The following is a 72,089-nucleotide window of genomic DNA, read 5'->3' on the forward strand; positions in this document are numbered from 1 at the left end:
ATAAATGGAAAAATAAATACATAAATAAATTAATACACAAATAAATAAAGAGATTCGAGAATAACTCATTGGAAGACAATGGCTGGGCAAAGGAGTCTGTTCCTCCTGGCTTCAGAACCAGTATGGGGGACGAGGGGATGTTTATTCCTGTGAATGCCAATGTTAGCTCCTTCCATTTGGAGGTCTGATGTGCTTTCTAATGCCTCCCACCTCTTGCTGCCTTTTGAACTGAGTGTCAACACTGATTATGATGATCCCCCATTCCACATGCACCAGCTCTACCCGATAAAGCAAAGGCCAACAGTGGTACAGAAGTAGTCCAGCAACTGAAGGAGTCCATAGACAGAGGAGGAGACACAGAATGTGGACCGGGAGTAAACAGCCCAGACAAAGGCAATAGCATGACTGCAGATCACAAATATGGCTGCAGTTCAGACAGAGGCACTGACCCGCATACAACAAGATTGTTGAGTGCTATCATTGAGTAATGAGCAGCAGTGATGATAATGTAGGCAGACCTGTCTAGTCTCCAGGCTTCACTTGGAGGCTCTGATTTTTTTTTGCTCTTCTGCGGGTCTCTGCGAAGAGCATGGAGTCTCTGGCATTTTCACCAGCTGCAGTAACTCTGCCCACATCTCCATGATTGGCTACAAAAAGTCCATTAGTGGGCAATTACATGAAGGTGTGGGCAGAAACACTGCATGGTGCAGAAATGCTGCCCATATCTGTCACCCAAGTCGCTTCACCATGTGCAGTGTTTAGCTTTTTTCAACATGTGGGCGTGGCAGCGGTGGAGCCTCACACCAATGTCAGAATGGCCTCCGGTGATGTAAATCTCCAGGTATTTGCTTTTAAAATGTAGGCAGGTCTGAATGTATGGTATTATGCCATCTATGGTACTGTTACATATAGCACCCCCCCAGACAGCTGCAGAAAGCTTTACAAAAGCTAAATAAAGCCCTTGACTCATTTCTCTTGGTGCCCTATCACTGTGTTCAAGCTTGGTTGACTGTGCTTCAGCAGTGCCCAATACCACAAGGGGCACAATATTCCACTAGTTAGAAACTAGCCCCAACATGATACAGCTTTGTCCAAATCTGGGCCTGGAGGGCCGGCATCCTGACGGGTGTTCATGATATCCCTCATAAATGTTCATGGGGAGAAATGTGTGTAGATTTAGAATCATTGTATGCAAATTAATCTCATGAATATTAATGAAGGGTATCCTGAGAACTGGGAATGAATCCGGTCCTCGGGGCATCGAGTTAGACAACAATTTCAATCTTATAAAATCTGAGCATAATCCACTGCAATGGATTTGTGTCAAAGGTTATGTTTAGGGAACCCCTGCCTTGATAGATTGAGAGGGTACTGCCTCTGTTGCCATATTTCAATAGCTTCAGATTCAATTGTCCCCGTTCTCCCCCTCTCTCTCACACAAGGGGCTTCATGAAAGTCTTCTCTGACATATCTTGCACCCGCTCATCCCCATTCCTATTCCTTGCAGTGTCCCTCAAAGATCCTGCATCGCCCCTTCCCTGTATAGCATATACACCAAACCCCTCTCTGACCTCCTTGATGACATCGCCATATCATACACCAACTATGCCAATAACATTCAAATCCTCCTCCCCTTCTTTGGCACCTATGACGACTCCAGGAATATCAACAAAATATACTCCACCATCCAAGCCGTGATGGCCTCGAACCACCTATGTCCTATGTCTCCAGAGATCATGTTGGTGGGCTCACCTATGACACTGAGGAAGCTAACCCCAGAATTCACTGCCTGCACAGTTGACAGGATCCAGACCCCCATCTCTGCTTCAGTGAAACCACTGGGCATCCACTAGAATGCATCCCTGTCTATGGCTAAACAGGTAAACGCTATCACCTCTGCAGCGGCCTACACAGCCAAGCTCATCAATGCAGCGTGGCAGTTCCTCACCTCTACCAGCTGTTTTATCAGCACCCGAGTGTCACAGGCACCAGATGAGATTACTGCAATGCCCTCTTTGTGGGGTCCTCCAAATTGCAGATAATACAAAATAATGCACCATGCTTGGCACTTAACATCTCGAAGCAGGACCGCATCTCAGAAGCAAAAAGGGAGGCCCATGGATTCCAATTTGTGAGAGGATCCTGTTCAAAGCATTCTCCATTGCCCAGAAATGTCTCGCCCACGCAGCCCTGGAATAATAGTGAGATCAAATGCCACCAGACTGGTAAGGTCAGTCCGTGCACACCACCTAGCACTACCAAAATTAAAAGAGACAGAGGAGGTGGCTCTAGCTTCCCCTTGGTGACTCCTTCCCACCTGAATTAAGAGCAATGGAATCATACTGGTTTGTAGAGAAGGAGACAAGTACCCCGTTTTTGTAGTTTGTGACGTAGAAGGACGGTAGCAAATACATAGGTTAACATCATCAATGATGAGTTTTTACTATATAACGCATGTTTTTTTATGAAATATATTGAGATACCATCCTATGCGACGTCCGTTGATGTCCGTTGTACTCCCTGTTTTAGATAATTGATATTAAAACAGTCAACATTGCCAACTTCCTGAGTCGTTTTGATTATTGATGTCTGAGTAACTTCTGTATCCCCATTCATCTCAAAGTATTACTACCGCGTCTTAAAGGGCTGGGTCGACTGTCCCGGTTCAGGTTGTTCCGCAAAGGCCCTAACAACATGACGCTTCCTCTAAAATATCTTTTGCTCTCTTTTTCCCCTGGCCTCTCTTGCCAGCAATGGTCCGAATTCGTCTGTATTCCCCTCACTACTGTATTGCATTACTGTAAGCTACTACTCTCCATGTAACTGGTCTTCACATCAGCACCAGGATGCTCTCTGGCTTTGGTGCCTTACAAATAAATAAATAAATACATAAATACATAAATAAATAAATAAATAAATTAAAACATTAGTGCAGGCAGCACAGTGTCCATAGCATCAATAGTCTAATTACTTTTCTTTTCACAGCTTCTCTTTGCAGTCCCTCTTCTCCTTGCTCTAGACAGTATTTGTTTTTAAATTCGAAAATACAGTTGGAACGATTAAAGTATGAAAATAAAATCTGAAAACAACAAAATTTAGAAACCGAAAGTGGTAAAAACCTTGACACCTTGACATACTTTGAAATAATGAAGCACAATATAAAAATAGTCATGAATAAGAGGAATAATATATGCAGGAGTGAAATGGGGATGCCGACCACATTTGCATGATATTATTATTGTTTAAATTATTATTTTTAAATTAAGTGCACGTCTTTAGGTCATCAATGACTAAGGAGCCCCCTTTCTGAGAAATCATATTAAAGTATTAAAGTCCAGGTAAAGTGAATGGTCCCTTGGGACCAGGATATTCCTATAGAGAGATAAAAATCGCCAGTGACCTCTGGCCTTTACATTTCCTTGCAAAACGTCCCCTTGTTGGAGAAATGTTTAAGGCTGCCACACCTAAAACATTAGCTGTCTGGTATGGAGTCTGTCCAGTTTGGTTCTCATCTTTCTTGTGCCTTAATCACCCACTCGTTCATGTTCTCTCCTTTCCCAGATCTCCTTTCTTGCAAATACATCGCTATTAATAGCCTGCTCTAGACACGGGTCCTAAGCCAGCAGTCTCGGTTGATTTTTGGGGTTGTTTGTACATCAGACCAATTGATCTCTTATTAGTGAGGAGATTCATTGTACAAATTGACCAGTGTGATGTAGGGTTCTAAGAGCTGCTATGAAGTTTTCCATGGGTTTGCCCTACTCCTGTACTCTCTGAAAAACATATGTCGCTCAAACACTAGGCTGGTCTTAGATCAAGAGTGCAATTTTAGTTTCATCAAAGTAACATTAAACTATATGACTTTTTTAAGCCAGCAACAATACTACGTACGGCCTTCTGTGGGCACAATGTGGGGCAGTATAACTTATTTCCTCCCAGCTGTGAATTTCTCTACACCAATAGCAATGAGGTAGGCCGATTCTTATCCAACGTTTCCATATGGCAGGTGTAGCACTGGGTTCCATTAAAAAAAACAGGGGAGCCTTTATGCGGGCTACAGCCATGTTACTACCTTTTTGTTTTTATTTTGTTATAAGGATTGATACTTTGTATAATAATTTCCAAACTTGTGCCGCACGTCCAATGAGCTTAGGTCTAGCAGCGTGCTCTAGTCTTTCAGTTGAGCTCTGTGTGCGTGAGGCAAGATGAGCATGAACTTCCAATAAAGCCACTGTAACCATCCTTTCGTTACCTCGATGTGAGTCGCAGGTATTGATACGGTGGCAGTCTGACCTGTAGTCTTTTAGGGGTCCTAGAAGCTTGCCTTTTGGGGTGCCCGTCCATGTGGGATTGAGTCTGATCTCTTGGCTGCACGGGCCGAGGCATGTATGTTTCGCCAGACAGTTCATTGCAACTTGTCGCGCCCCCAAGAGGCGTTGTCAGTATTAAGGGGGATCACAAAGTATTCCAGAGTCCTTTAATTTGGTAATGGTTCAGAATCATCAATGATAACACCCACCGACAGTCACCGCTCACCTTCCATTCAAGAGCCCAAGCCCTGAAACCAACAGCCAGAAAGGCGATAAAGACATACAATGGTAATAAGGAACCGCTGGAGGCTCAACTGTCTTTTTTGATCAGTTTAGATATTGGGCCTCATTACGAGCAGCGCAATAAAAACGGGGTAATTACCGGCATGGAGGTAAGAGCGGGTCTGTGCTCGTATGACGCCACTAATAGCGGGTGATTACGAGTGCGCGAGCACGCGGGAACCCCCATGCTGGTAATGGCCATATCGGCATGCCGCTAAAGTCCCTCCAACCCCCCGATAGCGCATCACGGGAACCGCCGATACCGCCTCCGCCTAGGAGGAACCCCTTAATACCGACCCGGTAATAACAACATGCTAATACCAGGCTCGTAATACCGGACCCGGAAGTAACGTCATCACGTCGGAACGGGAAATAAGCTGGTGGCCATCTTTAAAAACACAATCCATTGCAATCCTCCCAAACCAACAGTTGTTTACAGGAGAGACCAATGGCAATACATACACCATGTCAAAGCCAACCCAGAAGACTAACCCCCGCCTGCAGAAAAAACGCTTTTCTGATGCAGAATTGTACATGCTTGTGGACACCCTTGCCGCACATACTGATGTGATAAAAGACCAGAACCTGAAACGTGAGGTGCAGCAGCGCAAGAAGGAGATCTGGGAGGAGGTAGCCCGCAAGGTCTCTGCTGTTGGAACCACCCCACAGACAGTGAGGGATTGCAAGAAGAGGTGGGATGACCTCTGCCTCACGGTCCGATTTAACCTTGCAAGCAATAGGAGGGAGGCCATGGCTACAGGCGGGGGTCCCCACTCTCCTGCCAAACTGACCACCTGGGAGGAGACGGCAAGCACTTTCATCAATCTGGAGTCCATCAAGGGATTCAGGGAGATGGAGACGGGTGCATCAACATTAGCAGATGGAGGTGAGTGACCCTGCAGATTCCTGTAGTGGAAACCATGACGTAGCACACGTTATGTGGAAGAGAGTCTAGGCAAGGCAATGCATGTCCCAACACACACATTAACATATTCTTGTCGAGATGGAGGGGCAAACCCTGCCACACTGAAATGCATGCTGAGTGCCAATCCCATTAGCAACACACAGCCAACACACACGGACCTTACCCATGTAATACATCACACAAACCCCAATACAACCGCATTCCACCTGCCATGCAGCAAATGCCAAAATGCCCCCTCATAATACCCTGTGTGACACACCTGTAAGACATGAATGCATGATTAATGAGATACTTCACAGCACCATAGAATGCATCTGGCATGTAAAACCATCACTGATGCCCTGCATCTCTTCTACCCTCCCAGGCACCGATGGAGGAGATACCAGCCAGGATACCACCACAAGGGCATCCATGTCCCTGCCACAGAAAAGGGCAACCAACACCTCCGGGGCAGCCTCGCAGCCCACAGCTACACCCAGTGCGCCTGACACTTGCACCGGGTGCGCCTCAACCTGTGGAAACCCAGCTGCCCACACCTACACAAGTGGAAGGCGAGGCCCTACAACCACTGGCCACCACCGAAGATGACGTGGAGGAGTATGTGGACCAGGAAGGAGTCACGCATGTGGGATGTCCACACTCCCCAAGCCCCGTTTCCAACCCCCCACCCCAAACTCAGCCCTCACCCACATACAGCAGTGCCGATCCCTGCCTGCACGATTCCGACCTGAGCACCATCCATGAGGACAGCACTGATAATGCAGGCCCCGTGTCAGCACCCTCGACCACTGCTGCACCCACCAACAGCCTTGAGGTATGGCTGGCGAGGGTGGAGGCCAGACAGGAGTCGATGTTGGACCTGCTGCGCCAATACATCGCAGATGGCGAGGACACCAGGCGGGAGATAGCCACTACCATAGCGGGGACCACAGCTGCCATAACGGCCAACACAGCCACAGTCAATGCCTCGGCAGTGCTGATGAGAGACTGTCTGGGGGCCATCACACAGGTCCTGACATCCATCCTGCTGCACATGCAGCGGCCACGACTTGCAGTAGGTGTGGAAATCCCCACCGACTTCTCACACCAGCCACCACACCTGCTTCCTCTGTCTCCACTTCCTCTGGACCCCCCAGCCCTTTGCGTCCTACGAGAATGAGTGCAAGGAACACTGAAATTCTGCCCCCCCTGGACAGCAAGAAGTCCCACAAATAGTGTGGGAGAACTATGGGAGTGGCTCAGATGGTGTTGGGGGTGAATGGGAGCATTAGGGTGAGTTCACTGGGGGGGTTTGGGAGTTAATTGGGGGGGTTTGGGAGTTTACTGGGGGGGGGTTTGGGAGTTCACTGTGGGGTTTGGGTGTTTACTGGGGGGGGTTTGGGAGTTCACTGGGGGGTTGGGAGTTTACTGGGGGGGTTTGGGAGTTCACTGGGGGTTTGGGGGGTTCTCATCTTTTTGTAGTTTGAATCAATACACCCATTGTGTGAAAACATATTCAATGCCTGGATATTGTTCATTTTGTGTGTATCCATTCAAGGTATGACGGTGTTCAGTGCCCAACTCCCAACATTCCCTGTGTGCATTTCCGCTTGGACCCAGTGTGTCACTGACACATATCTATCAAAGTCCCTGTGGTTCAGAAGTATTCGTGAATCAGTGATTGGCGTACTGCATGGCCATCCTGTGCATCACGTACTGGCAGGGGTGCTGCTTCACCTCCGTCTCCATCCTCATCATCCTCACCCAGTGCATGCATGTTAATGTCAGATGGCAGTGGTACATTTCTCCGGACGCACATGTTGTGCAGCATGACACAGGCCATGGTGATCTTTGCCACCTTCTCAGGACTATATAGGAGTGCTCCACCAGACCTGCTAAGGCAGCGGAACCGCGCCTTCAACAGGCCAAAGGTCTGCTCAATCACAACACCGGTACGCGTGTGAACCCGATTGTACTCCTCTTCATGGTTGTTCTGCGGGTTCCACAAATGGGTAAGTAGTCAAGGCTTCAAGGGATATGCTCCATCACCTGCAGGCAAATACAAATAGGTGTATGTCACTCTGAGCGGCCACCTTCAGGATTCACAGTCATGCCTGCAGCTATTTGGTGTGGACATGCACATATCCCTGTACGTATGCACAAATATTATCTAGATTCATTTTATACTGCTATGAGGTGTGGTAGTCTAGATGGCGTTAAATAGATGACGCAGGGTGAAATAATGCATTCTGAGGCTGATGTACTGTGGTTGTACAACAATGTTTCACCTTCCATTTTTGCTGTGTATACTACACTGTGCATGGTCACACTAGCCACATTGGCACAGTTCCGATCCTGTTTAGTCATGCATTGCTTGACATACACATGGTGGCCAGGTTGTGCGTCTTACATGTGGTCATTTATATACGTTAATGGTCAGATGTGTCATGTTGGGGGGTTCAGGTCAGGAGTCATTAGCTCTGCATGCATTCTCCACTCACCGTCCATTCCCACCCAGGTGGAGTATGCACCCCCCCATTTCCACCCAGGTGGAGTATGCACCCCCCCATTCCCACCTAGGTGGAGTATGCACCCCCCCATTCCCACCCAGGTGGAGTATGCATCCCGACACATCACTACCCTGATGCACTGTCATGGGCCAGTCAGGCAACTCACCAAGCAGCCAGGCACGTGGTCCAGCATGTCGCTCCATGTGACGGGGTAGCGTGGAGTTACGCAGCAACATGGCATCATGTGTTGATCCGGGAAATCGGGCGCAGCAATGTGTGATGATCTTGCTGGAGTCACATACCATCTGCACATTGATGGAATGGTATTGCTTGTGATTGCGGTACACCGCCTCTACGGCATGGGGGATTACCAATTCTACATGGGTGCAGTCCAGGGCACCAACACAATTGGGCATGCCTGCCAGTGCATGGAAGCCTACTTTGGTGTCGGCTATCTCCTGGGCAGTCTGTGGTAGGGATATGTGGGTGAAAGCGTGCTTCAGGAGGGCATCCAGCACTTGAGTCAGCATACATGAAAATAGTGGTTGTGAAATGCCATGCAGCTGGCCCACTGTGTAATGGTAGGTCCCTGTGGCCAGGAAGTGGAGCACAGACACCACCTTTAGTAGCGGGGGGATGGCAGTGCGTATTTCTATGAGGCTGGCAATGTTGTTGCCTATCATGTCCACTATGGTGGTGATGGTGTCCCGGTCCAACCGGTACAGGGTGTGGATTTGGTCAGGGGTTAGATTGAATGGGCTGGGTCTGATGCGAGAGATTGGTGGCTGCCTACGAGGTACTACTGGCTGCACTGGTGGTAATTGCTGGGCCTGTCTCACCCTCCTTCTCCTCCTGCTCTCTTCTGTGCTGCCTGTTGTTGCTGCTGTAGTTGTTGTTGTAGTTGCTGTTGTTGCTGTAGTTGTAGCAGTATAGGCATGTCCTCCAGCGCCATGATTGCAACAGCTAGTGGTAGCATTTTGTTGTAGGAAGGGGTGTGGTGTGTGGGTGTACTCCTTTTATACTGGGCCAGATTCCATTGAGTCCACCTGTGGTGATTGTGTGCACCTGTGGCAGTTGGCTTGATTGCTGATTGCTGTTTAAGGGTGGTCCGCGATGCCTGTATGGCCGCCATCGTGCACACCCTGATTACCGGCTTCGGGATGCCGGTATTTGCATGCCTGTGTGGGTTGTGATGTCCTCCTATTAACGGCATGCCGGTATTTACTCCGCGAAGGGGCACGTGTACGCGCCCATATTGGTATGAGGGGGCACCGAACGGGCGGTGCCGGTATTGGCGGGTTCTCGGGTCGGAATGCCCCGGACCCGTTAACGATGCCGCTATTCCCATTCCGCCTTCCTTTTTTCATTACCTCCATTCTTGTAATGAGGCCCATTGTGTCCCTTTCTATCATGAGGGCCTACAACATTTGCAAATTCAAATGATCGTTATTCCATGAGTTGCCCAACAACGTAATTGTATCACAGACAATTGCAGAGAGTACCCTGAGAGCTTGACTTCTGCGATGAGTGCCATTTTGGGTACAGGTAAAGCCAACACAGTCTTGAGGTCTTCAGAATAAACGATCATCATTTGACATGCAAGCCACTCTAATTATATGTTGTCCTGCAGATGACTCAGGTGTGTATTATTCATTAGGAAGGCCATGTGGTCACCTCTCTGACTCCTTCCATCGTCTGCTCTTCCAATATGGTCACTTCTCTGTAGTGTTGTGCCATGTCTTCTGGTTTGTCCCCTCCAAATTCCCAAGCACCCAATAATGCAATTCCTCTACATCACTTTCCTCCCTGTTCTCCAGATCTTTTCTGTGGAATTGAGGCATAACTGGCAGTGAAATCTTTAACTCACTTTGATCGCTTCTTAATTTGACTGATCCCCTACCTGCTCTCTGCCTATTTATCGTGAAGCTATGCCTTCCGTTGCAGAGTGGCTTTCACAGATACGGACTTCTGCTCATTGTCTAGGGTGTTTAATCTCCTGCCTTCCACATCCTTCCAGTCCTTCTCTGCATAATGATGCACCTTTCTGGCCCTGTCCTTGATCTTGCTCTTCTTCCCAGCTACTTACCACCAGGGGAGTTGCTAGGTCTGGAAAAGACCCGGGGCTAAGCTGTTGTCAGAACTGTTGGGACTGGGGGCTAGCTAGTCTTTTGGCTGTACCTCCGGAGATTCTATCCGGGGCTACAACCAAAAGATCAGGGGCTATAGCCCCCTCAGCCCCCCCCCCTAACAACGCCCCTGCTTACCACTCTCCCACCATGACACATCCGTTTTATAATCTCTGCCTACTCCCAGAATAGAGGGTACAACTGCACGTATTGTGCAATTGCATTGAAAGGGTATGAGAAAAAGGTGGCAGGCTCTTTGAATCAGTCCCTAATTCATTGCATTAAAACCAGACAGCACAATATGAGACATATAAAAGAGATATATAAACGTAATAAGTCAGGGGAATAGTCAAAGGCATCTTCTGGGAATCACTTAATGCACTCCCATCAGTCCTTGATAACTTGTAATTTTAACGCTCAAGAAAGCAGTCACATTCAACCAAAATTCCTATCACTCAACATTCCCCTTTTAACTTTGTCTAGCAGATGCATGTTATGACAGTCATTGTCTAGCATAAAACATGGCTATTGCACAAGAATTGCAAATAGGAACCATAGAGGTTAACAAAGGTACATTGGTGGAAAAGATGTGCACAAGCATCTCTTGTGCTCAAGCACAGCGCGATTTTAGTATGGTCACCTCTAATGCCTGAGCTGTATATTAGAGAACCGCCCCCACCCCCACCTCCCCCTACCCGCTACGCTGGAGCACGTCGGCGCTTGAATTCTATTCTCCTAAAAACGTCCTGAAGTTGCCCTGTCTACGGCCGACATATATTGTATCTACTGCTTTTTCCTCGCTTTTGGAACCCCCTTTTCCTTCATCTCATTCTCATTTTTTTCCCTCTGGATGTCCATTTAACCCACGAATCCCCTGACACACAAAAATAACAAATCACGTTAATCGTGTTTGCTCTCTCACCTCATAACTTTTGTTGATGTTTGCATGTAGCATTAACAGACAACAATTCTAGGTTAATATGAAATGAAGTGCTAAATACAGGGAAAGGACGCGGCCAAGCCCTCGGTGTGTAATTTTAATAGTCTTGTGTTAGTGGTATAAAAAGTCATGGAGGTGGCCCCTGGCTCCTGTTAGCCTAGTGCCATGCCCCAGGCTGCCCCACACTCATACATACATATGCTAGGTAAGCATATGCAGGACACGTCTTGTTGGTATGGGGTCCCAGCGCCAACTGGCATCATGGGTCCACGTTTATTGTCATCACGCATGTGCAAGCCAGAACGAGTTTGCGCATGCTCACAACGTTTGCGTACTACGCAACATCCCTCCTTTTCTTTAAACACAAAAACAATTAAACATAACCACTACCACAACCCAACATGAATTAACACAAACAGTTCTCTGCCTGTTAGGACACAGGGTCCATGAAGTAGTCTCGGAAGCTCGAGGGGCGTTGGTGCCCTTCTCTGCTCAGGTACCTTCGACAGCCATCTGGGGACGGCACAGGCGCTTTCTGTGAGGCGGGGCCTCCTTCTTCATTTTGGTGATATCCGGGTCCACTTCTTCGTTCATCCTCGGAGTTCCCTCCGGATGGTTGATGTCTTATTTTCTTGAAATAGGACAGATTTCTTGTTACAGTTCCTCGCTCGTTGGCCGCAGTTACCATGAACCCTTTTACATGGGTCACCCTTAGAGGTTGCAGTTCATACATGAGGGACAGTTTACCTTCCAGGCTTCGGGTGAACAATGCTTCTGCCGGTGCAACCCCTGTGGACTGGTGTGGGGTGGTCCGATATTCTCTCAGGAACTCGAAAAGATTCGGGCATAGCTCTCTTCCCCCATTTATCAAAATCCTGAAGGTTTTATTTAGAGTTTGAATGAACCTTTTCGGCCTCTTCGTTAGCCCTCCGCCATAGCGGGGTGACTCTCCTGTGTCTGATGCCTCTTTCTTCCAGATATTTGGCAAACTGCTGTCCCTAAAAAAGCAGGCCATTGTCCGAGCAAAGTTCTATCGGGAACTCATGGGTGGCAAAGATCTTTTCTAGTGCCAAAGTTGCGTGATCACACGCCGTTGATTCCACTAGTTCAACTTCCGAGTATCTCGACCATTGGTCTATCACGGCCAGGAAATACATCCCTCTTCCCATGGACCCAAAATCGGCGTGTACCGTTCCCCATGGTTGTTTGCTTCTCTCCATGGACCTTATCGGTGGACCCCTTGCATCCAGACTGGCAGCCTAGCAAGGAACACAAGCATGCACAAATTTGTCTACGTGCTTCTCCAAGTCGGGGAACCAAACCTTCGGTCTCAGGCGTGCTTTTGGTTTAGCAGCACCTTGGTGCCCATTGTGCGCTAGCTCTAACACCCTGGCCACTAGAACTCGCGGGATGACAATCTGTCAACCACGTAGCAGGAGTCCATTCTCGGTCACCGAGAGTTCATTGCGTGCTTTCCACATCGCTTACAGGTCTTTCTGTGCACCGGACTCCTGCCTGGCATTGTTAGTAAGCACATCTCTCCACTTGCCGCTGCACATTGTTGCTCTGATGACTAGGAATATCTCATCACTGTCGGATGCTTCAGCTATTTCATGATGTGACAGTGCTACCGGCAAAGGAGCCTCCACAATGTTGCAGACCATTTTGATGCAGCCACCACTTCAACATCTTCTCGATCAGGACCAGCCCCAGGTTGTCTGGACAAGTAGTCTGCCGGGTTGTGGGTCCCGGTCAATATTGAAGTCTTACTCCGTACTCGATCAAGGACAACATTCACTGTTCGATTCGCGGCGGTGGTTTGGAAGATGCCCCGGCCATGATTGGTATGAGTGGCTTGTGATCGGTAATGACCACCACGGGTTTGCCCAAGATGTACAGCCTGAAGTGCTTGCACCCCCACAATATGGCCGGGGCCTCCTTCTCAATTTGAGAGTATCTTCTCTCTGTTTCTGTGACAGCTTTGCTTGTGTACGCTATGGGGCGCATACGTCCATGTGTGTCAGCTTGCATCAGTACGGCGCCCAGTCCCACTGGGCTGGCGTCTACAATGATTTCCGACTCTCTGTCTGGGCTGAAGTAAGCCATTGTTTCTTGGTCAGACAGTGTGTTCATGTTGATTACCGCTTTTAATCCTGCCAGGGCTCCATGAATGACGTTTTGAAACACCTCTGCCGCTGACGAGACTCCAAAGATCAGTCTTTTGAATTGATATAAACCTTCGTGGGTGGTGAAGGTGGTGATGTAGCGGGACTCTGGGAGAAGTTCCAGCTGATGATATCCCGACCTTAAATCTAGCTTGGAAAACACTTTGGCCCCTTGAAGCTCACCTACACGATGTCGTCCAACTTGAGTGTGAGGTGTCTTTCCCTCTTGATGGCGGCGTTTGGTAGCCGCATATCCACGCAGATGCGGACTGCTCTGGGCTGCTTGGGCGCCGCTACAATAGAAGACACCCATGGTGTCGTCGGGCCTTCTACCCTTTCAATAATGTCCATGTCAATCAGTGATTGGAGTTCCTTCTCTACTTGTGCCCTTAGATGAAATGGTATTCTTCTATGTTTTAGCGCTGTCGACCTCACAGACCCATCGATATGTAGTCTGATTGGGTCTCCTTTCAGCTTGCCTACTCCATGGAATATGCTTTCGAGCCGGTTCAGTCGGCATTCAATATCAGTCTGGTACATCGACATGGTAAAATGGACAATATGTAAGGCCTCAGAGGCGGCGTAGCTGAATAGAGAATGTGGGCTTACATCGGTTACAAAGAACCTTGCCTTGATTGTGTTCTGTCCATGGGATACAGGTGCTACTGTGGATTGCCAGCGGTGTCCCCACCCCCAAAAGTATATATTCTAGCCTTGGAAGGTTCAAGTTCAGGAGGGCCTGGAGGGCCTCATAGTGCTCTGCTGCCAGGACACAGACCGACGCACCCATGTCAATCAAGACGGGCATTGGTACGTCTCCAATGTTCAGTGTGCATGTTGGTTGTCTTCTCCTCTTTGCCCCTGTGGCAATGTTTGAGATGAAAAAGACTTCCTCCTCATCTTCCTCTTCCTCCACAATGTCTAGTTCCTGCACCCCTTGTTCGATGGCAGATACATTCCTAAATGTTCTGGTGTTTCCCCCATTCACTCTCGCTGGCCCCCTCGATGTGGTCACCGGAACAGCTGTTCTACACACGCTTGCGTAATGTCGGGGCCTACTGCATCTGCCACAAACTCTCGCTTTCGCCAGGCATTCTACCACGTGAGGCAGATCATACCCACAGTATTGGCAGTACTGCGGGCTAGAATAGGTCAAAGGGCCCTAAGATCTTTTCTGGCCCCAGCGTGACTTCCCTGGTGTGGGCCGACCAACAGCAAAAGCCTCCTCACTCCTACCTGGGCGCACAGCAGCATCCAGCTTACCTCCCCTGTTCTCAGCCAGTTCATACGCCCACCCAGTGTCTAGGATCTGTGTTAGCGTCAGGCTTGGCGCTCAGAGGACCTGTCTCTGCAGTTTACCTGAGCAGCAACCTTGGATTAATTTATTCTGCACCATCTCTTCTTCATTCACCCACCTACAGGTGCTCGCCAGGGGCCTTAGTCTTGCACAGAATTGGTCTAGGGACTCCTCACACAGCTGCTTCTCAGCGCACATAACAAATCTGTCTAAATCCACATTCGCCATAGGGAGGAAATGGTTCTGGAGGGCCTGTTTGACAGCATCATATGTGGTCACCTGAAGGTTTAAAGAGCCAAATATTCTGTGTACTTCCGATCCTGCTGAGTACACAAGTGTGGCCACTTTTGCATCATCCTGTCTCCCCTGTGGCTCTGAAGAACATTTCAAATTTTTTCACCCACAGCAGCCATTTAGGTCCAAGTTTGGAAGGGGGCCCTGACCTTGTTGCCTGTGTGGTACTGCCGCAGATGCGATAGCCCAATCATCTTGCTCACCCATACCAGTGGACTGCATGAAAGCCTCACAGTGTTACCAGTCCCAAAACTGTCAGGTGCCCATACTCTCTTGTTGAGATTATGTATGCTGTCTCTTTTATGGTTGGGTTCCTTCACAGTGGTAGCCTCCCAGCCAAATGTGTCCCCACTGACGTATCCAGATGATAGGAATCCAACAGCTCAGTATGGCAGCTTTGCCTGAGTGACAACTTGTTTGCCAAATAGCACATGTGTGGTGTCTGCAACACCTTCAGAAATTGGTTGCCACGGCCATCAGACTTATGACAGCCATGGTGTGTCCAAAAATGTGCTTTTCCTCTAACCATGGATGGCGCACGAGCACCCTTTCGGGCCGCAACCGTCGTGATCAACGAAGTTAAGATGGCACCAGCTCCCCGCGTCGGGTCCGTAGCTGTGAAGTGTGACGGAATACTTCTTCCGACTTGTAAGCGTCTTCACAAGATGTCGCATCTACGCACGCAGCACTGCCTCGTCGTCAGTGTTAGCATTGAGCAATGCCCCAGGCCGCCCCACACTCATACATACACATGCCAGGTAAGCATACGCAGGACACGTCTTGTTGGTATGGGGTCACAGCGGCAACTGCCGTCAAGGGTCCTCGTTTATTGTCAACACGCATGCGCGAGCCAGACCTACTACTACGCAACAGTTCCCAACAGTTCTTTTCCATGACACTAAACAAGCGGTAAAGACGGCCACCACATACGTGCATGGGGGCCGGCATTACAATGAGTCCTTATGGATTATCGCAGCGTTTTACAGGTTTAAGATATCGGTGGAGGCCATAGGCATTCAAGAACCTCTACCCAGCCATAGAATTCGGAAATGGCCAGATATGCTGGTGCATTTTCTACATAGAGCAGTGATTGGAGGTAGGTTCCATCCTGTTGCTCCGTTTGGACAATATGATCATAGTGGCGGGAGTGTACCTAATAGGTGCAGTGCTTGTGTACAGCTATTATTTACACTTCCGCCCATTTATCATGCAGTTTTAAATGGGGCCACAGATTTCATAATCCAGAACGTGCAGCACCAAAGGCCAGCCTTTTCGGTTGGTAATTAAATATTTAACGTTAGGAAATATTTATATGTTTATTGCTTTGCTGGCATTGGCAGAGATTTTTTTTAAATACAATATCAAGTATGATACACTTCATTCTCATTCTGTTTTAATTGTGTATTATAAGTGCAGTGTGGCAACAAGAATGTTGCATACACACAGCAACATATTTCAATGTCCGCTTATAGGCGTCTGACGCATTTTAAGCTTCTGCTACAAGTGCCTCTCTCATCTCCACTGCCAACTCTTAGAATTATTAAATAACCTGAAGATCATATTCAGGAAAACCAATGGTCTTAGAAGCGCTGTGAAGCACAGTAACATGCTTTCTTATTTCAAGACGAAGCACATAGATCACCTTCCTGAAAGGAGTCTACTTAACAATGCTACAGGTTCACACTCAGATTCAGGGCCTGATTCATGGAATTCTTTGCACTGTGCAAAGTGACTTTTCACTGGTGCAGTGACATTGCACTGCAAAAATACACTTTGCACTGCTCCATGAATCTGGGTGTTAATGAGTTCCAAACTTCACAATGCCAAAACATTTACAGGCCGATTCATGGAATAATTAGCGCGGCGCAAGTGGCCAAAAACGTGCGATTCGCAGTGGAATAGCGAAAATTGCAGTGCAAGTGCGAAAATCGCACGAAAAACAGCGCACATCGATTCATGGAAGGCCGTGCGCGAGAAAACCATCGGATGTGCGCTAAAAAAGTGCGCGGCGCACGTTGGCGCACAGGTCATCTAACAGCGTGCACCAGGTCACAGTGAAAATCGCACAGGCCATAGCGAAAATCGCACATAGCGCGGCGCACACAACAAAAGTAGGCGGAACACGGGGCGTAATACTCGGAATGGGGAACAACTTGCCAAAATGTGGGCGTCACGGGGGAAGTACAGGGTGCAAGTGCGCGGAACGCCCACATGCTCCCCTACAACACGTATTCATGGAATCGAATAGGGCAAAAAAGCGCACGGTCAAACCAGCGCACAGGCACAAACACGACCGCCACAAGAAAGCAAGCGGTAGCGTCTCTGTGCCTGTAATAAATGTGCGCCAAAAGGTGCGCCAACAAATAGCACCTATATACAGCTATGATGAATGTCCTGTACTGTGCCCCTCCAGGACAAATGACGTGCAAAGGGGTACCCACAAACACGGACACCCGCTGACTGAAAAATAACGTGTGCATGTAATCTGGGGTGCGCAGGAAGTTTCACACGCGATTTGGCAGGGTACGTGGATTTCAGGGGTGCGCGGGAAGTTTCACACGCGATTTGGCCGGGTACGTGCCTGGGAATTTCCACACGCGATTTGGCTGGGTACGTGGATCTCATGGGTGCGCGGGAAGTCTCACACGCGATTTGGCAGAGTACGTGGATTTCAGGGGTGCGCGGGAAGTTCCACACGCGATTTGGCCGGGTACGTGCGCGGGAATTTCCACACCCGACTTGGCTGGGTACGTGGATCTCAGAGGTGCGCGGGAAGTTTCACACGCGATTTGGCAGGGTACATGGATTATAGGGATGCGCGGGAAGTCCCACACGCGATTTGGCCGGGTACGTGGATCTCAGGGGTGCGCGGGAAGTCTCACACGCAATTTGGCAGGGTACGTGGATTTCAGGGGTGCGCGGGAAGTTCCACACGTGATTTGGCCGGGTACGTGCGCGGGAATTACCACACGCGACTTGGCTGGGTACGTGGATCTCAGGGGTGCGCGGGAAGTTCCACACTCGATTTGGCCGGGTACGTGCGCGGGAATTACCACACGCGACTTGGCTGGGTACGTGGATCTCAGGGGTGCGCGGGAAGTTCCACACGCGATTTGGCCGGGTACATGCGCGGGAATTACCACACGCGACTTGGCTGGGTACGTGGATCTCAGGGGTGCGCAGGAAGTTTCACACGCGATTTGGCAGGGTACGTGGATTTCAGGGGTGCGCGGGAAGTCCCATACGCGATTTGGCCGGGTAAGTGCGCGGGAATTTCCACACGCGATTTGGCTGGGTACGTGTATTTCAGGGGTACGCGGGAAATTGTACACGCGATTTAGCTGTGTGCTCCCAGGTATTCCCTGTACACCCTCCACGGCCCCTGCAGGCAGCCGACACCACAGGGGACTACCCTGCACACCTGCTCATGTCACCCAGCACCCCCACCCCCCAGCACTTTAGGGCACCCTCCACCAGACCCCCACTCATGTCCCCTATGACCCCCACCGCCCAGCAGTGCAGGGGCAGCCTCCACCAGGCCCCCACTCATGTCTACCACCACCCCCATCCCCTAACAATGCAGGGGCAGCACCACCAGGCCCCCACCCATGTCCCCTATCACCCCCACCCCCCAGCAGTGCAGGGGCAGCCTCCACCAGGCCCCCACTCATGTCTCCCACCACCCCCACCCCCCAGCCACCGGGGCAGCCTCCACCAGGCCCCACTCATGTCCCCTATCACCCCCACCCCCCAGCAGTGCAGGGGCAGCCTCCACCAGGCCCCCACTCATGTCCCCACCACCCCCACCCCCCAGCCACCATGGGCAGCCCCCACCAGGCTCCCACCCATGTCTACCACCACCCCCACCCCCCATCAGTGCAGGGGCAACCTCCACCAGGCCCCCACTCATGTCTCCCACCACCCCCACCGCCCAGCAGTGCAGGGGCAGCCTCCACCAGGCCCGCACTCATGTCCCCTATCACCCCCACCCCCCAGCAGTGTAGGGGCAGCCTCCACCAGGCCCCCCCACTCATGTCCCCTATCACCCCCACCCCCCAGCAGTGCAGGGGCAGCCTCCACCAGGCCCCCACTCATGTCTCCCACCACCCCCACCCCCAGCCACCATGGACAGCCCCCACCAGGCTCCCACCCATGTCTACCACCACCCCCACACCCCAGCAGTGCAGGGGCAGCCTCCACCAGGCCCCCACTCATGCCTCCCACCCACCACACCCCCAGCCACCATGGGCAGCCCCCACCAGGCCCCCACTCATGTCTCCCACCACCCCCACCCCCCAGCCACCGGGGGCAGCCTCCACCAGGCCCCCACTCATGTCTCCCACCACCCCCACCCCCAACAGTGCAGGGGCAGCCTCCACCAGGCCCCCACTCATGTCCCCTATCACTCCCACCCCCCAGCAGTGCAGGGGCAGCCTCCACCAGGCCCCCACTCATGTCTCTCACCACCCCCACCCCCCAGCCACCGGGGGCAGCCTCCACCAGGCCCCCACTCATGTCCCCTATCACCCCCACCCCCCAGCAGTGCAGGGGCAGCCTCCACCAGGCCCCCACTCATGTCTCCCACCACCCCCACCCCCCAGCCACCATGGGCAGCCCCCACCAGGCTCCCACCCATGTCTAACACCACCCCCACCCCCCAGCAGTGCATGGGCAGCCTCCACCAGGCCCCCACTCATGTCTCCCACCACCCCCACCGCCCAGCAGAGCAGGGGCAGCCTCCACCAGGCCCCCACTCATGTCCCCTATCACCCCAACCCCCCAGCAGTGCAGGGGCAGCCTCCACCAGGCCCCCCACTCATGTCCCCTATCACCCCCACCCCCCAGCAGTGCAGGGGCAGCCTCCACCAGGCCCCCACTCATGTCTCCCACTACCCCCACCCCCCAGCCACCATGGGCAGCCCCCACCAGGCTCCCACCCATGTCTACCACCACCCCCACACCCCAGCAGTGCGGGGGCAGCCTCCACCAGGCCCCCACTCATGCCTCCCACCCACCCCCCAGCCACCATGGGCAGCCCCCACCAGGCCCCCACTCATGTCTCCCACCACCCCCACCCCCCAGCCACCGGGGGCAGCCTCCACCAGGCCCCCACTCATGTCTCCCACCACACCCACCCCCAGCAGTGCAGGGGCAGCCTCCACCAGGCCCCCACTCATGTCCCCTATCACTCCCACCCCCCAACAGTGCAGGATCAGCCTCCACCAGGCCCCCACTCATGTCTCCCACCACCCCCACCCCCCAACCGCCGGGGGCAGCCTCCACCAGGCCCCCACTCATGTCCCCTATCACCCCCACCCCCCAGCAGTGCAGGGGCAGCACCACCAGGCCCCCACTCATGTCCCCTATCACCCCCACCCCCCAGCCACCAGGGGCACCCTCCACCAGGCCCCCACTCAAGTCTCGAACCACCCCCACGCCCCAGCCACCAAGGACAACCCCCACCAGGCTCCCACCCATGTCTACCACCACCCCCACCCCACAGCAGTGCAGGGGCAGCCTCCACCAGGCCCCCACTCATGTCCCCTATCATCCCCACCCCCCAGCAGTGCAGGGGCAGCCTCCACCAGGCCCCCACTCATGTCTCCCACCACCCCACCCCCCAGCCACCATGGGAAGCCCCAACCAGGCTCCCACCCATGTCTACCACCACCCCCACCCCCAGCAGTGCAGGGGCAGCCTCCACCAGGCCCCCACTCATGTCCCTTATCACCCCCACCCCCAGCAGTGGAGGGGCAGCACCACCAGGCCCCCACTCATCTCCCCTATCACCCCCACTCCCCAGCCACCAGGGGCACCCTCCACCAGGCCCCCACTCATGTCTCCTACCACCCCCACCCCCCAGCAGTGCAGGGGCAGCCTCCACCAGGCCCCCACTCATGTCTCCCACCACCCCCACCCCCCAGCCATCGGGGGTAGCCTCCACCAGGCCCCCACTCATGTCCCCTATCACCCCCACCCCCCAGCAGTGTAGGGGCAGCCTCCACCAGGCCCCCCCACTCATGTCCCCTATCACCCCCACCCCCCAGCCCCCACTCATGTCCCCTATCACCCCCTCCACCAGGCCCCCACTCATGTCTCCTACCACCCCCACCCCCCAGCAGTGCAGGGGCAGCCTCCACCAGGCCCACACTCATGTCAAACCACCACCCCAACCCCCAGCCACCATGGGCAGCCTCCACCAGGCCCCCACTCATGTCCCCTATCACCCCCACCCCCAGCAGTGGAGGGGCAGCACCACCAGGCCCCCACTCATCTCCCCTATCACCCCCACTCCCCAGCCACCAGGGGCACCCTCCACCAGGCCCCCACTCATGTCCCTTATCACCCCCACCCCCAGCAGTGGAGGGGCAGCACCACCAGGCCCCCACTCATCTCCCCTATCACCCCCACTCCCCAGCCACCAGGGGCACCCTCCACCAGGCCCCCACTCATGTCTCCCATCACCCCCACCCCCCAGCAGTGCAGGGGCAGCCTCCACCAGGCCCCCACTCATGTCTCCCACCACCCCCACCCCCAGCCACCATGGGCAGCCCCCACCAGGCTCCCACCCATGTCTACCACCACCCCCAGCCACCATGGGCAGCCCCCACCAGGCTCCCACCCATGTCTACCACCACCCCCGCCCCCCAGCAGTGCAGGGGCAGCCTCCACCAGGCCCCCACTCATGTCTGCCACCCACCCCCACCCCCCACCCCCATGGGCAGCCCCCACCAGGCTCCCACCCATGTCTACCACCACCCCCACCCCCCAGCCACCATGGGCAGCCCCCACCAGGCTCCCACCCATGTCTACCACCACCCCCGTCCCCCAGCAGTGCAGGGGCAGCCTCCACCAGGCCCCCACTCATGTCCCCTATCACCCCCACCCCCCAGCAGTGCAGGGGCAGCCTCCACCAGGCCCCCACTCATGTCCCCTATCACCCCCATCCCCCAGCCACCATGGGCAGCCCCCACCAGGCTCCCACCCATGTCTACCACAACCCCCACCCCCCAGCATCTAGGGGCACCCTCCACCAGGCCCCCACTCATGTCCAACTCATGTCTCCCATCACCCCCACCCCCCAGCATCAAGGAGCACCCTCCACCGGGCCCCCACTCATGTCTCCCTGCACCCCCACCCCCCACCAGTCAGGGGTATCCTCTACCAAGGCCCCACTCATGTCCCCCTGCACCCCCACCCCCCAGCATCCAGGGGCACCCTCCACCAGGCCCCCACTCATGTATCCCATCACCCCCACGCCCCAGCAGTGCAGGGCACCCTCCACCAGGCCCCCACTCATGTCCCCTATCACCCCCACCCCCCAGCAGTGCAGGGGCAGCACCACCAGGCCCCCACTCATGTCCCCTATCACCCCCAGCCACCAGGGGCACCCTCCACCAGGCCCCCACTCATGTATCCCATCACCCCCACGCCCCAGCAGTGCAGGGCACCCTCCACCAGGCCCCCACTCATGTCCCCTATCACCCCCACCCCCCAGCAGTGCAGGGGCAGCACCACCAGGCCCCCACTCATGTCCCCTATCACCCCCAGCCACCAGGGGCACCCTCCACCAGGCCCCCACTCATGTCCCCCTGCACCCAGGTCCTCACAATCCCCAATCATGTGCGTTATGGTCAGCCTCCACAGCCAAAAGGCCCTACCAAGTAACCCATTCACCCACATGGAAATGGAAATTACATGTTAAACCCCCAATGTTCATAAAGCAAATGAACCCATGTCCGTCACACACAATGGTTGCAATTGAATGGGAAAACACCCAACATGACATGCATGAAACCAATGAGATGATACCACATAGTGAAGTATGAAAACAAAATTGTATTAAAAATATTGAATGCAAATGAAATGAAACAAACTACAATGGCAATGAAAAAAAGATAAGCTGCATGTCCGTCAAAAAAAATTAAAACTACAAATCCAAATTCAAAAAAATGTTGTCCAAAGTCACATTAAAAATAAAATCAATCCGAGAGAGAAAAATAAATGCAAAGACCATTGCTCCATGCTGAATAAATAAAAACAAAAAAAATAAAACAATCCAATGAAGAACTATGTACAAAACATCCAAGGGTCCAAGAGCCCAACTGAACAAAGGAAACCTACAAAAAACCCTAACTAAAATGCAACTATATACAAAAAATGGAGCAGTGTCCGTCGACTCCAAATCATAAGAAGAAACAAAGGAAACCTAAAACTAAACAACTATATACAAAGGCGGCGGGCAAGTCCAGCGGCTCACTCCGTGGTGTTCCGGGCCAGGGCATCATCAAACTCCTCTTCGATGTCCCGGAGGCGGTCCTGTTCCATGGCCCCGAGGATCCGCAGGGACAAAGCCATCTGCTCCTCCAACCCCCTGTGGATTGCTTCGAGGCACTCGGCCCGCCTCAGGGCCCTCCGCATGGAGTTCTCCGCCCTGACCATCGTGAGCCACGCCTCTTCCACCCGCCGCCGCTCCGCACCTATCTGCTGGCCCAACCGCAGCCACACGGAAGACACTTCCCGTCCTGGGTCCTCCTGCCCTCCGGCCAATGCCTGCCCCTCCGATGTTGATGGGCCCGAGCCATGATGCCTCCCACCTTGACTGTGCTGCTGCCTCCGACGCAACCACCTCTGCCAGCACGACGGCATCCAGGCTGATGGAATCCACCGACGCCGTCGTGCACATGCCCTGCCTGATGATGCCGGCACATCCTCCATCTGCTGGGGTACAGTTGCTGTGGTGTCCACCCCTGCTGGACCTCCGACTCCCGACTGTGGCAGGGATGGGATCCCCACCGAGCTGGCTGCATTGGTCAGGGCAGGTCCACAGGGGGCCCTGGTGGCATCTGGGCCGGAAGACGGCAAGGAGAACGACCGACGTATAGCCTCCACAGAGGAGGAGAGGGCCGCCAGATTGGCCGACATATGCAGGAAACCCCCGAACATGGAAGATCCCAATTGGGCCACGTCGGCACAGTGCTCTTCGTGATGACGTGCGTGCTCCTCTCGGGAAGCACGCACGTCATCACGAATTGCACCCGTGCGCATCGCGACCCCAATCAGGACCTTCTCCATACGGCCACGGGTCCCCTCATCCACAGGTGGAGGGGAGTCAGGTGACATGGACATCCCCTCTACCTGCGGACGGGCCTGGGACGGGGCATCCCTGCTGGTGCATGGTGGTGCACTCACAGGGTCAGGGACAGCGAAATGCACAGGCCCCTCCACGGTGACTTGTGCTGCCTCCTGCCCCTGGACTGCACCACTTGCACCAGCAGGGATGCCCCCACCAGGCCCCATGTGTGCCTCAGTGGCGGCCTCCTCCTCCTCTGTGGAAACCACCAACCTGGATGGCTCCTCACCGTCTTCCGCCATAGCAGGCCCCTGTGGGGGCTCACCCACCCCTTCCGCTGCAGCCGTGGGGGCATCCCCGCCGCCTTGCTCCACAGCGCCGTCTCCGCCCTCTTCTTCACTAGCCGCTGCGTAGAGGGAGACATAGAACACAAGCATCAGGGTAGTGTACAATGGTCCCCTAGACAGGAAGCAATAGCAGATGAGTACCACTGTCAAAGAACACTTCCATCATGTCCCTCCACAACACATGGGTGAGTCCAGGCAAAACACACACAGTAACAGGCATGGTGCATGCCATGGACATTTCCATACATGTCCAATGGACTCTTGAAATATACAATGATATGGAACTCACATGCATCATGGGTCATGCCTATCACATGCACACACTTCACCTCAGTCACATCCATCTGGCCTCATACACCCCAAACACAGCGGATACAAGGATAACTAGGCTGCATCAGTGAATCTGTGCATTGTCACACACATGTGTCATGCATCCATGGCATTCACAAGTCACAGACACGCAGGTCAGGCACACAGACATGGCTACCATATATGTACCTGGCATCAGCACCCATCCCTCACCCCCACCCATGTCCAGGAACAGAGACTGGCATGCTCTCATGTGTAAAATCTGCATAGGGCTCCCCATGTCGCATTTAAACACATGCAACGACCATGTGGTTCACACATCACTGGTCGCACATGCATTACCATGATGTCCCTGCACACATACATGCGTACATGGCCTATGTCACACATACAGGCAAGTATCAGACAAAGAGCACACCGCAACATGCCCTGTCTCACACAGCAATGCTTGGCCACTTACCGCTCAACTCCAGACGGCTCTCCCTCTCAAGGATCTGGGCGTGGAGCGCTGGGCGTACGCGTTCCAGGACCCTCATCTGGATGGAACTCATGCGGCCCCGGCCCCCCTCCACGAGGCGCCGGGCCTTCACGAGGGTCCTGGACCTCAAGTCCTCCCAGCGCTTCTTGATCTTCTGGACGTCGCAAGTTGCCACCCCCTCCGCGTTGATGGCAACCACACAGTCGGCCCAGATCCTCTCCCGTCCTTCCTTCCTTGCTGGCGCGGGACGATCTGAAGAGGGCATCATACTGCCCCAGGACATGCTCCACCAGGAGACCAACTTTGGTGGCAGTGAAGCTGGTGCCCCTCTGCCCCTCTGGCCTGGGGTTGCCACTGGTGCCAGATGTCGAAGTGCCTGACATGGCAACCCCAGAGGCAGGAGTGGGTGGGCAACTGGGTCCTGCGGCTGGGCTGTGGAGCGATGTTATCCCAGTCGGGAGTCTTCTGTTCCCGCAGGGGTGGACACAGCAACTGGACCCCTGAAGATGGCTGATGTGCAGGCACCAAATGGCAGGGCACGGTGGCAGCAGGCAGGCAGGCAGGCAGCAGCAGATGGCACGTGGGAGGCTGCTCGGGGAACTGGGGGGCAGTAATTCGGCCTTCTGGGCAGGAGCGTGGACTTCCGTGTGTTTTTGCGTGGCCAGCTTGATACGGAGTGATTTGGCACGTGAAAATCCTGCACATCAGCGTGAAATTCGAGGAAAGGCCCTTAGCGCGTAAGCGTGTCAGCACGCATACGCGATTCTATTGGACCAAAGGCCCTCAGCGCGTAAGCGCATCTGTGACGTGACCCGCACGGGTGTTTCCCTCATAGCACGTGATGACGGAGCACACGTGGAAAGACTGCACGTCAGAGTGTCATCCCGTGTAATTGGACAAAAGTGCGCGTACACGCGATTGGCCTATGTACGTGTATTTCAGGGGTGCGCGGGCACTTACACATGCGAGTACATCAGCGCACGTGTATTCCGGGGTGCGCGGGAATTTCCACATGCTATTGGCCTGGGTACTGGATTTCAGAGGTGCGCGGGAAGTTTCACACGCTCGCCTACAACACGCGCAAAGAAACACGTACGCCAGTAGTAAGCAGGCATACGTCGACCCGCGACGCATAAATTTGCACGCAAAAAATTAACAAGCTCAGACGCCAGGATGAATATACCGTTCCTAGCAGCAGTGGCCGTGGGCTACCAAAGGAGGAGGAGGAGGATAGTCAGGGCCAGAATTTTCACACCCAGAACCAGCCTTTTTCGGGATGCCTGATGACCAGGTGTATGGGAGGTACAGGTTTCCACCACACATAATACTGGACCTGGTGAGTGAGTGGGAGGATGACCTCACATCACCCACCCTGTGCTCCCAAGCACTCAGCCCCCTGGAGAAGGTCCTCAATGTACTGCACTTCTTAGCCACTGGATCATTTCAGCGGACAAGTGCCATAGTGGGTGGGGTGTCACAGGCCACGCAGTCACGCTGCCTACACCAGGTCTTCAACATCATCACTGCATGCCCATCAGTCCGCAGGCACATATACCTGCCCAGAACACCTGCAGAAAGGCATGCTGCCGCCCTGGATTTTTACGGCTCTACGTCCCCCCAGGGCATCTGAGCACATCTATAGGAACCGCAAGCACTGGCATTCCATCAACGTGCAGGTAGTATGTAATGCCAAGGGAATCATCACCTCAGTATATGCCAACTATCCCGGGTCCACACACGGCAGCTTCATTTACCGAATGTCCACCCTAAGCCGGGACCTAGAAGCTGGGCGGCATGGCGATACATGGCTGCTTGGTGAGTATGAATGCCACTGCACATGCATGCATGTCAGATACTGAGCAAGGTCACAACCCCACCAATGATACCCATCACCACCTCCACAGGGGACAGTGCCTACCCTCTCAGCCCCCACATGATGACGCCAATTCGGAACCTCACCACGCCACCCGAGGTAAGATATAACACAGCCCACATTGCAACCCGGGGCATAGTGGAGCACACATTCAGAGTGCTTAAGTCACGCTTTCGCTCCCTTGACCGTTCTGGCGGGCAGCTGTTATACGCTCCCCCAGTAGTGTGCAGGATCATAGTGGCAGCATGTGTCCTGCACAACGTTGGAACACGCCGGGGCCTGGCCGTGGACATTGTGGTACCCCCACATACCCAACCACATGCACGCCCACTGCGCATGGGAGGGGAAAGGGCACGGGGGGAGGCAGCCCCTACACAGCTAGTGGCTAATTACTTCACATAGAAGTCACACCCCTGTGGAGTGCACACTGCCCTGGCACATACCATCTGACAATCAATGATGACTCAACCTGACAATGATCCTGAATGTCTGGAGAATCAACCGTCAAAACCATATCAGACTGAGATTGTTCACCTGGAAGTGTTACAATGTGTGCATCCCTACCTACACAGACACCACCAATGCAGTTTCGTGAAAAAACACATTCATGCAGCTAAAATGAATACCCACTTGCAAAATGCAACATGAGGACAGTGCCATGTCACCCAACCCATCCCCAGCACCGCCACACGACACACCATGGCATGTCATGCTATGTGCGGGTAAACAAAGTAATCCCCACAACATGACACAAGTGTCACAAAGTACAGTGTCCCTAATTGAAACTCGCGACACCTGAAATGCTCACAGTAATGCAGGACCAACAACACAGTTGAGCAGGTATTTAGCAATAACACTTATCAGCTACTGACCCTCAAAACTACCATTAACATGACATTACGAATGTAAGGAATTAGTAGTCTCACCACCTGGAAATGCCTGCACTCCCACCACTTCCAACTGTACAGTGTTGCCGCCATGTAGAGTTGTAGGTACACTGCTGCCAACATGGACTCCATCTCCAAAGTACAGGGCCTTGTGTAGACATGAGGAAAGGACCTGCAAATTAGGAGGTAGCCTTGGATGATGAGTTACACATCTATGCAACATGCAGTGTACAACACAACAGCAATATGCACTAGGAATGTATACACAGTATTGACTAGACTACCCACACATGTAGTGGGAGTCCAATGTCACCATGTACGTCAATGTCACTTGCAAGCCCATGGAAACGGGAAGCAGGAGGGGTGTGTGTGACAAAAACCCAAGCATCTGAACCAAATACATGACAAGCCTGCATGTGCCCAGCCACAATGCAGCGTATGCCCACGGGAGCCACACAAGGCAACACACTGTCCCAAAAAAAAAAAAAAAAATCAAAAATGCCCATTAATGGGCCCGGGGGGGTTGGGGAGGCCACCCAGGAGGTCCGAGGACAGGGTGCACACCAAAACCCACCTGTGTGGATCTTGGGAAAAAAAAAACACCTCCATGGGCTCATGGCCCACACAGCTACCCTATTGTGGGAGTATCACTGCTGTCGCTATTCTCACCCTGTGCAGCTGCATCCGGAGGTGGTGGCACTATGGGAGGCAGCCCACGCAAGGCCCTAGTCTGTTCCTCCATGGCTGCAAGCATGCGGGTGTGGTAGGTCTTGTTCTGGAGGATGAGTGTGCGGAGGTCCCCATGCAACAACTCACGGGATGCCCGGACCTCCGCCCTAGTTGCCTGCATCTCAGCTGAGAGCGTACGGGTGAGACGCTCCAGCTGCTGTTCTGTCCTTCGGTTTGTTGAAGCCTCAAGCTCAACAAGAGTTGTCCTGAGGTGAAGGAGTTCCAGCCTCAGGGCTTCCCTGTGGCCCTGGGACTCTATTGAGATGGCTTCCTGCAGAGTCGCCAGTGCCGCCCGCCTGTCCCTGTTGGACGCCAACATGTCCTCCCTGTGTGACTGGCAGATGGAGTCGGTTGCCTGCTGTAGTCGCTCCATCAGCCTTTCGGGGGGGACAATGGAAGTGGCCACCCTATCCATGGCCTGAGCCATCATCTCTGATGATGCTGCCTGTTGGGTTGCCATACCGTAAATGGATTGCTCCCATGCGGTATTGCCAGGTGGCGTACGGCCACCACGTCGGCGGGCACCACACCTGTCTGGGGCAAGGTGAACTGCACCTTGCTGTGCTGGCACTGCCTGAGGCTGCAGGACTGCATTCTCCCTCTGATCTGCTGGCCCAGGAACAGGATCAGATGTCGCGGAGTGTGACCCTGCATCCGTAACCACCAAAGGCATAGCTGCCAACACTGACATCCCCATTGAGGGTTCTGACCTTGGTGCAGGTGGGTCGGACAGAACAGAATCCCTCCCAGGAACACTCACCTGCGACGGCACGTAGGTCTCATCATCCGAATCAACACCTGAGTACAGCTCGGGGGAGGTGCAGCCAGAGACACCTCTTGAGAGCACGACCTGCAGCAGTTGTGGGTTCTCACCCACCACCACACCACGTCCCTCACTGGTGGTCGGTCGGCCCTCAGACCCCTCCTGGGTCTGCACCATCTCCACAACCCCAGCAGTATCAGGTGCGTCTTCCCCTGCAAAGACATAAAAGAAAACAAATGGAAACAGGCATTAGCACCATGGCACACAATGAGGGCTGAGAAGCTACAGAACCAGTACTTGATTGACACATGTCCCACATGACTAAAACCCTCCCATGCATGCACCCTCACTGCGTATGAAGGGGAGGCAAATGGCACACATTGATGACACCAAGATGGAAGATGAACACATTTGCTGCATGCTGCCTAGCAGTGGCATCACACATTGGCCTGTGATTGCCAGGTGAAATACACATGCCATCACACAGATGGCATGTACCATTGCTATTGAGTGAAGATGGAGAGGAGGGCAGCACTTATTCATTCAGTCCAGTTCCCTCATGTAATAGCTTTTCTAATTCAAACAGGTCTGATTTTTCACCTGGAGCTGCCAGTCCAAAATGGTCCGATTGCACAGGGACATATCCAGGTAACAAAGTCACTCCACTTTACCATAGCCATGTCAGACATATGACTAGAGGACTGAGAAATGCCTAGTAAAAGTGGTGGAATGCAAACAATCTGCCTGAATGAACAGAGAAAAATAAGCAACAATGTTGTGGCAAGGTGACACTTCAAGGGCAACTGGCGTGCTGTTGGGCTAGATGTCTACTGTTGGCAGAAGGGATACTGCTATGGCCAAATGCTGCTGCGCAGAATGTATTGCATGAAGCACATGGGTGACCCAAACAACTCAGGCGCACACACCCTCACCTGGGACACAAACAGAAGCCCTCACACACACACCATGCACATGGATGACACACACATGCATGTGCACTCACCGGACAATGCCTCATAATCAGACAGATCTCCCACGCCTTGGATCTGTTCCTCCGTGACGTAGGTCCCAGCGACTGACTCATGTGGAGTGAGTTCTATGTCTTCTACTGGAGACCCACCTCCAGTCACTAGAGTTGCGGCATGACTTGAGGCCAGCTTATTCTTTGCCCTGCACTTTAGGTCATTCCAGCGCTTATACGATTCCAAGGGCACTTACGATGTCTGCAACGGTCTGCCAGTGTGCCTGGCGTTGTGCAGGTGTGGTCTTGGATCCTGCAACAATGACCATCTCATTATCATGTGCGGACACATACTCGACAAGTGCATTCAGTTCGGCATCCGTGAAGCTGGGCTTCCTCGACGGGCCGGACTGTGTAGCCGTGTCTGGGGCATCAGCCTGTGCCGGACGAGCACTCTTCCTCTTCCGCTTGGAAGGTGGTGGTGATCCTGAGTGTCCTACGCCGCTCTGGACACTAGGGGCAGGAGCCCTGGTGGACTCTGTATCAGGAGTGTGGGATTGCACACTCAGCATGGGAGTTGGTGCAGGCATTGGCTCAAGTGTAATGGTGTCAGGGGGAATATCAGCAGGATGGACTAGGACCGACACTGTCCTGGCTGGGTGTGTGAGAGCTGGGGTGGATGGAGCCGCAGCTGCCCCTGCAGCCTCTCCGCCCTGCCTACTTGGGGCAGCAGATGACCTTGCTGCCCCTGATCCACGTGGCCTGATGACATCGACGTGCACCAGCGCACGTGTCATAGGCCTGCTGACCTGGAAGTCAGCCATGGAGTCAGCCAGGTCTGGTGCCACAATGGGGTGGTCCAACAAGAGCTGAGCATGGATGGTGTCAGCAACATCACCCTCAACCAGGGGGGGGGGCTTATGGGTGCCCTTGACTGGTCCTCCACACATGGGGGGACAGGGTCACCCTGCAAGTAACGACCACGTCCCCTACCGGATCCACCACGGCCACCACTTGTGGCTCGTCCACCTTTGCCACCCTTACGGATTCCTCACCTCCCAACCATGGCACTGATGTTAATGTGCGTATGGGAGTGGCTGTAAACTATTGTCCTGGGCAATTGGGGGTCAAAGGGGTTGTGTACCAGATGGTAATCGTACCCTAGTGCTCTAGCAAGGCTGAATGTGACCCCTGGGGAAAGATGACGGGTCACGCAACGCACAGGAAGCCCAAAAAAGGGAGATAACGTGCACGCAACCCCTCCTAGACCACGTGTGCGGAAAAAAATCCTGCACTACGCTGTGGCACCCAGTAACACAAGAATGAACGTATGCGTGTCACACGCAGCCGAGAATGACCTCTGAAGGGGTAGGCTACACACGGGGCAAGCACAGATGTTAGATACGTGCGTGACTCACCGTCTGCCAGGAAAAAGAGCATGAAAAAGAAGCGCGTGTGCGCGTTGGCAACACCGCCGCCAAAAGAAGAATTGTATGCTGTCTGAGGAGACAGGACAACAGTAGAAGGGAACGCTGTTTGAGGGAACAGGCCCAGGAAAACCAGAAAAAGAGAAAAAAGAGAAAAAGCTGTCAGAGGTAACAGGGAGTACAAACTTGAAATGCTGTGAAGTAAATCGCGTGTGAAATGACAAGAAGTACAGATTTCACCCACTCGCTCTCCACGAAAAGCACGTACAAAGAAATGGTGTTCTACACGTACCTTTTATGCAGGCCCATACATCCAGCGTTACTTCCGCGTGTACGCGCTAGGGCCATTTCCACCAATTACACGCTTTGTCACTTCCGCGTGTACGCGCTAGGGCCATTTCCACCAATTACACGCTTTGTCACTTCCGCATGTACGCGCTAAGGCCATTTCCACCAATTACACGCTTTGACACTCGGACGTGTCTTTCATTTTTTTAACACGCAACATTTCAAACGTGTGCCATATTCAACGTGCACGTGACTTCATAGACGCGCATAAGCTGGTGGCCTTTGGGCCAATGAATGTACAGACGTGTGCTGACGCGCTTACGCGCTAAGGGCCTTTCCTCGAATTACACGCAGACGTGCTGGATTTTCACGTGCAAAATCACTCCGTATCAAGCTGGCCACGCGTTCACACACGGAAGACCACGCTCCTGCCCAGAAGGCCGAATTACTGCCCCCCAGAGCCCTGAGCACGCTCCCACCTGCCATCTGCTGCTGTCTGACTGCCTGCTGCCCACGTGCCCTGCCATTTGCTGCCTGCACATCAGCCAGGGGTGCTGTTGCTGTGACCACCCCTGCTGGAACCAAAGACTCCCGACTGCTTTTCCATCGCCCCACAGCCCAGCCCCAGGACCCAGTTGCCCACCCACTCCTGCCTCTGGGGTTGCCATGTCGGGCACTGCAACATCTGGCACCAGTGGCAACCCCCGGCCAAGGAGGCAGAGGGGCACCAGCTTCACTGCCACCGAAGTTGGTGTCCTGGTGGAGCATGTCCTGGGGCAGTATGATGCCCTCTTCGGAAGGTTGCGCGCCGACAAGGAAGGACAGACTCGGATCTGGATGGACATCGTGACTGCCATCAACGCGGAGGAGGTGGCAGTCTGCGACTACGAATGTGTTAGGAAGCGCTGGGAGGACTTCAGGTCCAGGACCCTCAACAAGGCCCGGCGCCTCCTGAAGGCAGCGGATGCTAAGGGGCGCTGGGGCCACTTGTCGGAAGATCAGATGAGGGTCCTGGAACGCATATCCCCAGCGCTCCACGTCCAGGTCCTTGAGATGCAGACCCGTCTGGAGTCGAGCGGTAAGTGTACATGCATACTGATTGTAAGCTGTGCATGTGGTGTGCCAGGAGTGTGCAGGTTGAACATGTATTTTTATGTGGGCAAGTAGGGGGGGTGTACAGGGCCGTGAGGGTGACACATGCGAGGGGTCTCATGTGTGACACATGGATGGTGCTTGTGTGTGTGGGCTTGCATGGCACAGGATGTGGAGGAATGATTGTCAGGTGTGACATGGATGTCGATCGGAACACTGTGACAGTTGGCGGAGGTGTACACATGCATGCAAGTTTGGTGATGTGTGTGCATGTGTAGTGTACTCCCTATGTTGCATGTGATGTGTGGATGACCTTTGGCTGCTCATGCTGTTGTATGTGAATGCATGGTGCTGGCTGTTGCAATATGGCTGTGGTATGGCTCATGTGTGCAAGTTGAAATGACATGTGTGTTGGGGATTGTGATGCCATGTCTGAGGTTTACCAATGCCACTCACGTATGACTGTCATGTGTGTATGAGTCCATTGTACAGTGCCCTGATGCCTGTGTTTTCCTTCTCCCTGTCTGCAGCGTCAACTGAAGAAGAAGGCGGAGAAGGTGCTGTGGAGCACAGTGGCAGGGGTCGCACCACCAGCCGGAGACGCAAGGCCCGGATCCCCTCCCAGGTTCTGATCTCGTCAGGGAGTGAGGAGTCCGGTGCCGTGTCCCAGGCCGCAACTGCCGAGGGGAGGTCCAAGAGGCGGAGCTTGGAGCTGGACTCCTCGGCAGCAGAAGGGGCAGCTGGGACCCCACACGGCCCAACGGAGGAAGATGGCACGGAGTCATCCAGGTTGGTGGGGGGTTTGGAGGAGGAGGAGGCCATGCAAGCGACAGAGGCGGGGTCTGGAGATGGGGATTCCACTGGTGCTAGTGGTGCAGTGCAGGATCAGGGACAGGAGGCAGCACAGGCCGCCGCGGAGGTGCCTGTGTGCAATCCTGTCCCTGCTCCTGTCACTGCATCATCTTGCACCAGCGGGGATTGGCTTACAACACCTGGCCTTCCTCTCCCTGCGGATGTGGCTATCCTGCACCAGGTTGAGCCTGTCCAGGGTGGGGTGGCGTTGCGTCAACGGGCCATGCGAGCTGACCTGCAGTCTTTTCATGATGAGTCTGCACGTCTTCTCGCATGGCTCGTTGACCGCGTTGACCCACTGGGACAGCTCACCAGGGCTGGATTCCTCTGTTTCCTGGACCTTGTTCCGACCCCCTCCTCCACGGAACGCCCTATGCCCCAGTCGTCCTCCATGCCATCTTCCCACTCATGTGTCACCTGGGTGCCCTGTGGAACTGCCTCCGACCGTGCGGCCAGGCTGGTGGACAACAGATCCCTGCCACAGTCGGGAGTCGGACGTCCAGCAGGGGTGGCCACATCAACGACTGCACCCCAGCTGGAGGAGGATGTGCAGGCACCATCGGACAGGGCACATGGACAGCAGCAGCTGCAGCAGCAGGAGGCTGTAGGTGGGAGCCACGATAGCTCGGGGCCTTCAACATCGGAGGGGCAGGCATCGGCCGGAGGGCAGGAGGACCCTGGATGGCAAGTGTCTTCCGTGTGGCAGCGGTTGGGCCACGCCATAGATGCGGAGCGGTGGCGGGCGGAAGAGGCGCAGCTCACGATGGTCAGGGCAGAGAACTCCATGCGGAGGGCCCTGAGGCGGGCATGGGTGGGAGCCTGGTGGGGGCTGCCCATGGTGGCTGGGGGGTGGGGGTGGTGGTAGACATGGGTGGGAGCCTGGTGGGGGCTGCCCATGGGGGGTGGGGGTGGGTGGGAGACATGAGTGGGGCCTGGTGGAGGCTGCCCCTGCACTGCTGGGGGGTGGGGGTGGGTGGGACACATGAGTGGGGGCCTGGTGGGGGCTGCCCATGGTGGCTGGGGGGTGGGGGTGCTGGTAGACATGGGTGGGAGCCTGGTGGAGGGTGCCCCACAGTGCTGGGGGGTGGGGTGGGTGGGAGACATGAGTGGGGGCCTGGTGGAGGCTGCCCATGGTGGCTGGGGGGTGGGGGTGGGTGGGAGACATGAGTGGGGGCCTGGTGGGGGCTGCCCATGGGGTTTGGGGGGTGGGGGTGGGTGGGAGACATGAGTGGGGGCCTGGTGGAGGCTGCCCCTGCACTGCTGGGGGGTGGGGGTGGGTGGGAGACATGAGTGGGGGCTGCCCATGGTGGCTGGGGGGTGGGGGTGGTGGTAGACATGGGTGGGAGCCTGGTGGAGGGTGCCCCACAGTGCTGGGGGGTGGGGTGGGTGGGAGACATGACTGAGGGCCTGGTGGAGGCTGCCCATGGTGGCTGGGGGGTGTGGGTGGTGGGAGACATGGGTGGGGGCCTGGTGGAGGGTGCCCCACACTGCTGGGGGGGGGTGGGAGACATGAGTGGGGGCCTGGTGGAGGCTGCCCCTGCACTGCTGGGGGTGGGGGTGGTGGTAGACATGGAAGGGAGCCTGGTGGGGGCTGCCCATGGTGGCTGGGGGGTTGTGGTGGTGGGAGACATGAATGGGGGCCTGGTGGAGGCTGCCCCACAGTGCTGGGGGGGTGGGGGTGATAGGGGACATGAGTGGGGGCCTGGTGGAAGCTGCCCCTGCACTGCTGGGTGGTGGGGGTGGTGGTAGACATGGGTGGGAGCCTGGTGGGGGCTGCCCATGGTGGCGGGGGGGTGGGGGAGGTGGGGGACATGAGTGGGGGCCTGGTGGAGGCTGCCCCACAGTGCTGGGGCTGGGGGTGATAGGGGACATGAGTGGGGGCCTGGTGGAGGCTGCCCCTGCACTGCTGGGGGGTGGGGGTGGTGGTAGACATGGGTGGGAGCCTGGTGGGGGCTGCCCATGGGGGGTGGGGGGTGGGGGTGGGTTGGAGACATGAGTGGGGGCCTGGTGGGGGCTGCCCATGGTGGCTGGGGGGTGGTGGTGGGTGGGAGACATGAGTGGGGGCCTGGTGGGGGCTGCCCATGGTGGCTTGGGGGTGGGGGTGGTGGTAGACATGGGTGGGAGCCTGGTGGGGGCTGCCCATGGTGGCTGGGGGGTGGGGGTGGGTGGGAGACATGAGTGGGGGCCTGGTGGGGGCTGCCCATGGTGGCTGGGGGGTGGGGGTGGTGGTAGACATGGGTGGGAGCCTGGTGGGGGCTGCCCATGGTGGCTGGGGGGTGGAGGTGGGTGGGAGACATGTGTGGGGGCCTGGTGGAGGCTGCCCCTGCACTGCTGGGGGGTGGGGGTGGGTGGGAGACATGAGTGGGGGCCTAGTGGGGGCTGCCCATGGTGGCTGGGGGGTTGGGGGTGGGTGGGAGACATGAATGGGGGCCTGGTGGGGGCTGCCCATGGTGGCTGTGGGGTGGGGGTGGTGGTAGACATGGGTGGAGGCCTGGTGGAGGGTGCCCCACACTGCTGGGGGGGTGGGAGACATGAGTGGGGGCCTGGCGGAGGCTGCCCCTGCACTGCTGGGGGGTGGGGGTGATGGTAGACATGGGTGGGAGCCTGGTGGGGGCTGCCCGTGGGGGGTGGGGGTGGGTGGGAGACATGAGTGGGGGCCTGGTGGAGGCTGCCCCTGCACTGCTGGGGGGTGGGGGTGGGTGGGAGACATGAGTGGGGGCCTGGTGGGGGCTGGCCATGGTGGCTGGGGGGTGGGGGTGGTGGTAGACATGGGTGGGAGCCTGGTGGAGGGTGCCCCACAGTGCTGGGGGGTGGGGTGGGTGGGAGACATGAGTGGGCGCCTGGTGGAGGCTGCCCATGGTGGCTGGGGGGTGAGGGTGGTTCTTTGACATGGGTGGGGGCCTGGTGGAGGGTGCCCCACATTGCTGGGGGGGTGGGAGACATGAGTGGGGGGGCCTGGTGGAGGCTGCCCCTGCACTGCTGGGGGGTGGGGGTGGTGGTAGACATGGGTGGGAGCCTGGTGGGGGCTGCCCATGGTGGCTGGGGGGTGGGGGTAGTGGGAGACATGAGTGGGGGCCTGGTGGAGGCTGCCCCACAGTGCTGGGGGGTGGGGGTGATAGGGGACATGAGTGGGGGCCTGGTGGAGGCTGCCCCTGCACTGCTGGGGGGGGTGGGGGTGGTGGTAGACATGGGTGGGAGCCTGGTGGGGGCTGCCCATGGGGGGTGGGGGGTGGGGGTGGTGGTAGACATGGGTGGGAGCCTGGTGGAGGGTGCCCCACAGTGCTGGGGGGTGGGGTGGGTGGGAGACATGAGTGGGGGCCTAGTGGAGGCTGCCCATGATGGCTGGGGGGTGGGGGTGGTCGGAGACATGGGCGGGGGCCTGGTGGATGGTGCCCCACACTGCTGGCGGGGGTGGGGGGTGGGAGACATGAGTGGGGGCCTGGTTGAGGCTTCCCCTGCACTGCTGGGGGGTGGGGGTGGTGGTAGACATGGGTGGGAGCCTGGTGGGGGCTGCCCATGGGGGGTGGGGGGTGGGGGTGGGTGGGAGACATGAGTGGGGGCCTGGTGGAGGCTGCCCCTGCACTGCTGGGGGGTGGGGTGGGTGGGAGACATGAGTGAGGGCCTGGTGGGGGCTGCCCATGGTGGCTGGGGGTGGGGGTGGTGGTAGACATGGGTGGGAGCCTGGTGGAGGGTGCCCCACAGTGCTGGGCGGTGGGGTGGGTGGGAGACATGAGTGGGGGCCTGGGGGAGTCTGCCCATGGTGGCTGGGGGGTGGGGGTGGTGGGAGACATGGGTGGGGGCCTGGTGGAGGGTGCCCCACACTGCTGGGGGTGGGAGACATGAGTGGGGGCCTGGTGGAGGCTGCCCCTGCACTGCTGGGGGGTGGGGGTGGTGGTAGACATGGGTGGGAGCCTGGTGGGGACTGCCCATGGTGGCTGGGGGGTGGGGGGATGGAAGACATGAGTGGGGGCCTGGTGGAGGCTGCCCCACAGTGCTGGGGGGTGGGTGGGGTGGTAGACATGGGTGGGAGCCTGGTGGGGGCTGCCCATGGTGGCTGGGGGGTGGGGGTGATAGGGGACATGAGTGGGGGCCTGGTGGAGGGTGCCCCATACTGCTGGGGGGGCGGGGGGTGGGAGACATGAGCAGGTGTGCAGGGTAGTCCCCTGTTTTGTGGGCTGCCTGCAGGGGCCATGGAGGGTGTACAGGGAACACCTGTGAGGAACCACCCAGCCTAATCGCGTGTGTAACTTCCCGCGCACCCCTGTAATACACGTACCCAGCCAAATCGCGTGTGATAATTCCCACGCACCCCTGTAATACACGTACCCTGGCTTATCGCGTGTAAAACTTCACGCGTACCTATGTCATACACGTACCCAGCCAAATCGGGTGTGAAAATTCCTGCGTACCCCTGTAATACACGTACCCTGGCTAATCGCGTGTAAAACTTCACGCGTACCCCTGTCATACACGTACCCTGGCTAATCGCGTGTAAAACTTCCCGCGTACCCCTGTAATACAATTACCCTGGCTAATCGCATGTAAAACTTCCCGCGTACCCCTGATATGAACGTTACCCGCTTTGCGTTCCTTGTTTGGCAGCCCTGTAAACTGGTCCAGGGTTAGCGGAGCCCTTTGCGATGATTTAGCGATTTTGATGGCTTTTCCTTGCGCGAAGGTGTTCTTGGGGGCGTTACTGGCGCTGCTGCAGGGTCGCTGCGATACTCTGCGCCACGGCTGGTTTGGGAGCCTAAAATCCATGAATACGCTGTGCGCGGAAATCGGTTTTGGCGCACGCGCCTGGCGCAGACAATCGCACACGGACACTCTGCACCAGCCGCTTGCGACACTTTTCTGCGAAATTCTATGAATTACCCTGTTAATGTGCTACCTGTCCATATAATGTTTAACATCATCTTTAAATGCACATTCAGATATCACATAGACATAGAAAGGAGATATTGGAGTGGATAAGCAGATGTCCATATGGAAGGCCATCGCATTTTTTAATATTCAGCAAATGCATTTTGAGCAAGTACACCTTAACTATGCTCCCCCTGTTTCTTAGCATAAGACCACAATGATGACATCACCAATGACATCACAGATGACACCACTGGTGGCATTACGAATTGCATCACACAAGACATCAGTGATGATTTCAATAATTACATAAAATCTGACATTACTGATTAAATAAATGTGTATTAACTCCTCTAATACATATTTTATATTATTACACTTAACAATAATAACAGCATGACACATTCATTTGAAATACTTATAAACTTTAAAATAAAAAGATGTAATGTTATAAAATAGTTTGAATTTCATGTATTAGTAAACAATTACAATATTTTCTGTTGGGAAAGTACCTGATTCTGATAAATCTATTTCAGGTATTTCAAACATTTCAAGCATAATAAAATAAGTATATGAAGAAGTAAACATAAAATAAGAATAGATAGAAGTAGAAACATGTTTACTTTTTTGTATTTATTTGAATTGTTATAGCGCTTAACGCCTAAGCAGTGTACAAAAGAACCAACAGTACAAATCAGATGAGCAGATATTTAAAACCAAAAGATTTACAGAGTAAGAAGATGGGTTTTAAGATGAGTCTTGAAAAGAGTGAAAGAAGACAGGGAAAGAAGAAGAGAATTCCAATCTTTAGGGGTCAAAAAATCAAAAAAAGGAATCTAGAAGAGGCATAAGGAACACGAGGAACAGTGAGGAGAAAAAGAGATTATGATCGCAGGGGAACTGCTGGTAAATCTTCCTCGTAGAAGGGAACTTGGGTGGGGGTGGGAGCTTCTAGTGCCATTGCCATTTTCTGTGCTACCTCCTTGTATGTCACTCTCAACCAAATATAGACGCTCATCTGGAATACCATCTCCCCATCTCCTGCTCCATCTGAGAACAGATCCTCATCTGATACCTGCGTTTGCCTACATCCTTCTGCTAGTGCTATTATAGCTCTCCATGCTTTCCCCTCCCCATCCGGGGCGTGGACTGCAATGTAGTCTGTGGTTGTCACAATGCTCTCTATGTTCACTGTTATCGCAGCCCCTTCCTCTTCACTGATGGGTGTTTCTGGTCTGAAAAGGTAAGCTGCTGGTCTCCTCCACACCTTGCCCTCAATTTCTGGTAGCCATGCTATTGCCATGTCTGTTCCATATTGGAAGAGGTCCCCATCCACTGGTTCAGCCTTTGCCACTGTTTTGCCACAGTAAGCCTGGAGTATGTGCCATGCTGAGAGCTTGTGTATGCCTGGTGTGGAGCACACTATTCCCTTGTCAGTGAAGTATAGGGTCATGTTCAGTCTGCTCATGATGTCGCTCACTAGTATGTTTACTGGCGATTGTTTTGAGTATAGTAGTGGTAGAGACAGGTTGTGATCTCCAACAGATAAGGAGATGTTATCAGTGAAAGGAACCAGCCCTCGAGCCCCAGAGAATCCTTGAGTGTGCATAGCTTTCCCTGACAAGTTGAACTTCCCCTCCCTAATACAGGACCTAGTGACCCCTGTGTCAACTGGGAAGGAAAATATTTTGTCACCTATTGCCACCTTTATGCGTGGTTCCTCTGCAGGGTTAGGTTTTACCGATAGGATGGGACACATCAAAGACATCTGTAGGCTGTCCTATTGCGGGTATAGTGACTGTCCGCTCCCTGTGTATGGGTTGTGAACTAATATTGTCACCCTCCCTAGATGTGTCTGTTATATTGGTGTGTCTGCGGGTAGTAATTTATTGTCTTGTATTTGTGTGAGCTGTTGCACCGTCTGGTCGTGTTGTTGTGTTGTTGCTGCCTGCTGTTGTGCCTGGTGTTGTAATGTGTTTTTTTGTAGTTGTTGCTGAGGTGGTGGTGCTTGCTGTTGTATTAGTGTTTCTGTCCCCTCCTGCGGCTGTTGTTGTTGGTAGAACTGTTGTCCCCCATTGTAACCCTGTTGCCCTTGCTATCCCCAACCTGCTTGTGTCAGTCTTGCTCTGCATGTGCGTGACATGTGTCCTACTAGGCCACATGTCCAGCATGTTGGCGGCTCCCGTGCTTGCCATGGATATCCTCCAGTGCTGTCTAAGTACCCCTGATGTCCATATTGGTTGTGCCCCCGGAACCCTCCCCCTTGCAGTGGTGCTGCTTGTCCCAATCCCCTCCCTCTCGTTTGCCCAACTCTCCCCTGGTAGTTGTTTGTGTGCCCGTTTCCCATTTGTGCTTGCTGCAGTGATGCTATTTGTTGTTGTGTAGTGTCTGGTGCCGGAGTGACCTGGGCGGGACCTGTTATCAGCGCAGCTTCCATGGCATATTTGGACAGTTTCTTTTGGACCAGTTTCGCCTCTTCTGCCTTTCTGTCTTCCTCTTTCTGTTTCATCTTTTTTTGCCATAGCCTACAATGGTGTACTCGAAAATGGGTCTTGAATATCAACCTATTGGTGTCCTGCGCTTAAGGTTGGTGTCGACTGCCTGGTGAAGAAACGGAGATCATCCCTTGCTCTGCTTAAAATAAGAAAGAAAAAAGGGAACTGAAAGCCCTTCTTCACTTGGTAGGCAGCGCCAGCACAAACATAGTCAACAAAAGGTATCTTTGCTGACACTTGAGGACCGAACAAACACTTTCAAGGTGGGATTTAACCCATGAACAGGGAAACCAGCAAATTGTAAATAAGCTAGACAGTCAATGTCACACCTATTAGCCCTGATTGAAAAAGGCAAAGTTATCGCCGAAACACGTGTCTAAAAAAGGGCACACCAAATATACTCTAACTCTCAAAGATATCTTGTGTTGACTATTTTTGTGCTGGTGCTGCCTACCAAGTGAAGAAGGGCTTTCAGTTCCCTTTTTTCTTTCTTACAATGGTGTACTAGTGTCAGCTATATCTCTGGCCATGCCCTTGCTTCGAAGTCCTACTAATTTCTTTAATTGTCTCTGCACTGGTTCTGGGAGACCTTGAACCAATATGTTGTAAAAAATTACTGGTGTTTTGTCCCACAGTTCCCGTGTTTCCAGGCACCACTTCTCCTGAATTTCCTGGATGTAATCAACAGGATCTTCATTCTCACACATTTTGCGTGACGTTATTGCTCCTATGTCTGAAGTGTCTGGGTATTGCACCCTCAGCGCCTGCCACAATGCGTGTCTGCAATTTGCAAATGGTGCCCCATTGTTTGATGTGTCACTTATAGTTACCCCTGGGAATCCCGCCCTCTTCCAAATGTCATCTGCTGCATCACCCAGTATTGAAATTAACAACCCCTTTGCACCACCCACTGCTAGTTTTTGTTTTTGCCCTGCAGTTTGTTTTTCCATTTCATATATCCATTTCCCGGCCCCTCCACTCAAAGATGGAAGTCTGCATTTGATGTTTTCTTTGTCTGCGTGTTTCCACGTGACATATTGTGGCCTTGCACCCCCTCTTTCTAGTAATGGCATTAGAGTGTACTCCTTCACCACCCCTGGTGTTCGTCTGTGCGGGGATGTGTGTGTGTATTTGCTGTCCTCTTTCATGTCCGAAAGTTCTTCAATAAAGTCAGTAATGTTTTGTGTTACTCTATCACCTCCTATTGTCACAACCATAACCCCTGGCCTAGGATCTCATGGCCTCTGGCCCTCGCCACAGTATTCCTGCAAGGCCCCAAGGCCCAATCATGCCCCTCTCGGCTGTCCTGCAGCCAGTCCTGGCGCCCTTGGTGCCAGGCTCATATGGCAGGTGGAGTTTACATTGGGGAATGAACCAACATGGTTGCCCCCACAAGGATCGACGTGGAACTGCAGCATGGAGGCACCTGGGATACCTGCTGGCTATTGAAGCCACGCCCGAGCTGAGGCACGCGCTTCACGTTGTTCTGCACTTGCAGCATGACGTTCACCAAGACCTGCTCGCAGCATCCTTGGCCTGCATCTTCAGGGAGAAGAAGAACACCGTTATTCCACCTTATCTATTACGCATCCAGCTCCCCGATCGCTCCAGAATCTTCCCAGTAACTCGTCTTCTTCCGCAAGCAACATCCTAGAGAGAAGAGACAAGAAGAGGACAATTAGCAAGCTTTCGTCTTCCTACTCCATTGCCTCCAGACTCCGCTTACTTACCGAAGCTCTCCTGGAAATTCAACCGAGCCCGGACATCTTCCATTCTACGCTCCGCTTCCATCTGGCCGCATTTATTCCCGGAACTTCTCGGCGACCTGCAAGGAAGAATAGCACAGTAAATGCCACTGAAGGATAAAGAAGATCCAAAGAATCAGGTACATTGTCAAACAGAATAGAAGAGGCAGAATCAACGGGAAGAGAAGAAAAGTTGAAGATAGAAGGAAGAGTTGAGGTAACAGTGGAGGAAAAGTAACAAGATCAAAGGATCTTAGATTTTGGTGGTGGAAAATAGTTGGCGATCGGGGCAAAGAGAAAGAAGACAGAACAGAAAAGGAAAATGAAAGGAGAAAATGATGAGATGAGTAGATATGGAGAGCAATGACAGAAGGATATATTGGAATAGAAGAAAAGAAGAGTTCAAGAGAGGACCCTGATATACGAGACAGAGGTGTTGGAATTTGTAACATAGAATAGGAAGAAAAAATATAGTGGGGCAATAGCCCTCTTTTTTGTTGACGGAGGGCCTGGCTCTCAAGGGCAATTATATATATGAAAAAGAGAAAAAGAACAGGCAACTCCTCCCTTCAACGCCCAAAGTGGGTGTTTAACAAACACCTACTGAAAGCTAGTGCTTGTTTGAGCTAGCTGTAGAAGATCTCACTGGCAGTGTCGGGACATGCAGATAAAACAAAGTTTATTAAGAAAAAGGACAAAGGTGCACTTTTGTCAAACCATTTCAACATATATATACTTGTCATGTCATAAGTATGTAGTGTAACAAATACCAGACACAGTTTTACTGTCGACATTTTGGTGTTTCTGGTTCGGATCTTGGTGCTGCAACCATTAGAGTCTTTTAATGAAAAAATGGCTTTCAGGTGCTCCCAACTTTCTTCAGGACAATGTGAAGGTTGTTGCATGCAAATATGAGTAATGAATAGATCTAAAATGTGGAAACATAGGGTCGAATTAAAAAGTGTGATTGTACCTCTACCAAAAAGGGTTATAAAACAAGGTAAAGTAGGTCAACACCTTACCTATCGGCAGTTTTTGGCATTTTGGGAAGAAAGAGTGATTTTCGACTGTCGCACGTGCAGTTCGGATGCGTGCAGTTCGGATGGTCTCTAGTGCACGGGGGTTACAGGAGATTGATAGAGCCAATTAATTGTACTATGGCTGTAGTTTATAAATACTAATTAGCTACTAGCAGGGTAGGTTATTGATTTTCAGGTAATTAATAATCTACCCTGCTAGCTGATTAGTATTTATAAACTACAGCCCTAGTACAATTAATCGTGTATATCAATCTCCTGTAGCCCTCGTGCACTAGAGACCATCCGAACAGTACCTGCAACATTCAAAAATCACTCTTTCTTCCCAAGACGCCAAAAACCGCCGATAGGTAAGGTGTTGCCCTACTTTACCTTTTTATTTTAACCCCTTTTAGTAGAGAGGTACGATCACCCTTTTAAATTCGACCCTATGTTTCCACATTTTAGATCTATTCATTACGCATATTTGCATGCAACAACCTTCCCGTTGTCCTGAAGAAAGTTTGGAGCACCCGAAAGCCATTTTTTCATTAAAAGACTCTTACGGTTGCAACACCAAGTTCCGAACCAGAAACATCAATGTGTCGACGGTAAAAATGTGTCTGGAATATGTTACAACACATTGACTCACCATGTACTTAGTACTTATGACAGGACAAGTATATATATGTTGATATTGTTTGACAAAAGTGCACCTTTGTCCTTTTGCCTTTTTTATCATGCTGTGTTTTCTTATTTTTTCTTAATCTACTGGCCCTAGTGGCATCCCTATTTCTATCTAACATTTCAGCCTACTCAGCCGTTTCATCGCATTGGCTCATGTTGAACCTTTGTGGGCGAGACAAATTCGTTAAGTCATCATGAAAAGAAACATATTTGCAATTGTTCATTCTTTTTCATCTTTTTGCTCAATTAGGGATTTAACAATTTCTTTCCATTTATCATAAAAATAATGAAGAAAAATTGAAAAAATAACACGATTCATATGAGATTTAAAAAGAAAAAAGAAAAAAGAGAGAGAGAAAGAGAGAAAGACAGAATATATAAAAAACATTTTGCTTTTTCACTATACTTTCCCTGTTTTAGTTGCAGTTTTCATCCCGTCAGACTGTGTTAGCGATGCCATTCAAACAGTCTGTTTCATTTTGGGGGAGTGTGACATTGCGCGCCCTTCTCACGTCCGAGAGGTGCACCCAGTATTTCAGTCCCTTCACTTTCACTGCAGTTGGGGTACTGTACACCACTGTGATTGAACCATGAAATCTTGGTGAATTCCACCTTCTTACGAAACTTCTAATATAGATGTGTTCCCCTGGCATTAATGGCCCCTCCGGGCTATCTGCTGCCGGCATGGAGGTGTCTGTTGCTACATCTTCAGTAAATGGCGGAGTAATTTGTTTTGCTATGCTGCGTACTGTCCGCGTTAGCTGTGCTAGGTATTCCTTAAACTCTTCCCCCAGCACTGTGGCAGTCCTGTATGCATCAGACGCCCTCCTAACAGGAGAGAGCGGCGTGTGCATTCTTCTCCCCGTCACGATTTCGTGCAGGCTCAAATGGTGATCCTTGCATGGTTGATTTCTTAGTTGGAACAGTGCTAGGGGCAGACAATATACCCATTTTTTTTTCAACGTGCTGCATAATTTCGATAAATTGCTTTTGAGCAGCCCATTGATCCTCTCCACGACTCCAATGGCCATTGGATGATAAATCGAACATAGTTTATGCTTCACCCCGAGAAGGGAGGTTACTTCTTTGAAGAGATCATTCACAAAGTGCGTGCCGTTGTCTGAACGGATCACGTCACAGATTCCCCAACGCGAGAATACTTCTCGCACAAGGAACTTGGCAACACATTTTGCATCTGGATGGGGACAGGGGCCCGCTTCCACCCACTGTGAAAAAGGACATACCACCACAATCAAGTATCTTGCTCCATTACATCTTTCTCCCATATCGGCGTAGTCGATATGTAGTTCTCTGAATGGACCTGTAGGGCGTGGCAAAGTGCCACGCAGAGTTCGTAATGTCATTCCTGAATTGTAAGTGTGGCATGTAGTACATTCAAACACAAATTTAGACAAGTATTCGTGCAGATTGGGAACAAACCAATCCTCCTGAATGTCTGAGACGATGTGTTGTTTTGCAACATGAGCTGGGAAGTGCAGTTGTTGGAACGCTACTTCTAATAATTCTACAGGCATCACTAACTTGCCTGTCATTTCCTGTCTCCAAATGAGATCTGTGGCTGATTGTTTACACCCTCATTTGCCCCACAACTCCTGCTCTTCCAGTGGGGCCCTTCTCTGGAGTTCTATCAATTGTGTTATGGGCGTGTTACTGTATGCTTCTGCTGGTTGTCTGCTGTGGCTGTTTTTACAACGTACTCTGATGTTGGTGTCTTATTGAAGTACGAGGCTTCCTTCGCTGCTGTGTCGGCTGCCGCGTTCCCCAATGAGACAGCGTCTGTTTTATTGGTATGGGCTTGGCATTTAACCACTGCCACTACCGATGGCTCTGCTAAAGCTTCTATTAGTTCATTTAGTAACGTGGCATGTTGTACGGGGGAACCCTCTGCTCTTCTGAACCCTCTCCTTCGCTAGCGTGATAGCCCTGAGAGAACTGTGGTGGTGGCGTAAGCTGAGTCTGAATATATTGTTACGGCACAATCTTTGGCTGTGTGTAACGCGCTGATTAGTGCAGTCAGTTCGGCTGCTTGTGCAGAGTAATGTGAGGGGAGGCACTTTTGAACAATCACTTAGTATGTGTCTTCTTCCATGCGCACTACTGCCATCCCCACATGTTTCTCTCCTGTCTCTGAGTTTATGGATGCTGACCCGTCTATGAAATAGATTTCTCCTTCTGCAAGGGCATTTTCTCTTGCTTTGGGAATGTCAACGCCCTCTCCCTCATATGTGCTACAATCGTGTTCCTGTAAATCTTCAGTTGTGCATGGCTCTGTAATGAATGTGGCTGAGTTCACTGTCTTGCATCTGACCACGTGTACATTTGGACTGGATATTATTATTTCATAAGCAGATGCTCTCTGTGTTGTGAGAGTGGATTTTGATCTTTCCAAGATAGCAAATAATTAGTGTTCCGCATATAGCGTCACTTAACATCCCATTACAATCGTGTCACTTATATCAATGGAGAAGGCCGCTGCGGCGAGGGCCTGTTCGCAAGCGAAATGTCCCTGCATTACTGGGTCTAAGAGTCCCTTCTCACCTCTCACTTAGTATGTCAGTTACAATATGTGAAAATACGTTCTTTATCAATGCTCGCAATTATGGTATGTCACATTAGCTGTTCTTTCTGAAAGGTGTTACCTGGTCACCTCTCACAATTTATTTCTTTGTCTATTATTTATTAATCAACAAGTTACTTGTACTGAAATACTTTAGCGTGTTCAACAGGACATATACATAAAGCAGACCGACAAACATATAATCATGCAACATACACATGCACTGCCTGCATGCGTTTGTTCTTTCCCTATTCCCGTTACTGTCCCTGTTTTTTTCTTCCCTATTCTACTATTTCACATTCACTCCCCACCTCTTTCAATTTTATTATCTCTCAAGATTTCTTACCTCCACGGAAAAAGAATATTCTAAAACTACTCCGAGTCTACTCAATATACGAGACCCCTACTATTTTCTCTTTATCTCTATTTTGCGTACGGGCTAGGATAGCACTTCTCTTCTTCTCACTTCTTACAACACCTAATGGCCATATAAAGGATAGATCAGAAAAGCCTCGCCATCACTCACACAGACCCTATTCTTAACTACCTTCCCTTTGTTGCTAATTCCCTTCTTCCCGTATTTCCCCTTACCTTCCTTTGGGGTCTTTGCAACCAGGACTCCACGTGTTCAGTCAGGTACTCCAGGGTCGCCGCTCACGGCCGGACCTCACTCAGGTCCGTCCCCCAACCAAGCCGTGGCCTAACTTGGCGAGCAGCCTTTTCGATCGGGTATTCGTCTACCGGGAACCCTTGACCCTTTCTTCTTGGTGTGCACAGTCTGATCAAACGCGGAGGCAATGGTTTTGCTGGGGGCATCCTGGATCTCGCTGCCGGGCGGTGCAGGCCTCGAGGCACCTCTCTAAATCACGTCGCGGGGGTCACCAAAAATGTAGGTGCCTTTCCCCGGCTTACTACGTGTGTGAGAAAATAAAATAACCAACACCAACCCTGTCGGGGAAGGAGGCACGGAGACCCGGCTGCAAGAGTTCAAAGGATGGTTTATTTCTCCAGCTAGGAAATAACCCAAAAAAACCCTCCAAAACATTTACATCATTACTCATATATATATCAATTAAAGTAACTCTAACAAAAAATACTAAATGGACCCGATTGGCCAGGCGGTGTGGTGCTGTAGGTGTGGGTGGCATCTCTTCCTTCTGGTTGGCTGAGTGGCTGACGAGATGACGGACGTCAAATATCTTGTGCTCTACGCAGGTCAGGGTCCGGTCACTGTGGTCACTACCTAAGCTAATATGTTGCATTCGAAAAACACTAAATAACAAATTATCTAAACATTTTATGCTACTTTTCATATTTCTACACAAGTCACACATAGTAATTATTGTCAGTACAATTGGGTCATTCGTGGTTTTAATTGGAGGCCTTGACCTTCATTGTGCATGTAAAAAGAATCAAGCTGTGTTTCACGTATCTCCTAAGCTTTAGATCTATTAGTATAAGTAAAAACATATATTGTGGCAAGATGCTTAAGGTTAGTAGTGGGTGTGTTGGGTGGGTTTCGCAGCACAGGCAAGGGTCTGGCACTTGAAAGAAATACCTTACAGGAAGCGCAGGGTCAGGATGGCAATAAATTGCTCTAAATGGGGGTGGGTGGCTTGCACGTTTATGGGGACGAACGAGCAGAAAGTGCTTAGCTCATCCTGGTTCACATGCTGGTTCTCATGCTAACAGTGATCTCAGAGGAAGAAAACTGTATCATATTGGTTAACTTTCTCCGGCTTCAGCAATGACTCGAAAACGCTGGACTGACACTGAACGTGGAAAAATGTGAATTTGGCAAAGAAGAACTCTGCTTCTTTGGCTACATCTTTAATTCCAGAGTGTCACCCGATCCAGCAAAGGTGAAGGATATCAAAAACACCAAAGCCCCACAATCCGAAGTAAGGGGTTTCATGGGCATGGCATCGTACTGCGCGAGGCTCATCCCGGACCTTGCTACCATAGCGTGCCGCCTCCGTGAACTCACGAAAAAGGACCAGAAATGGGAATGGTCGCCCATCCACCAACAGGCATTCCAACAAATGAAGGACTCGTTGTCCGCATCTGTTCTGCTCAATTTATGCTTAGTTCAAAATGGCGCGGGCGTGATGCATTCTGGGAGCGCTCGCAGCCATGTTGGATATTTACTCTCTGATGCATTCTGGGAGCGCTCACAGCCATGTTGGATATTCTCTCTCTCTCCTAGCCATTCCCTTACCGTGGCTACTATCTATCGGCCACCTGGTCAAATTTCCTCCTTCCTCTCTGAGTGGGCTGACCTCTCCTCCTCACTCCTGTCCTCAACCACTCAACTCCTCTTTCTTGGCGACTTCAACATCCACCTTGATGCCTCCAGTCCCCCCACTGCTCTCTTTCGTGACCTCTGCGACTCTCTCTCACTCTCTATTCTCCCGTCTGGGCCTACTCACTCTGCTGGGCACACTCTTGATGCTCTGATCTCTTCTGACCTTCCCCTCTCCGTCCCTCTCTCCACTCCTCTCTCCTGGAGTGATCACTTTCTCCTATCCTCCCACCTCACCCTCCCTACCCCACAGGCAAAGCCACCCTCTTCACTGCCACCCACCTTCTCGGTCATCCGACCCATGAAGCGTGTGTCAGTTGAGGCTTTCGCTGCTACCTTCTCGCCCCCCCCCGCCCCTTCGGCTGACTCCCACCCTGACACAGCCCTCTCCATGCTCCACTCTGCTATATCTGCTACTCTTGATATCCTTGCCCCCGTCATGAGAATCCGCCTGAAGCCCAAAGCCAAATGTAACTCCTGGTATGACTCTGATCTCGCCACCCTAAAACGCAAGTGCAGGGTTGCAGAGAGGAAATGGCGTGCTTCATGTTCATCCTCTGACAAACTGGCCTGCCGCCTGCTCCAAAGGCAGTATCGGCTCTCCGTTCTCACCAAGAAGAGAGCCCTCATCCAAGCCCGCATCTCTGCGGCATCTAACAACTCCGCCAAACTCTTTAAAATCTGCAAGGAGCTGGCCAACCCTGTTGCAGTCTCTACCTCTCCTGTCCCCTCCCTGGCCCTCTGCACTGCATTGGCCTCTCACTTCATCTCTAAAACTCAGGACATCCTGTCCTCGCTCTCCTCCTTTCACCTCCCTCCCTCCCTTCCCGGCTCTTCCTCTGGCCCTTCTGCAGTCACCCCTCCTCCCTCTTTCTCTGCCTTTCCACTTTTCTCTGTTGACGAGGTTTCCAGACAAGTCCGATCTATGAAAGTCTCGTCTAAACAGGTTCACCCCTGTTCCTCCAAAACTATCAAGGACCACATTGACTCTCTGGCTCCTGCCCTGGCTGACTTTTGCAACCACTCCTTCGCCTCTGGAGTCTTCCCTTCCCCCCTCAAGCACTCCCTTGTGCACCCTCTTCTCAAGAAACCCTCTTCCGACCCCTCCTGCCCGGCTAACTATCGCCCTATCTCCATCACTCCCTTCCTGGGCAAGCTCCTGGAGAAACTGGCCATCTCCCAGCTTAACCTCCATGCTGAATCTGTTGGTAGTCTTCATGACCATCAATCTGGTTTCAGAGCTGCCAGAAGCACGGAAACTGCTCTCCTGAACATCCGTGAAGACCTGCTCTTGAACCTCGATTCCAACACTCCGTGTGTTCTGATTCTGCTCGATCTCTCCTCTGCCTTTGACACTGTCAACCATGCCATCCTGCTCAACCGTCTCCGTGAAAACCTGGGTATCACTGGTCAGGCTCTGGCGTGGCTGACCTCTTTCCTTTCAAATCGACCCTCCCAGGTCCAACTGGGGTCCTTCCTCTCCGACATCTTTTTCTCCACCTGCGGTGTCCCCCAGGGATCTAATCTCTCTCCCTGGCTGTTCAACCAGTATCTGGCACTCCTTGCCCACCGCATCGCCGCTCTCTGCCCTAATTTCCAGTGCTATGCGGACGATACCCAGCTCATTTTCAGGCTACCCTCAGCCTCCCCCTCTCCTTCCCTCATCTCTGACTGTCTGTCTGCAATCCAGGAATGGTGTGCCGCAAATGACCTTTGCCTTAATGCCAGTAAGACTGAGATCCTACTCATCGGTACACCCACTCCCTCCTTCCCTGCAGCTCTCTGGCCTGCCTCCCTTGGCCTCCTCCCTGCTGCTCCTACCTGCAATGCAAAAAACCTTGGGGTCATCTTCAAATCCACACTCTCCTTCTCTCCTCATATTTCTGACGTCGCTAAGAAGTCACACTACCAGCTGCACCTCCTCAGAGGTATTCTTCCCTTCCTCTCCTTCCCTCAGAAGCTCACTGTCTCCCGAGCCCTGGTTCTCTCGAAGCTGGATTACTGTAACAGCATCTACCTTAATCTGCCTGCCTCCACTCTCCGCCCTCTGCAACTCATACAGAACAGAACTGCGAGACTTGTCCTTGGCCTCAAGCCCAGGGACCGTATCTCTCCAGGACTGAAATCTCTACACTGGCTCCCAGTGGCTGCGAGGATAAAGTTCAAAACCCTCTGCATTGTCCACAAGGCCTTCTGGGGCCTTGGTCCTAAATACCTTCAACTCTCTCTTCCCAAATATCTTCCTTCCCGAGCCCTTCGCTCATCCGCCTCCAACTCCCTCAGGGTCAGCCGCTTCTCGAAGCAACGAGCTGGGGGTAGATCTCTCTCCGTGGCAGGGGCCTCCCTCTGGAACAGCCTTCCTGCCTCCCTGAAACTTGAGGAGAACCATCCCCGGTTCCGGAAGCACCTCAAAACCTTCCTCTTTGCCTCTGCTTTCTCTCTCCCTCTCCCCTGCTGAACAGCTAATATTCCTCACTGAAACTGCACTGATTCTGCAACTGGACCACTCTTAATGGCCTCGGTCCTGGGCCCAGCCACTCTCCACTTGCACTGATGCCCTGGAACCCCTCTGCACTGCGGGACTGTCTCTGTAGCCCTACAGCCCCCCCCTTTTCCAGCACTTGTTCTGCACTTACCTTGCACTTGCCACCAGTTGGCCCTATTTATTTATTACTTTACGCCACTTACCTTGTACTGCACTTCCCCCCTCCCCTTCCCCTTGCACTTTTCCCCCTCCCCCACCCTTGCACTTGCGTGATCTGAATGACACCTGGCCTAGTAGGATCGTTGTCTGTTTCCCCTTGTTTCCTCCCCTCCCTGCCTCGTCGCGCCTTGAAACACCTGTGTATAGGCGCGTTACAAATGCCATATCATATCATATCATCATAGCGTGAGAATGGGAGCGCAGAGCTTTCCTTCACAGGGGGAGTGCAAGGGTGGGGGCCAGCCAGCTGCCTGCGCGCTATGTGTGTGTGTGTCTCTGTCCTTAGCTCCTGCGGTGGAAGGGGAGCTGAGCATTGCTGTACTATCGCAGTGAGGCCTGTTTACCCAAGATGGAGTCGAAAGGGGGCACAAAAGATGGATGCCCCGTGTCCTACTCAGTAGTCCCATCTATGTAGCGGTGAACCGTGTTTAACTTTACATAAGGGCAAGGGGCAATCCCACTACCGGAGGCACGTGGTCCAAGCTTTGTACTGAGGAGTGTACGGCGCGAGGGGGCCCCTCACTCCCATACAGTACCATGTTGGTGGTCTGATGTATAAATAGATTTATAGAAATCAGAGAATACTTCAAGGATCTCCTGATCAGCCCAGTGGGATTTCCCTAGTGTGTCTTTAATGCAGTCCACTTGGGTACGACCATTTTCAGATTTAGCCAGTCTAGCAGGTGTCCTACCTGGTCTTTCACTATCACCGTACTTCCTGGCAGCTTGCAACCTGGAAAAGTAACGCACCTCGCCGAAGGTGTGCGCTTCACATTTTTCTAGTTCAGATACTGTTTGTTCCAGAACCTGTGGGTTGGGGCAAGCTGAGTATTCCTGCCCCAGGGATTTGAGTTTGGCCTCTGAGCGTTGGAGGTCATATCTGATCAACTTCAAGATCCCAGCTTCTCTAGACATTCCCCTGAAAAATACTTTAAAGTCCTCCCATCTTATACCCGCGGATGTAGCTCCCGCTTCACTACATGCAAAATATGTCTCCATATCTGATTGGATCTCTGCCTTAAATACAATGTCCCGAAGTGCATCAGACTTGAACTGCCAAGCATTACCCCATCCGGGAAATCTATGGGCCTCATTACGAGTCCGGCGGTAACCGCGGCGGTAAAACCACCTGGTTAACGCCAGACTCGTATTACCATTCCGCTTCCGTGATTCCCGGAATTACCGGGGCATTACAGCCCCGGTGTTCCGGGAATCATCGAGGCGGAATGGTGTTAATCCCCATTGAGTACTGTGGGACTCGATGGGAATGGGGATCATGGAAACACCGGCAGCATCTCGTAATGCTGCCAGTGTTTCCTCGTCCGCCTGCAGGCGGGCGGTGTTAAACCCGCCAGGTCAGTCCTGGCGGGAACATCACCTCCCGCCTGCAGGAGTCGGGATCAGGCGGTCCGGAAACAACGGTGGAGGCTGATTTACCGCCACCGTTATTTGCGGACCGCCTGACCTGTAATGAGGCCCTATGTGTATTCAGATTGAGCATTACTGGAGAGGGGTCAGAGAGGTTACAGGGAAATATTCTAGTGTCCTCAACCCTACTGAAAGGGGCCCCTAGGGGTCCCTCGTGATACAGAAACAAGGCAATAACCATACACGAAAGGATGCGCCAGACACAAGGTTCAAATTCCCAATGCTAGGGTTTATTGCAAGCAAAAATAGTCCCAATTGGCCAACTGTGGTCTCACGCCCCGTGACGTGAGTTTTCTAGACCTAGAGGGACGCAAGAGAGCGAATTCCGTACATCAGTTACATATATACAAAATGCATATCATACAATCAGCTATGTCATGTTTAACACCCCCCTTTATTAAGTTTCTTTGAACTCGGGATGACGATGGACATTTCCGACGGGTATGACAATTATGACACTTTCGATGTCTATTCTAGTAACAATATACAATTAGAAAGTGCGGAGGCATCTTCTAGCTGTTGAACAGGACACTGTGATTCTGTTCTTGGAAGCAAGCTGCACACGGGGGAAGAGTCACATTCCAAGCTTTGCTATCTATGAGGTACTATTCGTGTCCTGGGAGCCGACACGCTCTAAAGGGTTTTGCGAAGGGGGGCCGTAAGAAGAGCATAATTCAAGCCTTTAGCTGCTTTATTCTAACATATTCTACCACAGTACGAGACTGGCTGGCAGCTGTGAAATGATTAAATGCCCTGCAGCTCTCCCTCAAGGCTACAGAGAGGGAGCATGGGCATTCCTTTCTGGGCTACTCATGAGGAGTTTCAACGAACTCCTCTGTCCCGCGACCTTGCCCTTTTCATATTCAGACAACATTGTTAACACTTGAGCAGAGTAGGCAGAATTCGCAATAATTGCAAGCTGCAAAGCAGTTTTAGACAGAAAGCAATGAGCAATGGTTAACAAGCAAAAGGGCAATTCTTGCTATGTTTAAAATGGGCGCTTGTTCGTCAAGCATAGCAGGCTGTATTTCTATAATTCTGTGCATAAGACGGTTGGCCTTCGGCCATCAAGTTACGTCTGTCATTCAAATGAAAAGGATATTCACTTTTCCAGATTGACAAACCCTCCTTTTGGCCGTATGCCAAACGTCTTATTCATTCATTGTATCCTCCTCCGATGAGGATAAGTCTGGGGTATCTATGTCTGAACCTTTCATGCTATCATGAGCATCATCTTCATCATTAATGTCTATAGCCATGAATTGTTTTACTGTTTTTGTTTCATCAGTGTCTCTGTTATTTCGGCCATGTGTTTGTTTTCCTCTCGACACCATATGCATACATCCCTTAGTACATCCCTCAGTTGTCTCAGTGCAAACTATTGGCAGGCATTGTATGCAACAGCAACATGTTATGAATATACCAAGTACCACCATTTGTATCGAAATTAGCTTCCATCCCCAGGACCGCAATAGTCCCCACAACCAGGATCCTATCCCCCAACCCCCTTCTTCAGTAGACAGTGTGGAACTTAGGACATGTAATTTCCGGATTGCTTTAAATATCGTAGGAGAGTAATCATCTATATACACACAGCATGCAGTTTTTACGAGTTTGCAAACTCCCCCACAATCAACTAATATTATATCGAGAGCCATCCTGTTTTGTAGTGCCATTAGTCTTATTCCTTTCTCTTCTAACGTCATATTCAATAAAATATCCGTTGTTGAATCTATTGTATTTTTTTAATATTCTAGACAGCTTTCTTTTATTATAGGAGTTTTCTATTTGGGCCAAAAATGGTATAAATGATTTGGCTATATCTATTATTATCATTCCATCTTCACTACTCCTTTGAGTTCTACTTTTTGTTCGTCTGGCTACTTCTGCTGTTTCTAAGAGGAACACTCCTGGAAACAGTAGACCTAGGTAGCATGTACCTCCCCAGTTCCTAGGTAACCATGGATATGCTTTTGCCCCACATATAAAGTAAACAGGGTCCCCTACGTACACGGGTTCTATTTCGTGCTTTAAAACCACTGTGTTAAGGCAGCTGCTAAACGTTCCTACTTTATAGGAACCTTTTTTCTTTAAACATAGAGGAGCAGTTTTTGGGCTGTGATCCACTGTATAGGCAGGGGGCACAGCATCTTTATTCCATTCATCCCTCATTCGAAATTTCATTACTGATGTTTCTTCTGCTGGCAGGGTCGGTCTATTCTGCCTATGTAATCTATCTAGTCTTGTTGTCTTTTGTGTATTTTTACTCATGGGATCTGGTGAAAGCATGCAAGCTTTGTGGAATATGGAACAACCCACAGGTCTCATGATCACTTCCTCAAATTCATTCATATTGGTCTCATCTAGCTGACCCGTATTACTCTTGTTCCATTTCCCAAAGAACATTGCACTCAACAATACTTCACATGAATGAACCAACGATAACAGTTGTACATACCAGCCTACCCTTTCCCACCGTGCTGTGGTAAATGTGCACAAACTCAGCAATCTTTTTTCTTTCTTAAAAACCGCATGGGTCATGTTCATGATGAGCAACAATGTATTGTTGCCATATCCTTCTCTATGTCTTTCTTCCATTGGGGACAAAGTACCAGTGATTACATGAACCGGGCTTTCAGTAGCTGCTTTTGGCAAAAGTGTTTCTAATGGGTGCGCGGACTCCAGTAATAGCTGTTATTGTTGGTACTACCATACTTAAGAAACACAGGACCAATGTCCAAACCAGAACCTTATTCCTTTTACCATGCTTTTCCCCTAAATTTACAGTCTCTAAAACTATTATCTTTTCAGCAGGGGTGCAGGAGGAGGCTGAAACCGGTCTTGATTTGTTCTTCATCGTCCTTCTTCTTGCTGGCAAAGTTCGTCGCAAATGTCTCTCGTTCTTGATGCCGGAAAAGTTCAACGAAAATGTCACAGTTCCATTCTGCCGACCCTTTCACAGCCTAGATCACTTATCCACTCCGAGCAAGATTAGCTGTTCTTTCTCCCACTGCTCAGACGATTTCTGAACAATTCTTTATTGACAGAGTACTATGTGCATCCAGTTTGTCCCGCTCTGGCTTAGGACACATGTACTCTATCAGCCTTAGTACTTATGTGCGTCCAGCTTGTCTTTATTACTTTATTATAAGCGCACCAAGGAGCCGTGAGTCTTGAATTGTCCGACTTGCACAACTCTCACACTTCTCTCCTCTATGCCCCTACTCTGTCCGTGAGAGGAACCAAAAGCAAAAGAAAAGCACCAAAGATCTGTGGATCACTTTGCCGGTCGAGGCCGCAAATTATAGCGTTTCACTCCTGGTATTGTATGATCCGTGAATAGTGCCGTTGCACTTCGAGTATCAGGCTCAGTGTCAGCCTGCGGCACAATGATGGGTAGCGAATGAGCGCCGTGGCAATGATGTAGTTTCTTTCTCTGGCCTTGGTGCGTTTGCAGAAACTGGCGTGCGCCAAAGGGGTACACGCGTTGTTTCTGCTGGTGTTTGCAATGCAGAGTTTGTGTCGCTCGGCAGTGATGTTGTTTCTGCTGAGCAACGTTGGGGCACTTTTCGCCCTTTCCCCTTTCTGGCAGCCTCCTCAGGCTCTGTTTCAAGTTTCACTTCTCGCTTGGGCTTTGTTTCAACTTTCACTTCTCGCTCAGGCTGATGCAGTGGCAGTGGCAGTGGACTGGCAACAGTTTCTTTCGTTTCCGAGACCGTTTCCTTTCTCTGGTCGTCGGAAGTTGTCAGCAGTCCTGGGAATCTTTTGGCATGTGTCGCATGGATCCATGCCTTTCGACTGTCCACTCGAATGGCCGTTTGCGTTGCCAAAAGTACTTGATAGGGACCGCGCCACCTGGGTGCTAATGCTGTCTTCCGCTCAAAGTTCTTAATCAGGACCCAGCTTCCAGGCTCCAGCGAGGGCCCCGTTCCGGTGTATCGCACTGGTAACGCCTCCTGCACCTGTTGATGAATCAAACGCAACTTCTGCATTAAAAGGCCACAGTACGTGCTTAATACAGGATGCTCGACCTCACATAATCTTTTGGGCTGCGGTGCGCACCATACATTTTCCGGTCTCCCCATTATAATTTCATGGGGGGAGAGCCCAGTTTTAGCCTGCACAGATGTGCGCATGCACAATAGCACTAGGGGTAATGCATCCACCCAACTCAACTTGCTCCCAGCACAGATTTTAGCTATCTTTGACTTTAAGATACCGTTATGTCTCTCAACAAGCACGGCAGAACTGGGATGCCTGGAACTGTGGAATCTGAAGACCTGCACAGATCTGTAGTACTACTGCGCCCACAAAGTGTGGGCCATTATCTGACCACAGGACACGGGGCAGCCTGAACTTGGAGTAATACTCTTTCAACATTACTTTTGCCGTTGACATGGCAGTACAGTCTTTTAAAGGATATGCCTCCACCCACTTGCTAAATGCACAAATCACCACTAACACATATTTGTAGTTCTGGCGCCTTTCCATTTCTATGAAATCAAAATGGATCACCTCAAATGGCATGGAGGGTGGGCCAAAACTACCTACTGGAGTCACGGTCCCCTTACCTACATTGTGTTGCAGGCATGTAATACAATGCATTATTTCTGCATTCTTTTTTATGTACTCATTTTTCCATACTGTGGATAAATGCTGTACCATCTTCTTCGCGCAAATGTGGGTAGGGCTGGGCGCCATTGTAACCATTGCGGTTACGTAACATTTTGGCAACATCCAGTTCTTGGTCTGTTTGTCCACCCAACATCCTTCCAAATCTAACTCAGCAGAGCCCTCAGCCCACCCCTGAATCTCTTCGGTCGTGGCCTCAGCCTGCATTTCTTTGACTGTGGCAACTCCATTCTCTATCATACAAGGTACTTCCTCAGTCTGTACTGTCATCATTTTATTTCCCAAATCTGTGGCTGTGTGTTTTGCAATCCTGTCTGCAAATGCGTTTCCCTCTCCCACTTTCCATGTTACTTTTTTATGCGCCTCGCATTTCACTATAGCTAAGCGCTATGGAAACGTGAGTGCAGACAACAATTGTACAATCAAAGGCCCATGCTGAATCCTGGCCCCATGTGATGTCAAGAAACCCCTCTCAGCCCAGAGTCGGCCAAAGTTATGAACCACGCCAAAAGCGTACTGGCTGTCAGCATAAATATTCACGTTCAAATTCTCAGAGAGTTCACAGGCTCGGGTCAGTGCTATTATTTCTGCGGCTTGTGCCGAATTGTAGGGGATTCTTCTGCTTTCTACAACACTCTCTAGGGTAGTAATTGCATATGCGGCCGTTGATGTGCCATCAGGTAATTTAAAACAAGAGCCGTCACAAAACAACTCCCCATCTGGCTCTTTCTGTGGGATGTCGCTCAAGTCAATTCTTCCCTTTGTTTCTTCTTCAGTGACCATTAAACAATCAGGGGTGGTGATTCGTTGTCACCAATTTCTGGTATGGGCAGTGGCATTAATTCTGCAGGATTCAATGCGCTACACCTCATAATTTGGATGTGGGGTGCAAACAAGATGAGCTCATATCTTGTTAGTCTAGCAGAGGTGAGGTGTTGCGTCTGTGTTCTGTTTAATAGAAAGTCTATCACATGTGGCACCATCAGAATTAAAGTATGCCCCAATACCATTCCTTCCGTTTGTTTCACTGACGCAGCCGCCGCTGCAACAGATCGCAAACATTGTGGTAATGCGCGCGCTACAGGGTCCGGCGTGGAAGAATAATAGCCACACAGCCTATTTCTTCCACCTTGTTCTTGTGTCAAAACCGCCATTGCACATCCTTCACTCTCGCTCACAAATAGTCTAAAGATCTTTTTATAGTTAGGAGTGCCTAAAACTGGCGCAGCACACAATGCAGCTTTCAATTGCTCAAACGCTTTCTGACATTCCTCATCCCACTGTAAAGGCATCACTGCATCCTTTTTAGTTAATTTTATCATCGGCTTCACAACCAACGCAAAATTACTGATCCACTGCCGACATTAAGAGGCCATGCCTATTACAGCTCTCACTTCTTTTTGAGTTTTTGGAATAGGCATACTAGAAATACTTTCTATGCGTTCTGGTGTTAATCTTCTCCCTTCTTTCGAAAGTAGGTAACCCAAATAAGACACCTCTTTTTGATTATACTGGAATTTCTTCAAACTCGCCTTGTGACCATGGGTCGCTAGGTGTGTCAATAGTAATATAGTACTTTCTTTGCAGATCTCTTTTGTGTCAGCAGCTAGTAATAAGTAATCTATGTACTGCAAGAGTATGCAACCTTCGCGTAATTCTAACATGTCTAGCTGCTCTTTTAGCGCTCTACTGTAAATACTCGGGCTTTCTGTGTATCCTTGTGGAATGCATGTGAATGTGAATGATCGACCTCCTAGAGTGAACGCGAACAGATATCTACTGCTTTTATCCACTGGAATGCTAAAGAACGCGTTCTTCAAATCAACGACACTAAAGTATTCTGCAGTGGCCGGTATCATTGTCAGTATTGTTGTGACATCTGGGACCAAAGGGAATTGTGGGTCTACCACTTTGTTCAATGCGCGCAGATCAATTATGAAACGATATGGTACTTCATTGCCTCCTTTCTTGTAAACTGGAAGAATCGGGCTGTTGCACGTGCTACCTGCAATTTCTTCAACCACCCCCAATCTCACCAGGTCAGTAACAATACTCTTTAATCCCTTCTCACCTTCAACAAAAATTTTATACTGGGGAATGTGTGGTAATGTAACACCTTCTTTCAAAGTTATTTTGTTGGCTCTATTTTCAAGCATCCTACATCGTTATCATGCATTGCCCACAGACAGGTTGGTACTCTACTTAGCTGTTCGGGTAACGCTTTTGACATAAATTCCATCACTGGTGCATTGTGAGGCCAAATCGTGAGGGACACCCCATCTGCCGTACAATGTATAACTGCCCCCAATTTTCTCAACAAATTTAATCCTAGCAAGTTCTCCCCACAATATTCTATCAGAAGAAATGGACACTGTTCTGTAAATGGTCCTATTGTAATTGGGACAGCTTCGGACATGGGGTTAATTACTGGTGTACCTGCGAACCCTACAGAAACATTCTTTTGCCCCGACAGTGGGATCTCCAGAACCAAGTGGTGGTCTATCAAACACTTCTGTGCCCCTGTATCTACAAGGAAACGGTGCTCCTTATTCCCGACTCCCATTTCTACATAGGGTCTTCTCTGATTCACGGGAATAGACACTGGTTCCAACCCCTGCCGTGGGCTGTCCTATTGCGAAAATAACACATCGTCCGACGTGTAGTCACCGCTGCTGCTATAATACGTGTTTGGTTGTGTATCAAAAATATTCCCATTTCCCCCTCGGTGTCCTCCACTCTGATCATTTCTCTGTTGGCCCTGCCCGCCCTGATTTTGGTTCGGAAAAATTTGGTTCAATGCCTGGTTCTGTTGAGCATGGTTTTGACCATAGGATTGGTTTTGATTACCTCCATTGGTATATCCCTGTTGCTGCTGCATGCTATTTTTGCTTGGGCCATTTGACCCTTGATGTCTTCTATGAGGCCTTCTCTGGCCAAACCCACCTCTATTCTGTAGGTGCGGGCATTGCGCTCGCCAGTGTCCTTCCTCTTTACAGTACGGACATTGATTTAATCCCAATGACACCCCGTGCATATTATTCAAATTTCCTCTGCCTTGTGCATTTCCTCTACCTCTATTGTATCCAATTACCTGCTGCACTAACACTCCTACTATCGTTCGCATTGCTTCTTTTCTCATCTCCAATGGGTACCCATTACATATCTCAATTACTTCCTTCACTGACGTTCTTTTGTTTGACATCCATCGCATTGTTTCCCCCACACATGCCTGCAATCTTTGTTTATCACCCATTTGTCCCGGTGCCGGCAAATGCTTTGCACCACTTGGAAAAACCGTCGGCCACGATTTTTGCATATACAACCTCGACGCCTGCTTTCTACCTTTCTTAATACACTCCTGACTATATTCAGGTGTAGCAAACATTTCAGCATATCTATCTTCCATTTCATTTTTTAGTTCAATGAGTTTGTACACATGTTTTCTTACATCCTCATCTCTTTGCTCACTGCGTGCTAACTTATTAAAATCTACCAATCGTTGTGGCAGTAAATTCTCAAGTATCTTTTTCCATTCTCCCACCAAAAATGTCCCCATGCATTCCAACACTACCTGTCTCTCGTTGCTTTTTCGGTACCCATATAATGAGGCCAATGCTGCCTTCCCATCATTTCCTTCTATGTACATTTCTGCCTCTTGCTGTAATTCAATCGTTCTTTCTTTGCTGATCACGCTGCGAGTTACCCATCCAAATCCTGTTCCTTCAGGCCCGCCTCTTGTCTCCCCGGTCTCAATTTCGACTTCGGGAGGGGCGGATGGTGCTGAATCTGTTTCTGGAGCGGGAGGTGCGGATGGGACCAGTGAAGGGCCTTCCTGGGTGCTGGGAAATTGTGCGTCTGCGGTCTGCGCTTGTGGGAGGGCTCGAGCTGTGGTTGGGGTGTGGGTTAATGCTTGCGTGAGGGGACGTGCTTGGGCTTTGGGAGGGGATATGAGAGCTACTGGTTGGGCCTGCGCAGTCACTAGTGGCGTGTTTGGTTTTGATCCTGGTTTTGGGCCTCGACTCGTATTAGTTAGCAAATGTTACATTAATTCGTCTGCTATGTGTAGTTCCTGCTGCGGGTATATTCCTTCTATGTTCATTTGCTCATGTCTCCCTTCCCGTCTTAGACTTGCCGTCCACTCCTCCTTTTCTTCTGCTACCTCAAGCTTCGATTTGTGCCTATGCGCATGCTTCTCTCTACTCCTAAATCGGATCATTGCTTCCCTCCTCCAATCTTTGATAGTCTCAAAAGTTGCGGGTCGTGCTTTTTTCCTTATCAAAACCCTTTCTAGGTTATCTATCCTCGCAATCTCAAAACTACCATTAATCGGCCACTGATGGTCCTGTTTCTTTCTAGTTTGCCTATGCCAAATTTACAAAATATTATCGCACCCACACCATATTTTACATACATGTCTTAAGCCGGCGTTCCCCCAGGCGGTGCACTTTGGCCATTTTCCAAGGACTGTCTACCGCAGCGGAAAAGCCCCGCTAAAATGGACAGTACTCCAGGCATGTTTTTAACCTTCCCCTCTTTTTAAATAACCTTTACCTGGACGTTTGAATTTGCAAAATCAACACTCTACCAAAAATCAGGTTTTCGTTTGAATCGGGGAATGACTCACCTGATAAAACAAGTCGCCTGTCCTGACGCAACCTCTCCCAAGGTCGTGTCTGCGCTTCTCTGGCCTCTGCCTCATTTCGGGACCCTTGCCTCCTTTGCCCTCTGGCCCGGTACGTCGATCAGGGATCAGATGTGTGCAGATCTGCGAAGGAATCTCTCCTCACTTCTACAGGGCGCCCCGTACACCTCTTGATCCCGGCTCGATCGTCCCGTCCTCGCCGTTCTTCCACCTTTACTCCGTTATAACATATACGATGGGGCAAGTGGGGGAGGGTCCCTATTCGGGCGCCATCTTGAAAGGAGCCCTAGGGGTCCCTTGTGATATGGAAACAAGGCAATAACCATACACGAAAGGATGCGCCAGACACGAGGTTCAGATTCCCAATGCTAGGGTTTATTGCAAGCAAAAATAGTCCCAATTGGCCAACTGTCGTCTCACGCCCCACAACGTGAGTTTTCCAGACCTCGAGGGACGCAAGAGAGCGAATTACGTACATCAGTTACATATATACAAAATGCATATCATACAATCAGCTATGTCATGTTTAACACCCCCCTTTATTAAGTTTCTTTGAACTCGGCATGACGATGGACATTTCCGACGGGTATGACAATTATGACACTTTCGATGTCTATTCTAGTAACAATATGCAATTAGAAAGTGCGGAGGCATCTTCTAGCTGTTGAACAGAACATGGTGGTTCTGTTCTTGGAAGCAAGCTGCACACAGGGGAAGAGTCACATTCCAAGATTTGCTATCTATGAGGTACTATTCGTGTCCTGGGAGCCGACACGCTCTAAAGGGTTTTGCGAAGGGGGGGCGTAAGAAGAGCATAATTCAAGCCTTTAGCTGCTTTATTCTAACATATTCTACCACAGTACGAGACTGGCTGGCAGCTGTGAAATGATTAAATGCCCTGCAGCTCTCCCTCAAGACTACAGAGAGGGAGCATGGGCATTCCTTTCTGGGCTACTCATGAGGAGTTTCAACAAACTCCTCAGTCCCGCGACCTTGCCCTTTTCATATTCAGACAACAATGTTAACACTTGAGCAGAGTAGGCAGAATTCGCAAGAATTGCAAGCTGCAAAGCAGTTTTAGACAGAAAGCAATGAGCAATGGTTAACAAGCAAAATGGCGATTCTTGCTACATTTAAAATGGCCGCTTGTTTGTCAAGCATAGCAGTCTGTATTTCTATAATTCTCTGCATAAAACGGTTGGCCTCCGGCCACCAAGTTACGTCTGTCATTCAAATGAAAAGGGTATTCACTTTTCCAGATTGACACTACCATCAAGGTTTTGGATATCCGAAAAGTATTAATGCGTGAGGAGCTGTCATGCACGCATGAATACAAAGTATATTGCCTCTCTTGAGGGTTTAAGGTGCGCCAGGCATCTCACAATTCTAGGATTTTATATGAGCTAAGAGTTGCTGAGATGCCCAGAATCTGGCTCTGAGGCTACACCAGATCTGTCAATAGTGTGGTCAAGGATTAGATTCATGTCCCCCCTAGATAACCAGGACCCCCAGGGAACCACCAAGGATGGATGCTATTGTATCAAAGAATTCAGGCGAGTCTATGTTTGGGGCCTATGTGTTGACCAGCAGTTCAATTTCATCAAAGGAGCAGTGTAGGACCAGATACCACCCTCCAGGATCTACATAATAGTTTTTAAGGATAAATGTCACTGATTTATGAATTAGTGTCATGGCCCCCCCTAGATTGAGTTGAATACGAGCTAAAAAATCAGGTTGCCCCCACGCTGGTGCAATACCTCAGGATGTCCCCTATTTTGCATGTATCTCTTATCATGTATCTTATCATGTATCTTTTGCATGCAGTAATAGAACATTAATTCTGTGCATGTTGACATAGGCCATTATCTTACATGATTTCATAAAGTTTCCTAGCCCTTTTAGACTGCAGCTCATCACTTTAAGAACCATGATTAAGAATAATCAAGTTTGCGGAGTGCGCCTCAAACTTCCTTATATACAATACATCTCTACCGTAGTAGAGTTTTACAACCCTGTACCCTGCTGACAATTCATTTTCAAGGATTTCCACCATAATCACTCATTGAGGGCAGTGGGCACTCGAACTTTCAGTGAGACCTATCACAAATGCAGATCTCAACAGCCACCCACCCATCCTCACTGCCCACCCCAATTCTACAGTTTAGAAACCCCTCCATTAGCCACCCCCCACCCAAAGCCCCACCGCCAATTGGGCCGTAAATGCACAATATAGCCCAACATAGTTCAAGCAGTTGCTGTGGAGATAACTGCGGCCGCTCCGGTGCACACCACTGTTAGATTCGAAGATCGTATGTTGAAATATGACATAGGTGGTGGTGGGCTGACTCACAGATGATATGTACTCATTGTGATAAAAGAAGAAGAACAGAGACATTTACAGGAAGACTCGTGTGACCTATCAGTCTGGCGGTTGGTCATTCTCAAATGTTCCCTCGCGGTCTGAGACTGGTATTTGGACCTCTATGAACTTTGTAGCTTCGTCCGGTAATGTGAAGAAATACAATTTGCAGCAGAACTGAAATTTCAGGTGGGCCGGGAAAAGCACTGCGTATTGTATCTCTCGGGCCCGCAGTAACCTTTTAACACCCACAAATTGGCATCTATTGTTTTGCACTAAGAGAAAGAAATCAGGAAAAATATGGATTGTTTTAGAGCCCAGATGGTGTTCCTTCTTTTTCCCTGGCGAGTCTCAGTATATGGTCCCTGTCAAGAAAATGGAGGATCTTTTGATCAATTATGAGACTAAAGAAGTCTCTGAGTTTGGGTTTAGGGGCCAGAGCTCTGTGAGCATGTTCCACTGCGAAGAAGGGGAAAAAACAGTGTGATCCAGAAGTTCTTTTGAGAAAATGTTCTACTGCTTGTGCCATGCCCCGCCGATCGAGTGTCCTCCGGGACCCCCACAATGTGAATATTATTCCTTCTGGAACGTGATTCGAGGTCATCCCATTTGGTTTTTACCAATCTCACCTCCTTTGCCAGGGATGCGACTGTATTTTGGGGCGTCCTCAATCACAACGATCCTTGTCTCCGCCTCCGTGATTCGTCTGGATTGTTTGGCAAGCTGTGACCGTATGGATGCCACATTGGCAGTAATGTCATCAAGCTTTTCGTGGACTGCCGCAAACCCCTTGACCATGACCTCCATCATATTTGTTTGGTCAGGTGATGATGCCATGACTGGATGGAACTGGCCTGGGACCAGGGTGCTGGAAGGTCCAGGAGATTCTCGTGGGGCTACTTTCATGAATTTGTCCATGGTTCCCATTTCCGCCCACCACTGCCGGTGCCCCTGGTCATGGTAGTCGTGTGGGGTTAGAACCACCAAGTGGATAGTACCAAAAAATACTCAGTAGGAGGTCAGACCACCTTCTGGCTTCGACACAATTTACTAGTGTTAGGGAGATTTCTCACACAAGTGCTTAATTCCCTCTACCTTAGAGCCCTCCAGCTCTTTTGCGATATTTTGGGGCTTTGAACTTTTCATTTTCCATGTGTTTTACTTTTGTGTTCTTTGCTCATAGAGTTTTAAAACAACTCTAGTGGCATCATCTATTTCTGTGTGTCACACAGCACCTTCAGTGCAGTGGCACAGAGGTGTCTTTCAGACTCTCCTTGGTTTAAATACCTTCTCTGGGACTGGCTACTGTTGCCCAGAGCCTGTAAAGTTAAATTGACTTTACTTGTCTCTTTAAATTTACTGACCCAGCACACCCTATCTTTCTATATAGAGTGCTGGAGGGGTTGCCTCGCTTCCCCTGAGTGAAAACACTCATGTAAAAGTAAAATGTTACCCTTTCATACTATAAATGGCGGGTGGCAGTGGTTTAGATCAACTACCATGATTTTTCCAGACAGCTAACAACGGTAGCGAAAAATCGTGTCAGCCATGTTTTACAATATGGCACCTAAGACCTATCTGTAAAAACAGACTCTGATCATCTGATTTTGCCATTTCTTTTAGGAAAGGTCCATCTTGTGTTTGTCTCTGTGCGCCAAACCAGGTTTGGTCCCTTTGTTCGTTGGCCTTTGGCGAGCTTCAGTGCTGAAGCCCTGCTCTGGCGCCAGGGTGTCTGGGGTGGACAGTATGTGAAGGAGGTGCCCGAAACTCCCTGTGCTTAGTCTCCTAGGAGACCTGAATGCACTCTGGCATGATTGGGCGGCTGGCTGTCCAGCAAGGACAGCCACCCTGCTGTGTGAGTGACAGCCAGGCTGGAATGAATGGGGGAAAACTGTTTAAAAGCTGGTCTCTGGGACTTGGAAAGCAGAGTCGACCACTGGAATGAAAGAACCGAAGAGGAGAGGAAGGAAGAGGACTGCTGCAACTCTCGGACAACCGGTGAAGCTCTGCTGCAGGTCCGAATTGCATGAAACTCCCACGACAGAGAATCCCTTCAAGGTTAACTTCTTCCCTTGAGTTTGGTGGTAACAACAGACTCACAAGCCACCTGGACACAGTCCTATTCTGGTCGAATTTTCATCAGAGTGCTGTTGAAATCCGGATAGCCAGAGGGAAGGAAACCAGCTGGTGGACTTTAAGGCACTCACACCTTAAACCAACATCTTGCTACAGCTTTTGGCCTCTTCCCTGGGCAGTGCGGGAACCTGGAGGCAGTGTGGGAGGGTCGCAGGATGAGCAGGTACCTGGGCCGAAAAGACAGAGGTTGGCCAGGTGCACGGTGCCAAGAGAGACCAGATCAGCAGGGGCGAGGGGGAGCGAAGGCAGTAGAAAAGAGGAAGGTCTTGAGGAGCTTCCGGAACCGGAGATGGTTCTCCTCAAGTTTCAGAGTGGCAGGGAGGCTGTTCCAGAGGGAGGCCCCAGCCGAAGACAGAGATCTACCCCCAGCTTGTTTCTTAGAAAATTAATTGACCCTGAGTGAGTTGGAGGTAGAGGAGCAAAGAGCTCCAGAGGGGAGGTATTTGCAGAGGGATAGCTGAAGGTATTTTGGACCCAGGCCCCAGAAAGCCTTGTGGACAATGCAGAGGGTTTTGAATGTAATCCTTGCATCCACTGGGAGCCACTGGAGAGATTTCAGAGCTGGAGAGATACGATCCCAGGGCTTGAGGCCAAGGACAAGTCTCGCAGTCCTGTTCTGGATTAGTTGCAGAGGGCGTAGAGTAGAGGCAGGTAGATTTAGAAAGAGGCTGTTACAATAGTCTAAGCTAGAGAGAACCAGAGCTTGAGGTACCATGAGCTTCTGGGGGAAGGAGAGGAAAGGTAGAGTACCTCTGAGGAGGTGCAGTCGGAAATTTGACTTTTTAGAGACCTCAGAGATGTGGGCGGAGAAGGAAAAGGTGGAGTCAAAGATGACCCCGAGGTTCTTAGCCTCGCAGATGGGGGTAGGAGGAGGGCCAAGGGAGGCCGGCCAGAGAGTGAGGGGAAAGGATGGTGAAGGTGTGCCGATGAGGAGGATCTCCGTCTTGCTGGCATTCAGACAAAGATCATTGGCGGCACACCAATCTTGAATGGCAGTTAGGTAATCAGAGATGAGAGAGGGAGAGGAGGTGGCAGAGGGCAGCTTGAAAATGAGTTGAGTGTCGTCAGTGTAGCACTGGAAATTTGAGCAGAAAATGGCAATGCAGTGGGCGAGAGTTGACAGGTATTGGTTGAAAAGCCAGGGCGAGAGGTTAGACCCCTGGGGAACACCACAGGTAGAGAGGAAGATAGATGAAAGGAAGAACCCAAGTTGGACCTGGCAGGGTTGATCTGAGAGGAAAGAGGTCAGCCAGGCCAGAGCCTGATCAGTGATACCCAGGTTTTCACGGAGACGGTTGAGCAGGATGGTATAGTTGACCATGTCAAAGGCAGAAGAGAGATCGAGGAGAATGAGGACAGATGGAATGTTAGAGTCAAGGTTGGTGAGCAGATCTTCACGGATGTTTAGGAGAGCAGTTTCTGTGCTTCTGGCAGCTCTGAAGCCAGACTGGTGGTCATAGAGACAGCCAACAGAATTGGAATGTAGGTTAAGCTGAGAGATGGCCAACTTTTCCATGAGTTTGCCAAGAAACGGAGTAATGGAAATTGGGCGATAGTTAGCTGGACAATAAGGATCAGCTGTGGGTTTCTTGAGAAGAGGATGCACAAAGGAGTGCTTCAGAGGGGAGGGGAAGGATCCAGAGGCAAAGGAGTGGTTCCAAAAATCAGCAAGGGCCGGAGCGAGGGTGTCAATGTGGTGCTTGATGGTTTTAGAGGAACAGGGATGAACCTGTTTTGAAGAGGCTTTCATAGATCGGACTTGTCTAGCAACCTTGTCAGGGGTGAAAAGAGGAAAGGACGAGAAGGATGGTGGGAGGGTCGCTAAAGGAGGGTCATCAAGGACAGATGGAGAGGGAAGAGGAGTGTGGGTGGAGAGGGTGGACAGGATGTCCTGGGTTTTTTAAATGAAGTGAGAGGCAAGGGCATTGCAAAGAGCCTGGGAGGCAACAGGAGGGGTAGAGACTGCAGCAGGGTGGCCAGCTACTTGCAGATTTAAAAGAGTTCGGCCGAGCTGTTATATGCCACAGAGACAAGAGCTTGAATGTGGACTCTCTTCTTGGTGAGGACAGAGAGTCGGTATTGCCTTTGTAGCAGGCGACAGGCCAGTTTGTCAGAGGATGAACAGGAAGTACTCCATTTCCTATCAGCTGCCCTACACTTATGTTTAAGTGTAGCTAGGTCAGAGTCATACCAGGAATTGCACTTGGCTTTGGACTTCAAACGGATCCTCATGGCAGGGGCAAGAGTATCAAGCGTATCAGAAATTGTGTAGAGCAAAGACAGGGCTGTATCAGGATGAGAGACAGCCAAAGGTGGAGGGGGGGGAGAGAAAGTGGCGGCAAAAGCCTCAACTGGCACACGATTCATAGGCCGGATGTCCGAGAAGGTAGGTGGCAGTGTTGGGGTAGGCTTGGCTTGGGGGGAAGAGAGGGAGAGATGAGATGAGAGGAGGGAGTGATCGCTCCAGGAGAGAGGAGTGTTCAGAGGTATGGAGAGGGGGAGGTCAGAGGAGATCAAGACATCGAGTGTGTGCCCTGCAGAGTGAGTCAGGCCAGAGGGGAGGATGGACAGGGAGAGGGAGTCGCAGAGGTCACGGAAGAGTACAGAGGAGGAGCAAGGAGAGTCTAAATGTATATTTAGGTCACCGAGGAGGAGGAGTTGAGTGGTAGAGGCCAGGAAGGAGAAGGAGAGGTCTGCCCACTCAGAGAGAAATGAGGTGATTTGACCAGGAGGCCGGTAGATGGTAACCACAGTAAGAGAATGGGTAGGTGAGAGAGAAAGCCTACAGACAAGGCATTCAAAAGAGAAGTAGGTCTGAGTGGGAATGATAGAGGCAGGAATCCACTCAGGAAAGATCAGGGCTACCCCCCCCACCGGACCGGGAGGATCTGGGTGCTGAGAGGATGTTGTAGCCATCAGGGAGGAGAGTGTCAAAGCTCGTGACTGAGCTGGCCGTGAACCATGTCTCAGTAAGACCAAGGACATCAAGGTCTAGTTCTTCAAGGAGGTAGCAGATGTCAGAGGAGTGTTTGATGGAAGAGCGAGAGTTGAGAGTGGCAATATGAAGAAGGTTGCCAGCCTTAAAGACCTTCCGGGGAGGGGTACCGGGGAGATCAGAGGTACGCCCTGTGGAGGAGAAAGAGCCCTCGGAGGGGCAGAGGAGGAGGAGAGCGAGGGCAAGGTACCTAAGGGGGGAGAAGAGGGGACAGCAGGAGATGAAAGGAAATTGATGAGGCGAGGGAAGTGACTATCAAAGAGGAGGAGATTGGCCTGAGGGCCTTGGACCATGACAGTGCCATTTAGGTAGACATTAATGATGACTTTAGAGGAGTCGAAGGAAGCCATGAAAACTTCCCAGCGAGTGCCACCATTAATGGAAGAGGAGGAGATAGGGCAGAGCACAGAGACCATATGCGGAGTCCATAGATCTGACGAAGGAACGACAAAGAGGATGTCGGTAAGCATTGGAGTAGGTGTCGGCGATAGGAAGACCAGGATTAGAGGCCAAGATATCCTTTTTGAACTTCTTCCTACCAGACGTAGTGAGAAGGGAAGGATAGTCAATGGAGAAGCAGTTGGAGAAGATAGGAGAAACAGAAAGCGCCATTGGGGTGGAAGTAAGGAGAGGATGGAGATACTGGGGGGGCTAAGGCAGGTAGGTGTGAGACAAAAGAGAGTGGTGAGGTCACTGGGCTGGCAAGTTACAGAGAAGAAGAAAAATACAGAGAATTTCACAATGGGCAGCAAGATATGACTTTGTAGCACAAAGCAAAAACAGCAAGATATGACTTTGTAGCACAAAGCAAAAACAGCAAGATTTGACTTTTTAGCACAAAGCAAAAACAGCAAGATTTGACTTTTTCAATCTTGGAATCGGATGTTAGCAAAGGGTTTTAGGAAGCACTGCGCAGCAGGATGACAACATGGGAGCAACAAGCAGAAAGAACAGTGATAGTCAAAGGCAGTACAAGTGAGTCCATAAGGCGGGAACTAACCCATAGTACTGGAGGTGGAAATGTCAAGGCAGTTCGGATTTCTTAGAGGAGTGAGGTGGCAGCATCATTGTGGTTAAGGTGCAGGGAGGACCCCAATTAGCGTTCCGGAAGCAGACAGGGAGCAGACAGGGGCCTTGGAAGTGGGCCTTGGAAGTGGGCCTTGGAAGTGGGCCTTGAAAGTGGGCCTTGGAAGTGGGCCTTTGCTGAGAGGGCCGCCTGAAGCCTGCCGGTCCCTGATTGAATGGAAGAAAACACTCAGCAACCAATGGGAGTGCAGCACAGGGAGAGGTGATTCAGCACAGCCTGCTTACACAACAAAGAAAACCACAGCAGCCATCTTGGAAGGGCCACAAACAGTCAAATAAGCAGCAATAGTAGGAAAAAACGAGTGCTTTCAAAATAGCTACGCAGCTCCAGGTATTAAAAAGCTCAAAAAATGGCTGTACGATGAAAATGCCAAATAAAACAGTCCTTTCCAACAATATTATGCAAATTTCCTCTATTTTTCTTTTTCTGCTTTTTTTCAAATTTCTATTTTTCAGGTTCAATAATTCCCCAGGAGGTGCAGTAATGCACAGAAAATGCACCTACCTAATGGAA

This window comes from Ambystoma mexicanum, chromosome 10, assembly GCF_040938575.1.
Source record: "Ambystoma mexicanum isolate Mex_15411 chromosome 10, UKY_AmexF1_1, whole genome shotgun sequence".
Taxonomy (NCBI): Eukaryota; Metazoa; Chordata; class Amphibia; order Caudata; family Ambystomatidae; genus Ambystoma; species Ambystoma mexicanum.